Here is a 72,089-nt window from a genome sequence, read left to right as displayed (position 1 = left end):
GCATGTAAAGGAGAATGATCATTTGAGTTCAAATCTTGCCAAAACACTTCCCACAATGGATCCATGCATAAGTCCCTCAATTTTGATCCAAATGAGATGATCATGGACTTTTGGGAAAGGCGAGATCAAGGGGAACAACTTTCTTGTTGAACATTTTTTCATTTGAAGTTTGGATCATGATGAATTTTGAAGTTGAAGTTTGGGAAATCAAACATATTTGAAAATTTTCTAAGTCCCAAGTCAAATGTTCACTTCTTCCACCTTGAATAACTTTTTCTATGGACTTCAAATGAGAAACGTTCCTTCATAAACGTTGTAGCTATTTTAAACCTATTCAATTTGGTCACAAATATGACCTCATTTGGATTTGGCATGAAGTAGTTATGCATTTTAGAAGTTGAGGAAAATCACTTGTTCAATGGTATTGGCCCAAAATGACCTATAACGTTTCCTTTTGGCACATGCATTTGAAAGTTGAATTTTCACTTCCTCCAAACATAAAAGTTGAAGTATACATCTTGAATTTAATCATACAATTTGAATGGATTTCATCTCATGAAAATTGAGAAAGTTATGGTCTTGGGAAGTTGATCTCCAAACTAGGGTTCAGACAAAATGACCTATAAGCTTTCACCATAAAAAATGACTTTCCAAGAAAAACTAGCTCTTGACTTCAACATGAAAGTTGTTTGGAATGTAATTTTTAGAAACGTCGCTTGGGATCATTTTCATATGACACAAATTGTAGAAGATAGGGTGTAGGGAACCCCAGTTTTGACCAGTTGACTTTCTCTGATCAACCACCATGAGCCATCTTGCTAGCTTGACATTCTCTTGACTTTTGGGACTCATGGAAGATCATATATGCATAAGATGATGTAATGTGAAGTATCCCTTGAAATATTTGATCAATTGTTTAAGAAACTTGTTGAAGAAGTCACATAAGATACCCAAATGAATTAGGGTTTCCAAGGCAAACCAACTCCAAACTCTTGATGATTTTTTGATCAAAATAACATGTGAATGTCATGGGGAACCATATATGATACTTAGAGCCAATGTGAACCATTTCTTGATTGAGATACTTGCATTGAGGGTCTTAAACCCTAGATAGGAGCTTGATAGAGCATAGGTTAGCATACACACTACCTACAAAAGCAACAAACTATACATTGACATATTTTTGGTATTTTGGTTAGTAAATAATGAAAAACAAAGTATATCTAAAGTGCTTGGTGATCTCTCTCAATGCCAACCCAATGAATGAAGGGTAAGGAGGATGCCAAGTTGTGATCCCAATGCTAATGCATATGATGAGATAGCATGAGGGGTCATAGGGTCAAAATTGGGGTCTTACAGCTGCCCCTATTAAGGATGTTCCAGCTGAGGAGACGAAGGTTAAAATCTTCGTATCGACTCATTAGAATGGACTTAAATAACAACAATAGAAACAAATTTTGGTCCCTAAGAGACCTCATGATGCATATGATATGAATGTTAAAAATAATCTCTATGGGGAAAATGTTGCCACAAAGGAAAAGAATCTAGAGAGACTGAAAGTCCACAGGAGTATAATGCATTCCGTAAGGAAAACTCACTAAGGAGACAGAGACTCTGGGGGGGGGGGGGGGTAAAAGGTTGTGCGTAGGCCGTGCTACGACTTAAAATTGCTGGGAGACACGAGGGATTCCATGAAAATGGATCAATGGAAAGACTCAGCCGAGGATAAAAGGGAAAAATTTGTAGGGGGAAACAAGTAAGTCAGAACAAAGCTGAAATGCCAGAACCAAACAGGAAATGGTGATTTCACTGAGGAAATACGCACTCGAACTCAATTGGGGAAGAAAAGATCTTCGACGCAGGAGTAACAAAAGTATATTATCCACTACCGGTTACTGGGTAAGGAGATAACATAATCTGATAAGGAAGACATCCGTTACCGGTTAGGGTAAACATATCAAGGATGACTCGCTGAGGGTAACAAAAGGTGTATTCATTACCAGTTGCTGGGTAAAAATAACCTGCTGGGGAAAAACCAAATAGGGTTTACAACTACCGGTTACTGGGCAGAAGACCGCAAATAAAGAGAATATCCGTCACTAGTTAAAGTGAACATATCAAGGATAGACTCAAAAGGGAGAATATCTGTCATCGGTTAAGATGAACATATCAAGGATAGACTACCGGGAAAAAGCAGGAATCACATTTATCAGTTACTAGATAGAATACCAAAAAGAGAATATCTGTCACCGGTTAGGATGAACATATCAAGGATAGACTCCGAGGGGAGGAATAGGAATTACATCTATCAGTTACTGGATAAAATATCGAAAAGAGAATATCTGTCACCGGTTAAGATGAACATATCAAGGATAGACTCCGCAAAGGGGAAGCAGAATTTACAACTACCGGTTACTGGGCAGAAAACCGCAAAAAGGAGGAAACTCGTCATCGGTTAGGATGAACATATCAAGGATTAACCCTCTGGGGAATAAAATAAGGATTACAACTACCTTTTTACTGGGTAGAATACCAAAATGAGAGTATCCGTCATTGGTTATGATGAACATATCAATGATAGACTCAGAAGGAAAGAATATTTGTCATCGATTAGGATGAACATATCAAGAATAGACTTCCTGGGAAACATGAAAATAGATCCGCTAGGGAGAATAAATGAAGTAGATTACTTTTACCGGGTATTGGGTAAAAGCAAAGTACTCACAAATCGAGAAGAATATTACCATTTACTGGGTAACAGACTCTCGGAGGATCAAGGTATCTATCTAGGCAATATCTAGAAAGAAAAGGTCAATCAAAGACTCAACCCAATGAGGATATAACTCAGGGGAAGTGAGAAAGGTTAAATTCTTTCTGCTTAAGTGGCTGACACTATACAATTGAGAGAGGACAGACACGCCAAATCTGCATGGGGGGGGGGGAGGATACCACCATAGTAGAGGATCAGAAACGAATGAACCACAAAGTGAAATAATAATGCAATAATGAAATCTATGAATGTATATGTATATGTATATATGATGATTATGCTGACAAAACAATCACAAGGATACAAATGTCAATAATCTGAATCATCGTTACAACACTCAACCAAACTCAACAGGATGGAGGCATCTGCTGGAGAAAAAGAGTTTTTAAGGATGAACATGAATCATCCGTCCTGAGGGCTCGATCCTGACTAGGGAAAGAGGACAACTTTGCTGAGGATCTGTATCATCAACTCTGTGAGGAATTTTAGGTCAACACCATATCAAATGGGAGACAACCCTGCAGAGGACCAGAAATATTGGTCAAGAATCAGTGCTAACAGGGATTAGGCATAAACTCTACTGACGACTTGAGGGTAATAACAATCTGTGTTGAATCTATGTAAACCGCTGAGATAACGCGCCTACAACTCGAGGGAGGCAATTACAAACTCGGTTGGGGAAAGCAACAAAACTCAGTTGGAGATGTAGGGTTGTCGTTCGGAAAAGATGACCGAACCAACTGCTTGGGGAAGACCAACGATGCTTCGTATTTTAGGACTTACCTGTCCTCAGTCTGCTGTTGATACTCCTAAAATGGAATCGATTGCTCTTAAAAAGTAATTGCTTTTATCATTTAAGAAAAACATGATTTTGATTTTTTTGTAAAATTTAATTTCAAAATGATCATAATAAAATTTAATTCTATTTAGTTGAATAAATAAGAGGAGAAACAATTGGGTAAAAAACTCAACTTTATTTAATAGAATGGTAATCTGTAAATGACAAGACTCCATAGATCCTTACAAAAGTTGAAAAATGGTAATTTACATGGAAAAGGGCTACATTGAATATAATGATCACTAATCCTTCTACCAACTTTGATATCTATTGTGCTCTTGGCTTCGGTTGAGGATAATGAATCAGAACCCAATGACGTGCTCAAGAATGTCTACAAAATTTGAAGGTCAACCGAATGCAGTTACTTACCATGATCCCTAATTTTTGCATAAATTGCCCCAAGGTGGGGTACTCAATCTATCGGGATAAATCTTTCTGTTTTATGTCTCTAATTTTTACCTGGATCTCCCTTTCGGGTTTTCAATCCACCGAGACGCTCATTTTTGCCTAAGCCGCCCTTTCAGGTTTTCAACTTAGCGAGTTGTTCTTTTCTTTTTAGGAGAAGTATTTCTTGACTGCATCAGCGTTCACAGGATGCGTGAACTCTTCACCATCCATAGTTGTAAGAATCAAAGCGCCGTCTGAAAAGGCTCTCTTGACAATATATGAGCCTTCATAATTAGGAGTCCATTTGCCCCTAGCATCTGGTTTGAAAGATAAAATCTTCTTAAGCACAAGGTCACCTTCTCTGAATACCCTGGGTTTGACCTTCTTATCAAAAGCTTTCTTCATTCTCTATTGGTACAACTAACCATGACACATGGCCGTCAACCTCTTCTCTTCAATCAAGTTCAGCTGATCATACCTGGTTTGACACCATTCATCTTCTGTCAACTTGGCTTCCATCAAGACACACAGTGATGGGATCTCAACCTCTATCGGGAGCACAACTTCCATGCCATAAACAAGTGAGAAATGGGTTGCACTTGTTGAAGTGCGGACGAATGTACGATACCCGTGCAAAGCAAATGGGAGCATCTTATGCCAATCCTTATAGGTTACAACCATCTTTTGGATGATCTTCTTGATGTTCTTGTTCGCAGCTTCAACAACCCCATTCATCTTGGGTCTGTAGGGAGAAGAATTATGATGTGTTATCTTGAAGTCTTTGCAAAGAGCTTCCACCGTATTATGTTCAAGTTTGATCCATTATCAGTGATGATCTTACTTGGCACACCATATCGGCATATAATCTGATTCTTGATAAACCTCACAACAACTTGCTTGGTCACATTCGCATATGATGGCGCTTCAACCCACTTTATGAAGTAGTCAATAGCCACCAGAATGAAACGATGTCCGTTCGAATATTTGAGCTCAATCATGCCAATCATATCAATTCCCCACATGGAGAAGTGCCATTGAGAGGAAATGACATTCAATAGTGTCGTAGGAATATGAATCTTATCCGCATAGATTTGACATTTGTGGCATTTCTTCACAAACTTGCAACAGTCAGATTCCATTGTCAGCTAGTAGTAACCTGCTCTCAACATCTTCTTAGCCATAGCATGTTCATTGGAATGAGTACTAAAGGAACCTTCATGGACTTTAGTCATCAATAGGTCTGCTTCGTGTATATCCACGCATCTGAGCAGAACCATATTGAAGTTTCTCTTATAAAGCACATCACCATTCAGGTAGAAGTTGCCAGCTAATCTCCTCAAGGTCTTCTTATCTTTCAAAGATGCCCCAGGCGGGTAAATATGACTTTGGAGAAAACACTTGATATCAAAATACCACGGCTTCTCATCTTTGATCTCTTCAACAACAAACACATGAGCTGGCCTATCAAGACGCATCACAGTCAAATTAGGGACCTCATTCTAGAATTTTACCACAATCATTGAAGCCAACATTGCAAGAGTATCTGCCATCCGGTTTTCATCTCTAGGGATATGATGAAACTCAACCTTTGTAAAGAAAGTTGAAATCCTCCTCGCATAGTCTCTATATGGTATCAAACCGAGTTGATTCATCTCCCATTCACCTTTGATCTGATTCACAACCAAAGTTGAATCTCCATAGACGTAAAGATATTTGATTCTGAGATCAATGGCCTATTCAATCCCTATAATGTAAGCTTCAGACTCGACCATGTTGTTCGTACACTTGAAAGTCAATCTAGTTGTAAACGGAAAATGAGTGTCTTGAGGAGTAATAATCATTGCCCCAATGCCATTACCATACTGATTAACAGCTTCATCAAATACCATGCCCCAATAGGAACCAGGCTCTGGCCCTTCTTCCAGCAATGGTTCATCACAATCTTTTATCTTCAAGTACAAGATCTCTTCATCAAGAAAATCATACTGTACTGACTGGTAATCTTCAACCGGTTGGTGAACCAAGTGATCAGCCAAGACACTACCTTTGATCGCTTTCTGATATCGGTATTTAATATCATACTCTGATAACAACATCTGCCACCGGGAAATCCTACCAGTTAAAGCAGGCTTCTCAAAAATATACTTGATTGGATCCATTTTGGATATCAACCAAGTAGTATGATTCAACATATACTAGCACAGACGCTTAGTATCCCAAGCGAATGCGCAACAAGTCTTTTCTAGCATAGAATACCGAGTCTCATAATCGGTGAACTTCTTACTCAGGTAGTAAATATCATATTCTTTCTTTCCAGTTTCTTCTTGCTGACCAAGAACACAACCCATACTCTCTTCAAGCACAGCCAAATACATGATCAACGGTCTTCCTTCAACAGGTGGATACATAATCGGAGGCTCAATAAATACTCATTGATATTATCAAAATCTTTCTGGCAATCCTCGGCCCAATCACAAGATTGATCTTTCCGAAGAAGCTTGAATATAGGTGCACATGTGGCAGTCATGTGCGATATGAATCTTGAGATATAATTCAAGCGGCCAAGAAAACCTCTAACTTGCTTCTCAGTTTTGGGCGCAGAAACTTCTTGTATTGCTTTGACCTTGGCAGGATCAACCTCAATACCCTTCTCGCTGACAATAAAGCCCAACAACTTACCAGAACAAACACCAAATGTACACTTATTGGGATTCAAGTGGAGTTTTGTACTTCCTCAAACGCTGGAATAACTTCAACAAATGTTCAACATGTTATTCTTCATCACTGGATTTAGCAATCATATCATCAACATAGACTTCGATCTCTTTATGCATCATATCATGAAAAAGAGTGGTCATAGCTCTCTGGTAAGTTGCACCATCATTCTTTAGACCGAAAGGCATCAGTCTATAACAGAATGTTTCCTAGGGTGTAATGAATATGGTCTTCTCCATATCCACGGGTACCATTTTAATCTGATTATAACCGGAAAATCCATCCATAACTGAAAAGACTTTGAATTTAGCTGTATTGTCTACCAACATGTCAATGTGTGGCAGAGGAAAATCATCTTTCAGACTAGCTTTGTTTAAATCTCTATAATCGACACACATGCGAACTTTTCCATCCTTCTTTGGAACATGCACAATATTGGCCACCCATTGAAAATACTCAGTGGTAACAAGGAACCCATCATCAATCTTCTTCTACACCTCTTCTTTGATCTTTACTACCATATCAGGATGAGTCCTCCTTAACTTCTGCTTGACTAGCGAGCATTCTGGCTTCAATGGCAATCTACGCTCCACAATCTCAGAATCCAAACCAGACATGTCTTGATAGGACCAAGCAAACACATCTGAATACTCTCGAAGAAGATCAATCAACCCCTTCTTAACCTCTGGACCCGGTTGAGACCAAATCTTGACTTCCTTCACATCATCTTCGGAACCCAAGTTGACTAACTCAATCTGCTCTTCGAATGGCTGAATGGCTTTTTCCTCGTGCTCAAGTAGGCGAGATAATTCATCAGATACTTCATCATCAATCTCTTCCTCGGCCTCAAACACAGAGAAATCAAAATTTGGAGAGGGAGTAGGATCATTGTATTCAGTGGGTTTAGAAACCAACCTGCATAATGATTTGATATTTTGATTTTAGAGAAGTGAATTGTGACCAAGTATTATGCAGATGGACAATTATTATTTATTTATGTTTTTTTGTGATTACCATTTTTCAGAAAAGCAAAAAGTAAAAAGTAAAAACATCATAAATGTCGATGAATAAAATTGCATTTTATTGATGATAATTGAGAAATGCCTAACAATGTTCACTTCTCCCTTAGGCATAGGAGAAGGATTTTTCTTATAATAATGAAGAAAACAAATTACTTAGAGAGATGGATAATAACAGGAACATCAACATCAACCCAATTGTTGCAAGCCTTTCCATGCGTCACAAAATTGGCGTAGTCTTCATCTTCATTACCCTCGATTACAACAACTGAGTGTTATTCATTACCATGGATGGACCCTCCGCTACGGAAACTCGGTTGCACATCTTCATCTTTGACTTGAGACGACTCTTGCTGAAATCCCAATCCAGCTCTACTCTTGTTCTCGGCTACCTCTACCATACGACCCCACTAATTTGTGCTGCCATATTCAATCATTTTCTGCGAATCTTTGAAAGAGGACATGAGTGCCCCTATTTTCTTCACTTTGGAAATAGATAGAGCTTGGAATGGAGTTCCAACCTCCTCCCCATCTTCCACATATAAAAAATATGACATATGGCTTACCAACAATGCTTTCTCTCCACCCACAATGACAAGCTTGCCATTCTTCACAAATTTCAATTTCTGGTGCAGAATGGACGTTACAGCTCCAGCCTCATGGATCCATGGCCTTCCCAGAGCAGCATCTATAGGCCAGGTGGATATCCATTACTTGAAAAGTAATTTGGAAATCACTCGTACCTATCTTCACTGGAAGGTCCATTTATCCTATAACAGTCTTGCAAGATCCATCAAAAGCTTTGACGATTACACCACTATACCTCATTGGGGCGCCTTGAAAGGATAATCTTGACAGAGTTGATTTGGGGAGTATATTCAAAGAAGAACCGGTATCAACCAACACATTTGACAGCGCATCCTCCTTGTAGTTCATCGATATATGCAGTGCTAGATTGTGATTTCTACCCTCCTTGGGAAGTTCTGTGTCACAGAAACTCAAGTTGTTGTAGGAAGTAATGTTAGCCACAATGTGGTCAAATTGATCCACAATTACGTCATGCTCTACGTAGGCTTGCTCTAACACCCTTTGCAATACTTCTCTGTGCGCTTCAGAATTCATAAGCAGAGATAACACTGAAATCTTCGACGGAGTCTGGAGCAACTGCTCCACCATATTGAATTCACTTTTCTTGATCAATCTTAATACCTCATCATCATTGTTAGGCTTCATTTTGCTGGACTCGCCAGACTGACACATTGGAGCACTAATTGGGCTTACTGCAGGTATATCTACCTTCTTACCAACAAACACATCTTCTATCACCTATTTCGGAAAGACAAGTCCAAAAACACGACCGCTACGGGTCACCTTCGTAATATTAGCAATGTTCACAACATAATTAGTTGTAGGCAACGAAACCTCTTGACCGTTCTCTACCATGGTAGCATTATATTGGTATGGAACAACTCTATCGGATGCATATGGGACGGGGCCCGCTAAACGGATCACTAATGGCGATACCGATCTATTAACGCTGTTACTGCTGCTGCTGTCAAACTGAATCACTACCCACTCCGGGGTCTTAAACACTGGTACTATAACATTCACATCATCTATATCCCTCGACTGTTAAATCTGGATTACATTCTCATCCATCAACTTTTGGATATCTCTCTTGACGATTGAACACCCACGAGGGTTTACACTGCAAATTGCACAACCATCATGGTCGTGCTCACAATCACTGATGGTACACAAAGTCTTATGCATCTCCACCAAGGACCGAAGAATACGTCGCACATCGAACACTCGGAAACTTCCTGGACAACCATTTACCATATTAATAGAGGAATTACCATGAGCGGGCAAAGGGCTGGCTTTCACGTTTGGCGCACGATCCTCAAAGGATACCATCCCACTCTTTACAAGCTTATGTACCTCATACTTCAACGGGTAACAATTCTTGATATCGTGGCCAGGAGCTCCTTGACGAAAGGCACAACAGAGTTCGGGCTTATACCATCATGGAAGTGGTTCTGGAATTTGAGGAGGATTCCTTGGCTGGAGTAGGTTCTTGAGAACCAAAGATGGATACAGTTCGGCGTACGACATAAGAATAGGGTCAAAAGAGACCTTCCTCCTCTCGAAATTTTGTTGTTGTTGATTATTGTTGTTGTTGTTGTAGTTGTTTGTTCTTTGTTGAGGTTATTGTTGACGTTGTTGTTGAACTGACATTTATTGATTGTTTGAAAATACTGGAATAACCAACGAGACTTAGTGATGATGCTGACGTGGTTGTGGATTTCTTTTGACATGAGGCCTCCTCTGCCTCCCTAATGACACTGCATTGGTTTCACCTTCCTTCTTTCTGGGGAAACTGCTTCCATATTTCTTGCTTGATGACACATCTTCCTTAGACAGACGTCCCTCTCGGACTCCTTCCTCTAATCTCATCCCCATTTTACCATTTCGATAAAATCATTAGCGGCACTAACAATCATTCGTTCGTAATAAAATAAACTCAGGGTCTTGAGAAAAATCTTGGTCATCTCCTTCTCTTCGAACGGAGGATTGATCTAAGCAGCAAGCTCTCTCCACCTCTAGGCATACTCTTTAAATGTCTCCTTGTCCTTCTGAGATATAGACACTAGGCAGAGCTCAACAACACTCTTCCCAAATAGGTCATTTCCCCTCAATGTCTTCAATTTCTTTCTCAGCTCGAGGAATTGATCCTTCATTTTGTCCGTCTTCTCATAAGCATCCGGACCCTCAGACGGCTCGGAATGGTAGACGGTGTCCTCAACACGAGGCAGAGTGTGAACGACTGGAGGTGCCACAGACATGACCGGGCTAGATATCTGCATAGAAGAAAAAGTAGGCGCAAACTCTTCAGGCATAAAATTCGGTGGCATCCCCCACGGGAATCCAGCAGCCATAGACGGACCAGGTTGAGTAGCAACGACAGGCACAATCGAGGTAGCAACCTCAGAAATGAGAGTCCTCTGAGGAGGAGGAGTTACAGGAGTTGGAGAAGACTGGCTCTGAGCATCTAGAACAAAGTCCATCATAGCGGTCAGGAGAGCAATCTCATCCTTCAGTTCTCGGTTCTCTTGCTCTAAGTGCTCCATAATTCTAGGGTGATTGGCGCGAGTGTTGTATCGATGAGTCAGCTTGGCTGAAGCACAGAAGAATAACCAATAAGACATCTGGCAAAGGAAACCTGTTTATGCAAATGATGTATGAAATGCAATGTTTTTTATTATTTTTATTTTTAAGGAACATATTATCTTATTTTCAAATATATAATAATAACAAAATGATTGACCATAAAAATCTCTTTTATTCATAAAATTTGGAAGGATTACACTGAGTAAAATTTCAGAAACCAAAATACAAATACAAGAGAAAAAGAAACTAATCATCCTAAGGATCCCATAACAATGGCGTCAGATGATCTAGCTGCGGGCACGTACTTCCTTCGGATGCGTCGAATCTCATACTCAAAAGACGTCTTCATCCGAGCCTTCTCAAGGACAAGCTGATCAACAATCTTCTTCCAAGAACCGGAAGGCTGAGGCATACTAGAGGAAGATGGTCCCTATGGTTCTCCCTGTCTCTTCACTGCTCGGTCTTCAAGAAGTTCAATAAGTGCATCCTTGTCTTTAGACTCAAGCTGCAACTCCTCATGCTTTCAGCTCAAAGCATGGAATCGCTCTTCCCACATATCCTTCTCTTGCTCCATCTTGGCGAGTGCATCTTCCAACTCCTCTACATCTTGGTTAATGAGAGTTAACAACTCAGCCACAACTATAGACATAGGTCTCTCACAGACATAAGGCATCTTCAACTCCAAAGCTCTTTTCTTCACCTAAGTAGTGTAAGCTTCCAAAGCTACACAGTTGCACGGACCAAGCTCGGATCTTCCTTTCCTATGTACGTTGTGCCAAGCATGTACCATCTTCTTCTTCACATGTTGGGGATCTTTACCCTCTTGATATAAAAGACCTTTTAACTGAGTGTTATTAGGTTTGCCTCTCAAGGGGAACCCAAGTTGACGACGAGCCAAAGCGGGGTTGTAGTTGATTCCTCCTTGTGTACCAATAAGGGGTACATTAGAGAATTAACCACAACTGTCAATAACATCCATACTACTTAATGCAGGATCATACCAAAAAATATCATCATTAGTGAGGGACATAAGTCTCTGAGACCACCGTAGACATTGCTTGTTCTCCATAAAAGCAGGCGTCTGAGGGAAGTGTGAAATAAACCACCTGTACAGAAGAGGAACACATCACACAATAGTCCCACCACCTTTAGAATTCCTCAAATGTAAAGAGAAGTACGTATCACCGAACAAAGTAGGCACCAGATTCCCAATCAAGAAGATTTTAATAGCGTTAATATCAACAAAACTGTCAATGTTAGGGAACAAAGCTAAACCATAGATGAGCAACACAAAGATAGCTTCAAAAGCATCCACACTACTGGCTTGAGAAAAGATAGTAGCTTTCCCAATAAGGAACTCAGAAGTCAACCCAAATATTCCCCCTTTCTTCGCCCAATGAGCCTAAATCTCAGACTTCTTCAAGTGAAGAGCTTGAGCTATGATATGAGATCTGGGAATCTCCTCCAATCCACTAAAAGGCACCTTGTTAGAAACAGGTATTCCTAAGAGATGGGCGTATTCCTCTAACGTAGGCATAAGCTGATAATCTGGAAAAGTGAAGCAACGGTAAAGAGGGTCATAAAACTGAACCAACACGCTCAAGAGTCCTTCAACCACATCATCAGATAACACAGACAAAAGCTTCCCATGACGTTGCTTGAAGTCCAAAGGATCTAATACAAAAGATGACAACTTCCTTAGCTCTTTCAAATTCGGACATCTGAAACTGTACTTCTTAGTGTTCCTTCGTCCATAATCCATGGTCTGGAAATATTTGCAAATAAAACCCCAGTTCCTTGAAGCTATTTTTTATGTGATGAATGTTATGATGCGCATGAATGCATGAATGCAACAATCACAAATTAGGGATCATACACAAGGCAAACAAAGGTCAAAGGATGAATAAAGTCATTGTCGATGTTGATTCTAAGTGTTGGCAGCAATTTTGGTAAAACAAAGAGTGTTCACAAGATGTCATGTGTGATGTCTTAACATAAGATATCCTATGTACCTGCTGGAGTTCAAGAACATGTGCATGCAAGATTGTTTCAGAATGCCACTTACAATGCTAAGGCTTCTGATATTGGATGTACCTGCTGGAGCTTAAATGGAAGACATGTTCATGCGGGATTGTTTCAGATGACATACACAATGCCATGGTATCTGATATGGCTGTACCTGCTTTAAAAGGAAATTGGATTATCCAGGATTTTTCCAGATGTCAGACCCGATGTCATGACATCCTGTACACAGAACATTCAGTATGAATGTCTGGTGTTTTGTGATTGCACAATTAATGGCAATCATTGGTTGATTGAAGATATGGCTAGCTGGCGCATTCTTTCAGGGATTTCAACCAGATTTGTTTATTTTCCAGGAAGATCTTTACAGATGTTATAAAAAGATTTGATTGGAAAATATATTTAGGGTTTTCAAGATGTCCAATGTTTCTATAAAAAGGGACTCAGAAAACCTGTTTGAACACACAACCAATACTGAGCGAAATTTAGAGAGAGAGCTAGGGTTTGTGTCTGTAGGTCATTCAAGTCATCCATTGATGATTGAATTGGACTAATTTGTCTTCTTGATCAAAGCTTTGAAGCAAGATCAAGAGTGTGTCTTCTTGATTGAAACTGTGAAGTAAAATCAAGAGTTTGTAATTGAAAAGTATTTTCTTTTCACAAGGGATTGTAGTTTAAGATCACGGGTTTGTGATTGTAAGGGAAGTGAGTGGGTTCTCATATCTAAGAGTGCTTAGGTAGAAATTGCACGGGTAGAGATTAGGTGATAAAGACTGTAACTTGGTGAAGTGTACGGATAGTCTTTGAACTAATTCTATTATAGTGGATTTCCTTCCTGGCTTGGTAGCCCCTAGACGTAGATATCAGTGTCGTGACATTACCTTCGACATCTTTTATCTGATACCAAAATTTCAATTGGTATCAGAGCAGGCATCCTGCTCTGGCTCTGGGTGAGATCTAGGGAGAATACTTTCTGGTACAATGGAGAGGGATGGAGGATCTGTTCATAGGCCACCAAATTTGGATGGTTCTAACTATGACTATTGGAAACCTAGAATGGTAGCGTTTCTGAAATCCCTTGATAACAAGGCTTGGAAAGTTGTGCTAACAGGTTGGGTGCATCCTGTCATTACTAAAGAAGGAGAAGCCACCACTGAGAAGAAGCCTGAAGAACAATGGTCAAAGGAGGAGGATGATCTTGCTCTTGGAAACTCTAAAGCCTTGAATGCAATATTCAATGGGGTAGACAAGAATATTTTCAGGCTAGTAAATAACTGTGAAGTGGCCAGAGATGCTTGGAACATTCTCAAGGTCACTCATGAAGGCACCTCTAGGGTAAAGATGTCTAGACTTCAGCTGCTCACCTCCAAGTTTGAAAACTTAAGGATGAAAGAAGATGAAAACATTCATGAATTTCACATGAGTATCCTTGAGATAGCTAATGCTTCAGGAGCCCTGGGAGAGAAGATGACAGATGAAAAGTTGGTGAGAAAAATACTTAGGTCACTCCCTAAGAGATTTGCAATGAAGGTGACTGCCATAGAAGAGTCTCAAGACATCTCCAACATGAGGGTAAATGAGTTAATTGGCTCCCTCCAAACCTTTGAGATGAGATTGATTGAGGGAACTGAAAAGAAAACCAAGAGCATTGCCTTTGTATCCAACACAGAAGAGGAAAACAGTCAAGATTTGGATAAAGAGTGGGCCAATGAAGTTGCAATGCTGGGGAGACAGTTTAACAGATTGTTAAAGAAAATGGATGTCAGATCCAAGGCAAATGTCAAGAGCATCTCGTCTGACATCAGTAAATCTAACAATGCTGGAAGAAAAGCAAGAACAGATGAGAAGCCCAAAGAAGGAAAAGAGGTTCAGTGCTATGAATGTGATGGGTATGGACACATCAGGACTGAATGTGGAACCTACCTTAAGAAACAGAAGATGAGTCTTGCCGCCACATGGTCTGATGAGAGTGATACTGAAGAGGCTGCAAATCTTGTGACTGCTTTGACAGGAAGATGGGAATCTGATGAAGAGTCAAGTGATGGTGAGGTAACCTTTGAAGAATTGGCCTTTACCTACAGAGAGCTGTGTCAGAAAAGTGTAGAGCTGAACAAGCAGTCTTTAAACCAGGAGAAAGACATAACTCAACTTGAGAATGAGAAGGTAGAATACTTGGAAACCATCTCCAAATTGAAAACAGAAGTTGTGGCTTTAAAGGTCAAGCTAGATGAAGATCAACAAGTTGAGAGCCAGAAGATAGTTCAACTGGAGAAAGAAAAAGCAGAACATGTGGAAACCATCCTCAAGCTAAAGACTGAAGTTGTGCTCTTAAACTCAAAACTAGAAGAGACAACCAAGTATGTAAGGATGCTGAACAATGGATCTGACTCCTTAGACAAGATTCTTCAAACTGGACAAATCACAGGAGTCAAATCTGGATTAGGGTACCATAAAACTAAGGCTGAAAGTAGTCACACTGGCTGCAAACCTCAAGCTAAACCTAAATACAGGAATAGTAAGAGCAGTTCCAAGATGTCACATCATATGTCAGACCATCAACAGCAGAAAGACAGAAGATGGAGATGTAATTACTGTGGGAAATTTGGACACTCAAGGCCCTTCTGCTATAAGCTGTATGGTTACCCTACCTCCTTTCATCAACATCATCAGAAGAGAAAACAACAGGATGGCAAACACCAAAGATGGAGATGTCAATACTGTGGGAAATCTGGACACTCTAGGTCTTCATGTTATAAGCTGTATGGTTATCCTAGCCATGTTCATCAACAGACTCACTATCAACCCAGACCCAAACATCACATGCCTATCAACAAGAAGCAATGGGTTCCTAAGACTAATGTTACAAGTCTAATAGCTCACAAAGAAGAGTGGTATTTTGATAGTGGATGCTCTAGACACATGACTGGGAACTCAGACTTGATAACTGACCTTCACCCTCATGACTTAAGCTATGTAACCTTTGGTGATGGAGCTAAAGGTGAAATAAAGGGGATATGCAAGCTTGAGTGTCCTGGAGCTCCTAAACTTGACAATATTCTTCTGGTCAAGGGCTTGACTTCAAATCTAATAAGCATCAGTCAGCTAGGGGATCAAGGTCTGAGTATCATCTTCACTAAAACTGAATGTCTGATTGTGAACAAAGACAGTGAAGTAATTATGAAAGGAATCAGGACCAACAACAACTGCTACATGTGGAGCTCTCAAATGGATAACCTCTCTAAGATAAGTACAGTTGCAAGAAGAATCTTCAAGGGAAAGGAAAAGTGTCAGATAAGGATGCCAAACCTCAAGGAAGAAAAGGTCATGATGGCCCAAACACCTGAACACATGACTGGTGGTATGAAGTCTGAAGGTAGTAAGAGCTTTGCTGAGACACAAGGGACTATGAGTGCAAAGGAAATTAAGAAGATATCAGATGAATGCAACAATGCTCAACCAAGCTGGATGAAAATTCTGATAATTACATACAGTGTCACACTCGATGTTATGACATTATATTATGACAACCTGGATGGTACACCCTTGTCCAAAGATCATATTCAGCACAGCTGGACCAAGTACATCACTTGCTTTCATCACACATGTAGAAAGTATGTAGAAAACAAATTCATAGTTCTACAGCATGGAATGCAACTAACCAACAAGACTGCAAGGGATTGGTATGTTGTTCAACTAAAATATGAAAAGGGAAAATTAGGGGATTGGTTTCTTGAGAAAATATGGCAATTAATGAGGAGTGGAAAAGGCAACAAAAATATTGTCTGCCCAATGAAAAGAAAAAGCCACATTAATAATGAACCATCTCCTAGTATTGGAAATAGCACACTCTGCCTGAACACAATTCTCTCCATCTTCATCAAACTTCTCAAAGAACCTCTGCTAGGGCAAAGAAAGTTTTCTCAAAAGTTCAACAACATGTCTCAACATCCGTCAACATCTAGCTCAAAATCCTTTCATACTAGAACTTCCTCCATGGAATTTTTAGATGAAGATTTGATGGACGTAACTCCTCTGCGTATGATACCAGGTAATGTTCCAAGCTCCCCTTCCATGGCTAGAGCTAAGCAAGATAACACTCCTGAAAAATCGCCTGATAAAGAGGACATGCACTCTACTGATCGCATCATAAGAAACCTAGTTACCAGGACACTGAATGAAAAGCATGGAGTTAAGGACATTTTTAACCCTCTATCCAGAAGGGACCCCTCACCCGAGGAAGAAGGGGCTGAGGAAGAAGATGACATGTTGGTCAATCTTGTGAAAACAAGTGTAGTGAATAGACTGAGAAAAAGGAAGATGAAGGAGAGTGAGAGTTCTGAATCTGATGAGGATGTCGAATATGATGTCTCAGACATTTTCCCTGTTAAAAGGAAGCCTGTAAAGAAGTCTCCAAACAAAGTGGCTGCTGTTCATCTTGACAATATCTCGTTTCACGTGGAAGGAGGTGCTGCCAAATGGAAGTTTGTGACTCAAAGAAGGGTAGCAGTAGAAAGAGAATTGGGAAAAGAAGCAAGTGAAGTAAAGGAAGTCATGGAGTTAATTAAGACAGCCGGTCTTATGAAAACTGTGACTACTCTGCCTCAGTGCTATGAGGGGTTAGTCAAAGAATTTATTGTGAACATCCCTGAGGAGATATATGAAAGAAGCATCAGAGAGGGTTGTAAAGTTTTTGTAAGAGGTAAGTGTGTGAGACTTTCACCTACTATCATCAACAAGTTCCTAGGGAGAGGAACTGATGAAGGGGTAGATCTAGAGACCACAGACAATGAGGTCTGTAGAATTATTACAGTTGGCCAAGTTAAGGAATGACCTAGTAGGAAACACCTTTCAGCTAGTAAACTAATTGTCAAGTATGCCATCTTGCATAAGATTGGTTCTGCAAATTGGGTACCTACTAATCACATTTCTACCATCTCCATTGCTCTTGGGAGGATCATTCATGCCATTGGAACTAAGATAAACTATAATTTTGGAAAGTTTGTGTTTGATCAAACCATCAGACATGCCTCCACCAATGCTGTAAAGTTGCCCATTACATTCCCATCTATCATTTGTGGGATCATCCTGAGTCAACAACCAGGAATCCTGAGTACAAATGATATTCCAAGCAGGAGAAAAACCCCTCTGTCCATTCATTATAAGTTGTTTGAGGGAAGTCATGTCAATGATGTCATGACATCTGCCAGAAGGAAGTCTACAACTAAAGGAAGCTTGATTGACCAACTGAAAGAGACCTGCAAGGAATTGGACAATGGTATAAGGGTGGCCAAGGTCAGAAAAGAAGCTTTAGAAGTTCTTATCTGTAACCTGGAGAAGGAAGAAGAAAAGGCTGGGAAGGAATCAAATACAAGATCAAAATCCCAATTCAATGGAAGTTCTGGAAGCTCAGAAGGTTTTGAAGGTACAGGTGAAGACACAAGTGAAGGTGAAGATGATTCTTCTTCTTCTGATTAATGGTACCTGACTGAATTGAAGACTTGGAGGGGTGCTGGAAGGTGTGGTGGAAGTTGTTGCTGATTGGAAGGCTGTTGTCTTGTTTGGTTTTTGTTTTTGTATTTTGTGGCAGTCCTCTTGATGCCTGTTATGTAATATTTAGGGCTCTTAATGAGTTCCTTGGATTTGTTCATTATCTCAGCTTTCTGCTGTGTATAATGTTGGTGTGTACTTCCTGAATATTCTGTTTTAACATGCTTAATGTTATAACATCTGTTTTAAACTTTCTCTGCTAGACTAATAGACATTTATTTTGTCTGATTGGGCACCTTTGGTCAATTTTGACTAAAAAGGGGGAGAAGTGCTTGCTATGGAAGTTGGATGTGGCTGATCAGAAGGATATCTATTATTGGAAGAGGTGCACAGGTGCTGTTGTTGTAGCAGATGTCAGTATGACATTCTGGCTGATACAGGTACTGGAGTTCAGTAGCTATTTTTTTTGGTGAATGCACAAATTTAGGGGGAGAAGAAGTACCCTTGTGCATTGTGCGTTTGTGTGTCTTACTAGTTGCATCCATAACTAGTAATTTTGTTGATTGTTGCACAGATTTAGGGGGAGGAGAAGTACCCTTGTGCATGTGTGTATTACTAGTAGCCATAACTAGTAATTGTTTTGCTTCTGCTGCTGATTAAACTACAGTTATGTGGTTTAAACTGTTGATAGTTTGCCTTGTGAACAAAAAGGACAGATATATGTTTTAGCCAAAATTTGCCAAAGGGGGAGTTTGTTGATTCTAAGTGTTGGCAGCAATTTTGGTAAAACAAAGAGTGTTCACAAGATGTCATGTGTGATGTCTTAACATAAGATATCCTATGTACCTGCTGGAGTTCAAGAACATGTGCATGCAGGATTGTTTCAGAATGCCACTTACAATGCTAAGGCTTCTGATATTGGATGTACCTGCTGGAGCTTAAATGGAAGACATGTTCATGCAGGATTGTTTCAGATGACATACACAATGTCATGGTATCTGATATGGCTGTACCTGCTTTAAAAGGAAACTGGATTATGCAGGATTTTTCCAGATGTCAGACCCGATGTCATGACATCCTGTACACAGAACATTCAGTATGAATGTCTGGTGTTTTGTGATTGCACAATTAATGGCAATCATTGGTTGATTGAAGATATGGCTAGCTGGCGCATTCTTTCAGGGATTTCAACCAGATTTGTTTATTTTCCAGGAAGATCTTTACAACTGTTATAAAAAGATTTGATTGGAAAATATATTTAGGGTTTTCAAGATGTCCAATGTTTCTATAAAAAGGGACTCAGAAAACCTGTTTGAACACACAACCAATACTGAGCGAAATTTAGAGAGAGAGATAGGGTTTGTGTCTCTAGGTCATTCAAGTCATCCATTGATGATTGAATTGGACTGATTTGTCTTCTTGATCAAAGCTTTGAAGCAAGATCAAGAGTGTGTCTTCTTGATTGAAACTGTGAAGTAAAATCAAGAGTTTGTAATTGAAAAGTATTTTCTTTTCACAAGGGATTGTAGTTTAAGATCACGGGTTTGTGATTGTAAGGGAAGTGAGTGGGTTCTCATATCTAAGAGTGCTTAGGTAGAAATTTCATGGGTAGAGATTAGGTGATAAAGACTGTAACTTGGTGAAGTGTACGGATAGTCTTTGAACTAATTCTATTATAGTGGATTTCCTTCCTGGCTTGGTAGCCCCCAAACGTAGATATTAGTGTCGTGACATTACCTTCGACATCTTTTATCTGATACTAGAATTTCAGTCAAGATCAATCATCCATTTTGGTGGATTATGGTTTTCACCTTATCAACACCCAAGTTCCATTGATATTGACAAGACTTGATTGGATCAACCAAGAATCAAGGGTTTGTTGTGAGTCACGAGCATGGAGTCAGGTTAAGAACCATCCCAAAGGAGTGTACTAAAGATAAAACCTATAGATTATGTTCTAGAAAGTTCCCAGAGTCTTAATTCCATCTATAGAATATTACAGGTTAGGATGAACGACTCATCAACCCATAACATTCTCAAGAGAAACTCGTTTGAGTGTAGTATCGCGTAACAACTGTTATCAAGTCTACACCTGAACAGTCTCCACACTATGTCCTAAATAGGCCAAGTTGGGTTAGATGTTCTACGGTCCTCAGCTTCTCGGACCCCAAATCAGAGAAAGTAATGTCTATCCACAAATAACTTGTGTGACATCAGTAACTCCAACAGCGTCTCCACTGAGTAGATGTGTCTCAAGCCAACTTGTTAAGGACTACTCTACACAAGTCGAACATGACTATACCATCCTCCTATCTTAATTGCACCCAAGTTTGGGTTAGAACTTATCTCACCACTCTGAGATCACCAAGCACAACAGGCAGATTATATCACACAAACAAATATACAAACATCAAATATACAAATATACACATAAAAAGTAGGCTAAACCCACTGAGGACTACTCCCCAACTAAGTCACCACTTAATTTCTGTAGCAGTAAATTCATGACCATTAAGCTATGGATAAACTTAACGTCAATAAGACAAGAGTCGCCACCGCGCTTTTATTGTTTCCAAAGGAAAAGGGAAAAGTACGAATAAAACCCAAAGATAAGAAGTTTTCAAATCAAAACTAATAAAATGTCAGAGATTACAAGTAAGGGGGTTAGTTACACAGAGGGAAGGCGTTAGCATCCAAAGTGTCCTAGGTACTCCTAGGGAGCCCTTTTTTATGTGTGTATGTGTTTTTGGTATAAAATGATGTTTGCAATAAATAGAGTGTGGGGATGAGAAAAGAATTCATTGATTATATTTTTGTGTTTAACAAGACCTTCGGACTTGTGCCTACGTACCAACATAAAAATGAGGGATCAAAGCCTCGTAGTTCGTACTATCAATTTCATAATGAGTGGATTGCTTTTAATAAAAATTTAAATTTAAAAGAGTCACAAAGGGCCTAAAAGAGTTTGCATGAGTGTTAGTTCTTTTTGTCTTTTGAAATTTTAAGTCAATATGGTTAAGTTCATTTACAAGTTTGATTTAAGAAAAAAGTTTGAAATGCAATGGCATAAGGCCAAAGTTTCTAATTTGCAATAAAGTCTAACTTTAGAAATCACAAGCAAAGAAGATTTTGAAAGGGGGAGAGATTTGAAATTTAAGAAATGGGAGGAGATGAAGAGACTAATCCTAAGCAAAAATTTAAAAGTTAAGAGTTGAAAAGATCTAACCAATGGGATGCAATCCAATAGACAAGAATGTCATATAGAAACCCATTTTTCCATAGGAATTTAAATCAAGCAATATCAATAAACAAATAGCAAAGTGAAGAGCAAGACATCAAATAAAGATAGCCACATCCAAGCCAGCAACTTCATAGTCTTCTTCTTAATCTTCCCATGTATCAGATGACATACTCCTTAAATGGCTCAGAATAAGGCATTAGCCATAGGTTCAAAGTAACATTTGCATCAAGACCATGTAGCAGATGAACTCAAGTGGATCCCAATACTTGCATCAAATGAAAGCTCAAATCACAACAACTTGGTTTCAGAAATATTGGCATTGGCCAAGTCCTTTTGCATAGGGAATGTTGCCTAATGCTAAGTCCAAAACTCAGATCAAATCCAACAGTCCACACAAACATTTTTTAGGGTTTTTTGTTGTTTATTAGGTATTTTAAGATCCTAAGACCACAAACACAAGCAAGATACACAAACAAAATATATACAATCACAATATATGGCTCAAATGAGCAAAGTGAAAATGACATAAACATAAACAAGTTAAATGAGATGTAAATGGCAAATGGAATGATAAATGACTTAATTTAAATGACATAAGGTAAATGACTTAAAATTAAAAGAAATAAAGATAAAAGTTAGTCAAATGTTAGTTGATTAGATGTTAGTGGTGTTTTGCTTTTCAATTGATTAAGTCATTCTTTGGAGAACACTCACCCCTCTATTCACAAGCATGGATCCTTGAACCAAGATATCTTCCAAAGGAAGGAAAAAAAGCAATCCACATAATACCATGAAAGGGGGGAGACTTACAATCCCACTTACTAGAATTCTATGCCTTTTGGGTCAAAATTTAGCGCTATGTTAAGCAATCGTAATTGCACTTATATAAAAGTTTCAACTATCTGAGGCCGTGCAATAGAAATTAGATGATAATGCATGTTAGAGATATGGCATAATAAGCCACACTCCTAAAACATACCACACTCAAAAAGAAAATGATCAAAGGATGGACCTAATCTCATCCATACTTGTATTGGTTCATCTAACATAAGTTATTGATGAACCAATTAGCCTTAGGATATTGAGATGTCCTTGGCCAATGGAAGGGATGGGATAGAATGAGATTGAAGATGAAGAGGGATGGGAGATGAGACAAACACAAATTGGTCATGGGAGGAATTTTATCAAATTAAAATCATTCATTCATTTTGGGAGATGAAATGTCCATTTCATCAATCCCCTAAATCCAATGATTTTAATCCAACAAAAGTCAAATCAACCTTCACCAAGGCCCAAACACATAGTCAAACTTCACAAGTCAATAAAAATGGCTCAACACAATTTCTACACAATTAATCAATTAAAAATCAAATTAAAATGAATTTAAATTAAATTATGTTTGATCAAAAACCTAAAACCTCTTCAAAACACCAAATAAATGGCCAAGAGATTTATCCTAGGTCAATAAAGGTCAAAGGACCTTAGACAAAAAATTTATAATTTTTGAAAAGTCAAAAGTATTTTTAAACAATTAAAAATATGCACAAAAACAATTAATTTATAAAAAATATCAAAATTAATCCAAAAAAATGAAAGTCCCATATTTTTTGGATTAAAAATGAAATTAATATGAATTAATTAAAAATAAGCAATTAAATAAAATATTCAGAAATTCAAAAAAAGGAGAGCCATCTGACCTCCCTCATTAATTGAGGTCGTAGATCAGATGGATGGAAACGCGCGTTCCACATGTTCTCAAGTCAACTGTCCGTCACGCATGGTAATTACTTTGGATGGATAATATTAGAAGATGTGGACCAGATCAGATGGTTAGAACCTTGCCAACACACCACCAGAGCCCTAGCTCCGGTCATCTTCTCCGGTGAGGACCATCGGACTGGTCCAAGCCCAACTCAAAGAAAAATGAAAAGCGAGTACACTATTTTGAAGGAAAATGCTTAGGAGCACGAATTTGGCCTCAATTTTGTCCAATTCCAAGTATATAAAAAGATAAAGGGATTTGAATTTTAAGGATCACGAACTGAGTTGCTTCGATTTGACCTCAAATCAACTCAATCTTCTTGCCTACATTGATAGGACTTCAGGCAACAAAAAATCACAAAGAATGGTGAAGAATTGAGAGAGAATCGAAGAGATGAAGTTTCTGAAAAATCACCTTCCAGTTGATCCAATTCCACTTGATATTGATCTGGATTTGATTGCTTTCTCTTCCTCTTGCTTGCAGAAGCCAATTGGGATGAAAAGGGAAGTGAACTTCTGGAGTTTGAACTTCCAAACAGAAGATGAAGTTCAAGCTCGATTTCAAGAGAAATCTTCAGAAATTCTCTGGCAGTGGGGGTTTGAATTGGTCTAGCAAAGCTTGGGCAAGGTGTTGATGATGATTCTGAAGCCTTGAGCTTGTTTAAATAGGCAATGCATTTGATATTTGCACCACTTGAAACATGGCCAATTTTAGAAACTTCTTTATATGAGTGCATGGGCAACAATTTGGGCCTTAGGAATGATGCAATCCACTTCCAATTCGTGTGCAAAGTGTACTGAATTCATCATGTGGAAGCATGCAAAGGAGAATGGTCATTTGAGTCAAATCTTGCCAAAACACTTCCCACAATGGAGTCATGCGCAAGTCCCTCAATTTTGATCCAAATGAGATGATCTTGGACTTTTTGGAAAGGTGAGATTAAGGGTAACAACTTTCTTGTTGAACACTTTTTCATTTGAAGCTTGGATCATGATGAATTATAAGGTGGAAGTTTGGGAAATCAAACATATTTGAAAATTTTCTAAGTCCCAAGTCAAATGTTCACTTCTTCCACCTTGAATAACTTTTTATATGGACTTCAAATGAGAAAAGTTCCTTCATAAAAGTTGTATCTATTTAAAACCTCTTCAATTTGGTCACAAATATGACCTCATTTGGATTTGGCATGAAGGATTTATGCATTTTAGAAGTTGAGGAAAATCACTTGTTCAATGGTATTAGCCCCAAATGACCTATAATGTTTCCTCTTGGCACATGCATTTGAAAGTTGAATTTTCACTTCCTCCAAACATAAAAGTTGAATTAGATGTCTTGAATTTAATCATGCAATTTTAATGGCTTTCATATTATGAAAATTGAGAAAGTTATGGTCTTGGGAAGTTGATCTCCAAACTAGGGTTCAGACAAAATGACCTATAATCTTTCACCATAAAAAAGACTTTCGAAGAAAAACTACCTCTTGACTTCAACATGAAAGTTGTTTGTAATGTAATTTGGAGAAACGTTTCTCTTGGGATCATTTTCATATGACAAAACGTGTAGGAGATAAGGTCTAGGGAACCCCAGTTTTGACCAGTTGACTTTCTCTGATCAACCACCATGAACCATCTTGCTAGCTTGACATTATATTGACTTTTGGGACTCATGGAAGATCATATATGCATAATATGATGTAATGTGAAGTAGCCATTGAAATATTTGATCAATTGTTGAAGAAACTTGTTGAAGAAGTCACATAAGATACCCAGATGAATTAGGGTTTCCAAGGCAAACCAACTCTAAACTCTTGATGATTTTTTTGATCAAAATAACATGTGAATATCATGGGGAACCATATATGATACTTAGAGTCAATGTGAACCATTTTTTTATTGAGCTTCTCGCATTGAGGGTCTTAAACCCTAGATATGAGCTTGATAGAGCATATGTGAGCATACACACTACCTACAAAAGAAACAAACTATACATTGACATATTTTTGGTATTTTGGTTAGTAAATAATGAAAAACAAAGTATGATACAATCTAAAGTGCTTGGTGATCTCTCCCAATGCAAACCCAATGAATGAAGGGTAAGGAGGATGCCAAGTTATGATTCCAATGCTAATGCATATGATGAGATAGCATGAGGGGTCTTAGGGTCAAAATTGGGGTCTTACAACAAAGTTAGTGAAGTATAATTAATGATTAGTAATATGTGCAAAATGAACATTTTGAGGACTATTTTTCTATAGGTCAAAAACTCAAAATATGACACATTAAGGGATAACTTATCATTGATGCAAAGTATTAAAAATGATTAATAATCACCTTACAATAGATTTGTAATAAAGAAAGTTATACAATCCTAAATTCATCTATCAATATTTTAAACAATTATGATTTGTTCTATTTCTTTTATTTTTATTCCTTTTTTTATTTAGCAAGATAGTAAAAGAGTAAATAAATTAGCATAATGTAAATGATGTGGTTAGATAACAATAAACATAAACATAAAGTACTTGAAATAAAGTGAACAATAAAATAAATTGCAAGGAAGTAAAGTGCAATAATGTAAATGTTAGGAATAGGTAAATAATGAACATAAATATAAAGCAAATGAAATAAAATGAACAATAAAATAAATTTCAAGGAATTAAAGTACAATAATATAAATGTTAGAAGTTAGCAGTTAGTGATTAGTGGTTAGTAGTTAGTAGAATAACAATAAGAAAATGGATTAGCAAGTTAATGTAGAGAACATGGTTTCATCTATGCATAAAATGATTCAAATATGGTTGAAATAGAGGCAATTTATCAATGCCTCAAAGTATCATGAATGATCTAATGATCAATCATTAATATGTTTGAAACATTGAAGATTTAATCAACCCTAAACAACCATGGTCATGATCTAATAGACCTGATTAACCAAATAAATGTAACAACAAGTCAATAATAAAAGTAGATGATAACAAACACAGAGCAACCACAAAAAGATGAACAAACACTACGCCAAATAAGGGAAAAGAGGGCGCTTTTTTTGGCCTATAACAGCGCTTTAAAGCGCCCTCTAATCTGGCGCTGGCATAGGTAAAGACAGCGCTTTTGTTTCCTGGTGAAAGCGCTGTCTAAAGTGGCTCTTTAAGCCCTTTAAGGGCCACTTTAGAGGGCGCTTTTTAAAGAAAGCGCCCTCTAAAGTGGAAACATTTAAGGGTTTAGAGGGCGCTTTTACTGGAAAGCGCCCTCTAAAGTGGAAACTTTTAAGGGTTTAGAGGGCACTTTTACTGGAAAGCGCCCTCTAAAGTGGAAATTTAAAGGGTTTAGAGGGCGCTTATTTTGGGAAGCGCCCTCTAAAGTGGGTGGTTATTTAATTTATTTTTTTTAAAAAGCGCTATATTTTTTTATTTATTTTAGACAACCTGTATATTGAAGCAGTACACCCAAAACTGTATAATTTGAAGCCCTTTTTCACACATTGCATTCAACAAGCCTTATATACAACAATCCATACATATACAACAATCCACTGATATATAATCGTTTAACTTCTAAAGATTCTAAATATACAACCAATTCATAACTTAAAAAGAAATAAAACTAAGTAGCAAAAGCATCTCTGAGATGTATGTTTTTTTTGCTAGCAGCAGTCTTCTTAGCAACAACCTCTTTTTGTTCAATATCAATAGCATGAACCTAAAATATCATAAAATTATTTAGGTGATGTATAAGATCAAGAATTAACATTTTCTATGCATAAATATCATATAATTGTGTTTATACCTTTTTTTTTGATGCAACTGACTCGATTTGCTGCGTAATCCCCTTATATTTTTGGTCCCTTATCTTTTGAAGATAGAATTGATATTTGTTTAGATGGACATGTTCCATTGTCGTAGAGGGATACTTTCAAATATCCAGCATCATCATCTACACGAATGAGGCTTGACGACAATGGAACATCTCCATCTAAACAAATATCAATTGATACTTTCAAGTATCCCTTGCCCCTTGCACGAATGATTGACTTCATAATAGCCATTTTACCTGTAATAAAGAAAACAATTAAAATCAGATGACAAATGTAAAAACAATTAAAATCATAAAAGTCATTTTACCTGTAATAAAGAAAACAATTAAAATCATTTGACCTGTACCTTTTTCACTAAGTTCTCTTTCTTTTCTTGGTTGGAATATGTTCTACATGTCTCTTAACAACACGGACGGTTGGATTGATCCAAATACCCTCATTATGATCATTTCTAATATATGAATCATTTGATATAATATTCTCATCTTGATCATTTCTGGTAAACGATTCAATCTCAACATCAATATCACCTTGATCTCCAGTGTTTTCATCAATTACTTTGTTGGAAAAAAGAACTATAGACCATTTCGTACTTTTCGGATCATTGACATAGAACACTTGTCTAGCTTGAGAGGCTAGAATAAAAGACTCATCTTTGTATCCCACCCTATTAAGATCCACTTGCAAAAATCCTGACTTATCCATTCGAATGCCGTTATTATTTTCAACCCACTTGCAACCAAATATAGGAATCTGAAACTTCTCATAATCAAACACCCAAATGCGCTCGATAACACCAAAATACGACAGATTTGCAAATTTGGGGTTTAAGTCCTTCACACTTGATATGTGCATTGCTTCAGCTACCACGGTGACACCACTATTCTGCATAGTACTTTTATCATCTTGTTCTTTGGTATAAAATGTGTATCCATTAATCGCGTATGCGCTATAAGAAAAAACATGGAAACTTGGACCATATGCTAAGCATCTCAACCTTTCTGTTATTGAAGCGGGATCTGAATAATACTTTGAATAAATATGATCCTTAAACCAAGGTATAAAACATCGATTGTGCTCTCGTACTATCCAATTTTCATTTCTATTGGGATTTAAACCTCGGAGAACATCCTTGTGAATTTCAACATACGGCTCAACCTCATTCTCATTGTGCAGAACATACAAATGCACTTGATCCCGTTCGACCCTTGATACTGCCACGATTTTATTTTCAATTAGATTTTTTCCTTCTTTCTTTTCGACAAGCTGAGACTTGGGGAGTCCGATTGACTGAACATTAGACAAATATTCAGTACAAAACTCAATCGCTTCTTCAACAATGTATCTTTCAACCATACAAACTTCTGGTCGACTTCGGTTCTTCACGTACCCTTTTAATATTTTCATATAACATTCAACAGGGTACATCCATCTCATATAAGCTGGTCCACACAATTGTGTCTCTTTCACAAGATGAACAACTAGATGTACCATTATGTCAAAAAATGATGGAGGAAAAAACATTTCAAGCTCACACAAAGTAATAACGATTTCTTTTTGCAACATTGGTAAGATCGCAGGATTGATCACCTTACTGCAAATTGACTTGAAGAAAGAACACAACTTAGTTATAGAGCTTCTTACTTTTTCTGGAAGAATAGAACGTATACCTATTGGGAGAAAATGTTCCATTATAACATGGCAATCATGGGTCTTTAAACTCTTTAACTTGAGGTCTTTCATAGACACAAGTCTTCTAATATCTGAAGAGTACCCTTCTGGAACTTTAACTTCACTTAGAAACTTACACAATGTTTTTTTCTCCTTTCTAGATAGAGTATAAGCAGCAGGCGGTAGATATGTTCGTTTTCCTTTCTTCAAGGGTCCTAATTCAGTTCTTATTCCCATCGCTATCAAGTCCTTTCTTGCCTTAAGGCCATCCTTAGACTTTCCTTGTATATTGAGTAACGTGCCAATAACACTTTCAAATACATTTTTTTCAATATGCATAACATCAAGAAAATGTCTCACATACAAGGACTTCCAATACGGCAATTCAAAAAAAACTGACCTCTTCTTCCACCCACTTTTGACAAGTGTGTGGGCAAAAGGCTTGCCAAACTGAGTATCCAAATCTTTCACCTTTTCAAAAATTTGATCACCCGTCAATATAGGTGGAGCTCTGCCTTGTTCTGTCTCTCCATTGAACGCCTTTCTCCATCCACGGTAGTGATGATTTGAATTTAAGAATCTCCGATGACCGAGAAAGACATTCTTCTGACCAAACTCCAAGCGCTTCTAATCTGTTTTATCTTCACAAATAGGACACGCACATTGACCTTTTATGCTATACCCTGATAGATTTCCGTATGCTGGAAAATCATTAATTGTGCCAAACAACATCGCCCTCAAGTTGAAACTTTCTTTCCTATATCCATCATAAACCTCCACACCGGTCTCCCACAAAATCTTTAAATCTTCGATTAAGGGCTTCAAGTACACGTCTATGTCATTCCCTGGTTGTTTAGGTCCAGAAATCAACATAGACAACATCATGTACTTACGCTTCATACATAGCCATGGAGGTAGGTTATAAATCATAATAATCACAGGCCATGTACTGTGTGAGATACTCTGGATACCGTGTGGGTTCATTCCATCAGTAGATAATGCCAAGCGAAGGTTTCTTGATTCTTCTCCAAATTCAGGATAATCATTATCAATTTTCAACCACTGTGGTGAATCTGCCGGATGTCGATACTTTCCATCTATAATTCTTTCATCTGCATGCCAGGTCAAGTGTCTTGAATCGGTTTCACTACGAAACATGCGTCTAAATCTCGGAATAACAGGAAAATACCACAAGACTTTTGCTGGAGACAACTTGTTCTTATATCGCGAGACACCGCATTTAGGACACTCATTTAACGATGCATACTCATTTCGAAACAAAACGCAATCGTTTGGACATGCATGTATCTTATCATAGCTCATGCCAATAGAGCACAACATCTTTTTGGTCTCATATGTTCGATTGGGAAGAACATTATCCTCAGGAAGCATATCTTTCAAAAGGGCTAATAACTCTGTGAAACTTTTATCCGACCATCCATTGCCCGCCTTTAAGTTGTACAACTTTAATACCGCAGACAATCTTGTGAATTTAGTGCACCCATCATACAAAGGTTTCTCTGCATCACTTACCAACCTCTCAAACATTTCGGGACAATCCTTAAGATCTCCTTCAAGTGCTTCTGCAATCTCTTCAACTCGATCACAATCGTATGTATCTGCGCCATTATAGTTTGAGGCATAGGTCGTACTATCCCCCGGTTCAACATTCTCGTTACTTTTCTCACCATGCAAATTCCAACATGTATAACTTCGATCAATTCCATGCCTCATTAGATGCGATGTCAACTGAACTGCGTCAACCCGTTTCCCATAACAACAACCCAAGCAAGGACATATCATTCTACTGGGGTCTTCGGCGTGCGCAACGACAAACTTAATGAATTCTGATACCCCATACTCGTACTCTCTCGACAATCGATTGGAAGACATCCATGTATTATCCATTACTAATTAGAATAAACAAAAAACAATTTCAGAAGAGAAACCAATTTCAGAAGATACTTTGTGCAGGGCATTCATGTCTCCATTTACTCTATCAAATAACATCCATACCTAAACTTCTTAAGTTACTAGCTACGCTATGTACTGGTTGGCTGTTAATGAAGAATTCAAACACATTCGGACCTAGGTTTCTAATGATACTGGTTTTGACACAAAATCAGATGTTCATAGGTCGTATAACCCTAACTACTGGGTAATGTAGTCCCATTGCATGCGCTATCATGGTCACTAAAAACCAACCGTCAATTGCCTAATAAACCCAAACTATTTAAATGACTATGAATATTGAAACTTTACAGGTCGAAACAAACGTAGCATAGACAACAATAACATAAAACTGAAATGGGGCAAAGCTAAAACAAAGCAATAGTGCAAGTAATAATGTATGCATCGTGTACCTTTGATTGGTAGAAGGAGGAAACGTCATAGATCTAACAGAGGTGGAAGGAGAACGCCTTAGAACCCTAACGTGAAAAAGAACGAAAATAACAGAGAGTGAAATAACAAAACGCGCAGTATGTTATAATCTTAATGTTTACTAAAGGGGACCTTAGAGGGCGCTTGTGGAAAAAAAGCGCCCTCTAAAGGGGGCCTAAGAGGGCGCTTATGGAAGCGCTCTCTAAGGCTTTCCAGAAGCGCTTTATAAGCTGGAAATGCACATGGACTTATAACAGCGCTTTATTAAAAGCGCCCTCTAAGGGTAACCTTAGAGGGCGCTTTCTAAAAAGCGCCATGTATTGTTGTCCCTCTATCTCCTCCTTATTTTTTCGCTTCACCTTAGAGGGCGCTTTATTACAAAAGCGCCCTCTAAAGTGCGCTGTCTATTGCTCCTTATTTTTTCGCTTCACTTTAGAGAGCGCTTTTGTAATAAAGCGCCCTCTAAGGTGCGCTGTCTATTCCAGTTTTTGGCGTAGTGAAAAAGGTAGTAAGAGCAAAAATCTCAACAAAAAAATGTGTAAACCAAAGTTAATCATTTTTTGCAAGCTTGAATCTAAACTCTCTCAAAAGACCAATCAAGAATAAATGGTGAAGTAGTAAGCTTGAATGTGAAACAAGGGTTTTAGGATGAAAGTGTTTATGGTAGAGGCTTAATTAAGGGGCTGAATTATGAGTGTTAGAGAGTGGAAAGTTTTGAGGAAAAAATGGTGAAGTGGAAAAAAGTTGGTGGGGGGTGACTTTTGGGAGAGAAAGATTATTTTGTTTGTCTTAGGTTTAGAGAAGAGGGGGTTGAATGATATTTTTTCAGAAATTTTGGGGGCTAGAAAGCATGGAAGACGAGGGGAAATAATGCCTCTATTTATAGGGAAAGTAAGTGGGTAAGTGAGTGAAACAAAAGTCATTTTGTGTAAAAAAACAGACTTATTGCTGTTGTTTTCGCAGGGGAATTGCTTACCATGATTAGGGTAATCGATTTCCCAATTTTTTTTGCAGGTGTTTTCTCTAGAGCTTTACTGGAAAACTCCAGTTTTCTCCCAGGTGTAAACACCATGCCTTGAGTCCATGCAATATGTCTTTGGTTATGAAAGTTAATGCAATTATGATGATGGAATAATGAATGTATGTATGTGTAATAGGATCATGGATCAGATGAAAGTTGTATGGGGGTAGGGTGAGTTTTGGAGTATGACAATCTCGAAGACAGACCAACGCACCTGAATGTGGAACAGGGGGACGTTTCAATCGGTCCGGTCATTGATTTTTTGGTCAATTCCATGTAATTTTTATTATAACATAAATAAGTTTTTTTTTCAACATTTTTTTATTTAATTGTTGAATTAAAATTTAAAATTTAAAAAATAAATAAATGAGCATGCGCCAGATGCATTGGCGCATGCACCAATGCATACATGCATGCGCTAAGAGGCGTGACGCCTACATGCATGGTCATTGGGAGCATGCGCCAGCTCCAATGACGCCTTCTTTAAAAATTGAATGACACATCTGTTTTGAAACGTGGTTATTTTGACCAACTGATCATTTAGGAATTTAATTTAAAAAACATAATTATTTTAAAAAAAAATTCAACTTTGCGTGACAACTAAAATTTTATACAACTCTTTCCTACAAAATTGACTAATAAGAGGAAATTTATAAGTATATAAATTCTTTTTAAGTTGTGTCTATAACTAATATTGGACTACTTGGGATTTTTTCAATAAAAACTAACTTATAAAAATTATATAAATGATAAAATACCATTTTAAATATTTTTAATTTCAAATTGTAGGTTTGACTCTACTCTAATTCCCAACAAATCAGATATCAAAGGAGTGATTCTCAATTACTATAAATAAAATGACGCAAAAAAAAGACTACATCAAAATTCCTTTAACCTAATTTTAAAAGTTAAAGGAATCTTTATATATAGCTTTGAGCCTTTGACTACTTTAAATATTATTTACAATCTCTCTTAGAGTGAATGAAAAAACAAACCCAGCTTCCCAATATATATAGCACTTGATATGAGCTTGACTCTATACCACTCTCATATCCCTTAATTATACAACAAGCAGAAACAACATTGCCACTGCATGGCAAATACAACAACATTAATCAGAATCTTCCTAGTCATGTTAATGATGTCCACCTTCTTCATGAGTTTGCTGCATGCTCGTAGGAATCTTGAAAGACATATTGACAGCCAACGTCTTCTGCATGAGTTATTAATTTTACATAGAAGTAGTACTCGAAGATCTTTGGAAGATTGGATCTCACCAAGTGGACCTAATGGTAAGCATAATAAGGTCCATAATTGATCCATAGAACAGCTTTTTGCTTGGAATATTATGTACTCTTGTTGAAGATGAGATGATTCATGTTTTTGTTTTCATTAAATCAGTCCTTAAACACAATTTTAGAATATGAATCAATGTCATTATTAGTTCAAATTTCAACAACCCTAGTTCATTTTTTGTATTTGGATTTTATATTTTCAAATAAAAGTGTGTATTGTGAAGGATTTTCTAATGCAGTGTGAGCTTGTGTATCATTGTAAGACTTTATAGTTTTATTTTGCTTGTCCTAAAAGTTAACTTTTTTTATACATTGTATTGTCTTTTTTCCTTTGATTTGATAAAACAGAAAGAGTAATAACCTTTAAATTATGTCTTAGTGTTTTTAAAAGAGTGAGAATCATATATTACGTTTGTGCTGTGTTATAAAAAATTAATGGAACCAAATTTCGGGTCTCTTTTTGGGTTTGTAAGAATTTTTTATTTCAGCAAATTTAACTAATGATGAGATAGTATTAATGTTTTAAAAACTTGTTCGGTTATTGAGAATTGTTCATGGATGATCAAACTTGAAATCACGGATTGATCTGCATGATTGACTCAAATTAACTCGTATAATTTGGTCACATAACTCAGCATGTATAACAAAAGTGTATGAATATTTAATCGGATTAAACCTAATGACCAGATATTTAAAAATTCTAAAAAATTATTATGCCAACATAAAATGGCAAAAATATTATAGACTAAATCAATTTCTTGAGTCTATTAAACTTTATCATTTTAAATAGAGATAAATGTTTTTCTCATAAGATTTCTATTTTTATTATCTTTTAAATTTTAATTTTTAAAATTTATTTATATTTTAAAGTTTTTTTTATAATATTTTTCAAAATAAAATAATTATATAATGACGTCGTTTTGGTTTTTAAGAAGAAAAAAGCTAGCATCAAACCTATTGATTTGAAAAAAATCTCTAATTCATCAAATTTTTTTCTTGATTTTGGTCGGTTCACACCTATTTCTACCAATTTGGTTACGAGGCTGATTCAATAGTTAATTCACACCAATGATCCCTTAAATTCTCAATTCTATTCTTAATTGGTTCAATTGACCAATTTAAAAAAAATAAATTAAAATCCTATATCAGATAGTTGAAAGTTCTATCATTTCTCTCCGTAAAATACTACTCAACCATCTTAAATTATATATCAATCTCGATATTGTCATCTTAAAATAAATGATCTAATAACTTGGCAACAAGATTGTTGTATATAGAGTTTCAGCCTATGTGGAATTTGGAGGAAGAAGAGTGTCAATGATGGAAGAACTCATCTTGAAGAAGATGAAAAACAACTACATTCAAGAAGAGAGAAAAAGAGCGGGAAAAGTAAATTAAAAAATGATTACTCTTTCGTTGAATTGTTCAAGATAGATACAAGAGGTCTAGTTATCTATTAACTATAACTATGCGGTAAAGTGAAAAATTACAGTTGTGTACATTAGACTATTAAGTAACATATGATGTATTTATATCCCCCCTCAAGGTGGACTTTGGATGCTACAAAGACCTAACTTGGACAATGTAGAGCATAAAGCAGGGGAATGTAAAGGCTTTGTAAAAACATCTGCAAGCTGGGCAGCAGTCGAAATAGGCAACAAATGTATCAGTTCCAATAAGATCTTTTCATGAACTACATGACAATCCAATTCTATGTGTTTACTTCTTTCATGGAATGTTGGATTGTGAGTAAGGTAGATTGCTGATTTGCCTTCACAATAAAATGAAGCTGCCTGAGGAAACTTGACCAAGAAATCTTGAAAGAGGTATTGAAGCCATTGTACCTCACAAGTCAAGGAGGCCAAAGCTCTGTATTCAGCCTCAGTGGAAGAACGGGAAACCATGTTTTTCTTCTTGGATTTCCAGCAAAGAAGAGAAGATCCAAGGATCACACAAAAACCAATAATGGACCTTCTAGTCTCATGACACCTAACCTAATCTGAGTCAGCAAAACCAAACAGCTTGAAACTACTAGAAGTTGAGAAAAGAATGCCTTTGGCTGAAACAATTTTAAGGTATCGTAATATCCTTGTGGCAACTTGATAATGAGGTACAAGGGATTTGGAAACATATTGACTTAAATGTTGCACAACTTAAGAGATATCAGGTCTGCTATTAATCAAGTAAATCAGCCTGCCAATTAACCTTCTATAGGTCGAAAGATCATCAAGAGGTTGCCCTTCTGTAGTGGACGATTTTAGATTAGGATCAAAGGGAACAAATGATGGTTTTGCTGCCAAAAAACCTGTATCTTCTAACAATTGCAAAGTATACTTTCTCTGGTTCTTGAAAATATCCTTAGTAGACCTAACAATTTCAAAACCCAAGAAATACCTTAGTTGGCCAAGATCCTTGATTTTAAATTACCGATCCAAGAGTTTCTTGACAAGATGAATTTCATGAATAGAATTTCCAACCAAAACTATATCATCCACATAAACAAGTAAGGCAGTAAAACTGGTTGATATGGATTTGACATAGAGAGAATGATCTGCTTGATAAAGAATATCCTAGAGAAAGCAAAAAAGATGAAAGCTTAGAGTACCATTTCCTACTAGCTTGCTTTAATCCATCTAAGGATTTATGAAGCCTACAGACCTATGAAGCATTAGAGTTAGATAAACCAGAAGACAATGTCATGTAAACTTCCTCATGCAAGTCACATGAAGGAAAACATTATTCACATCCAGCTATTCCAAGTGCCAACCCTTGATAGCAGCAATGGATAAAAGAACTCTAACAATGGTGATATTAGCCACATGAGAAAAAGTATCAAAGTAATCAATACCTTCCATTTGCGTATATCCCTTTACAACAAGCCTAATTTTATACCTTTCAATTGAACCATTTACCTTATATTTGATCTTATAGACCTATCTACATCCAATATGAACCTTACCAGGAGGTAAGTCAAATACAGTCCAAGTATGATTATCTGCAAGAGCCTGCAATTTAACATCCATAGCATGCTTCCAACAATCAAGCTTGTTGGCTTGATGGAAAGTGGAGGGTTCAGTATTGGAAGAGATAGAACAACAAAAGTTTGGTAAGCAGCAGAGCATTGATTATAAGAAAGAATATAAGATAAAGGATTGAGTACTTTGGAAGGAGGGGAAGTAGAATAAGTGGAGTAACAATGATAGTCAGAAAGATAGCTAGAAGGATAATAAGTCCTCATGGAATGTCTCAAGGGAGGATTAGGTGGATGACATATATCAGGGATAATGATAGCATGGTTAGGATTGTTGGATAGAGAAGGGTTATGATGCATAATGTCCATGGTTATACTATTAGATAAAGAGAGATCATGTTCATGAAAAGTACTAACAAAAGTAGGGGAAGGTACATGGCTATTAGAAAAAGAGATAAGATTTTGAGAGGGGCCATGGGAAGTATCATTAAGATTGTATGTAGCAGGTATAATAGACAAGTCGTTGTATAGATGAGAGGCCCTGTCATCAGTGGGTGGATAAATGTCACAAAGAGGTTCAGGACTTAAACTGTTGTGATCATAGGTAGGTGTCTGAGGAGATGACTGATCTTTGAAAGGAAAATAATTTTCATAGAAAATAAAATTTTTGGACACAAATATATTTTGATGAGTTAAGTCATATAAGATATATCCTTTTGTTCCTTCCTTGTAACCATGAAATATGGATTTTCTAGCTCTAGGATCAAACTTGGTTCTATGAGCCATTAAAGTGGATGCATAACAAAGGCATCCAAACACCTTAAGATGTATTAGAGAAGGGGGCTCCTGGTACAAAGTTTCATGACGAAATTTAGATTTTAGTAAAGGTGTGTGAAGTCTATTGATAATGTGGATAACATGTTGAACACATAAATTCCACATGTTCAAAGGCATATTAGTGTGAAAATACAAGGACCTAGCTACATTAAGGATATGTTGATGCTTTCTTTCAACCACCCCTTTTTTTTAGGAGTCTCCACACAAGATTTTTGGTGAACTATACCCTTAGAAAATAAGAAACTATGTAAGGCTAGGAATTCTGCTCCATTATCAGACCTTAAGCATTTTAGGGATTTTTGAAATTATTTTTCAACATAAGCTACAAAGTTTATAAGGCTCTATTTAGTTTGGTCCTTGGTTTTTAGGAAGATCACCCAGGTATATCTACAGAAATCATCTATCAAGGTGAGGAAATATTTGTGGCCTAGTGTAGAGGTGGTGGAAAGGCCCCCCACAAGTTAGCATGTAAGATCTCAAAAACATCATTAGAACAAGTAATACTGTTGGGAAAAGGGAGTTTTCTTTATTTAGCAAAATGACAAGAATCACAAGGAGAATATGTGTTTTTACATGAAATAAAAGGGAAAATTTTAGCAATAACTTGTAAACCTATGTGAGATAAATGTCCTAATCTCAGATGCCAAATATTAAAAGCATTATTAGAACAAAATTACAAGTATAGTGAGGTCCAGTTGCATCAAGAACATATAATCCATTTTACAATTCAGCTATACCAATAGTTTCCTTGGAAGGATTCTGCATAATGAAACAAAAATTAGCAGTGAGTTGTACATAACAATCATTGCTTTGGGATAATTTAGCTATAAAAATCAGTTGACATTAAATAATGGGATGTAAAGGACATTATGCAGAATTAATGAAGGTGTAATGGCAACAGTTCTAGATATAGATGCAGAAATTTGAGATCCATCGGGCAAAGTTACAAATATAGGAACTATAGAATTACAATCAATAAAGGCTAAAAGGTTAAAGGAGATGTGATATGTGGAACCTGTGTCTAAGATCTAGAGATAATGAGACTTACCATTGAAATTATAAGAAAGATAGTTCATGATGAGAGGAGAGATGGAAAAAGAATTGGCTGTGGAGGGAAGTTTGGATTTTTGGAGTAGTGCAAGAATGTTGTTGTATTGCTCTTGTGTGAAACCATAAGAAGATGAAGTGGATCCTAGTGCAGACACTTCTGAGGCACTATTGATAGTAGCAACATTTTGAGAACATGAACCATTTCCTTTGCTCTTATTCTTGAAACCTGGTGAAAATCTATATTTTCCTCTATACAAATTAGGTTTTCCATGTTGAGCATCATGAGAAGCTTGAGCATTCAAAGATATGCTTTCTTCATTATTTCCAATACTAGGTATGATGGTAGAAATAACATTATTCATCTCCCTTTCTTACTAAATAACCAAAGAGAAAGCTTTATCAATGTCAGGCAAAAAATTCATCATCATAATCTGGGACTTGGAGTGTGTGAATTTATCATTCAAACCTTTAAGAAAGCATATCACATAGTCTTGCTCTCTATAACAATGAATAAAGGCGATAACACCACAAGAATAAGGGATTGAACACAAACAAGATGGAATTGGACGATAATTTTGTTGGTGTAAGCCCTAGAGGCCAATACTTTTGGTACTTGTATCGAATTATTTAAAGACATTTTCTTTATTATGGTTGATTAATAAAGTCCCTAGAATAGATAGTCCGTTTAATGTATTAAGTGTGACTTAATCATGAGAACACATTAAACATAAGGGCACTATTCTTAAAGTATCCGTAGTCGAGCTTTAGTGTGAAGTGGGATAACATTAAAGCATTAAGACTATTATGTTTGTAGACTGATGATCACATCTCATGGATCATGGATAAGCAGTTATCAAGTCTTAAACATAGGTATGAATATTAGGAGTAATATTTATACCGGATTGACCCACTATGAGAATACTATATAGAAAGTTATGCAAAGTGTCATAAGTTATTCTCATGGTGATAATAGTATATACCAATCTTCGACCTGAAACCACTATGGATCCTAGATGTAGAGTCGAGTGCTTTGTTGCTGATCCAACGTTGTCCGTAACTGGATAACCATAAAGACAGTTGATGGGTACTCCACGAAGCATGCTGAGGGACATGAGTGTCCTAGATGGAATTTGCCAATCCTGCGTAACAAGATAAATATCTATGGGCCCAATATTGAACTGGACAAGGGTGACACGGTCTATACCTTGTGTTCAATATAGACATAAGGGAAAATGGGTAATTATACACATAATTATTATCACAGGAGGTTTTGTCAGATCACATGACATTTTCGTGACTTGGGTAGCAGTGATGTGTTGCTAGATACCGCTCACTGTTTATTATGTTAAATGCGTGATTTAATATAATTGCCAACGCCGCGAAAACCTATAGGGTCACACACAAAGGACGGATTGATGAGAGATAGAGTAACTAAGGAACACCATAAGGTACGGTGCACTTAAGTGGGAGACGAAATATGGTAAGGTACCAAATACTTAAGTGATTTTGGGCATATGATAAGATATGGGCCAAAATACACTTAAGTGGGCTTTTTAGCTTGAAGCCCACACAAGTGGTTCTATAAATAGAACCCCTTGGGTAGAAGCATTGTCACTCCAATCCACTCAGACAGAAATTCAAGTAGAGACTTGGAATTTAGTTTCCCTCTTTCTCTCACTCAAAGCCTTCATTCATAACAGCTAGCACTGCGATTGAAGGAATCCGTTCGTGTGGACTGAGTAGAGACGTTGTCATCGTTCAACGTTCGTGATCGCCCCGTGGATCTGTATCAAAGGTTTTGATCATTATCAGAGATCTGCACCAAAGGTTTGAATCGCCACAAGAGGTAACGATTCTATCACTGATCATGCCCATTCGTAAGGATCACTAAATGGAGAAATTTTTAAATTCCGCTGCGCCTTGGATGGCAATTCTCCTTCAAATTTTCCATTTCATCCCACAGAACTTTCAAATGAGTAAAGTAATTTAATACATCAAGAGTACCTTGACAAAATTTGTACAAATCTTCTTCAATTTCAGATATGCGGAAAATGTCTCAGTGAGAAAAACTAATATGCAAATTCTTCCACACGCCAACAACAATATCGATCCAGAGCACCGATCTGGCAATAGATTCAGAAATCGAACGTTGAATCCAAACAAGAACCACTGTGTTGCACCGAATCCATGGCGTATAAAGAAGATCAGACACAGTCGGTTTGAGAAGAGTGTCGTCGATGAACTTACCCTTGTTCTTGGAGATTATCGCGATTTACATCGATCGAGCCCATGTATGATAGTTTTTGTCATCAAGCAATGAAGAAATACGAATGAGTGTTGGATTCTCGTTCGAATGAAGGTAATAAGGATTAGCAAAATTGGTAGCAAAATTAGCATAGCTCTGAATAGCCATTGAAGTAGGGAGAAAGATACATAAAGAAAGAGGTGAAGAACAATGGCTACCAGAGCTTGTTAGGCTCCTACCAGAGCTTGTTAGGCTTTGATGCCATTTCAATGATGGAATAACTCATCATGAAGAAGATGAAAAACAACTGCATTCAAGAAGAGAGAAAAAGAGCGGGAAAAGTAAATTAAAAAATGATTACTGTTTCATTGAATTGATCAAAATAGATACAAAAGATCTAGTTATATATTAATTATAACTATGCAGTAAAGTGAAAATTATAGTTATGTACATTAGGCTATTAAGTAAACTATGCCATATTCAATTAAGAGTAGTATAGCCATTTTATTATAAGGGTGCATTTTAGTCACTTATAAATGATTAAATGACAATCTATACCTAATCGATTGAGACTAATAAAGACATAAGACAAACAATTAATTCTTAGGCTAAGGAACTATGGACAAAAGGCTATTATAAGATTTTATGTGATGCAAGAGCATTATTGGAATTTCATATTGTTTAAGTGCAAGGGAAATTGATAACTGGGCATGAAATTATATATAAAGAAGAGACTCAAGTTAAAACACACATTTCTTCTTCTCTTAAAACTTCATTCACATGAGAAAAAAGGAAAATGTGTGAATGAAGTGGATTGCGAGTCCACTTTGTCTGCACTCATCTTTATTCCTATACTCTTGTCATCTTCAACAAAGAGGCTGCATTGAAGGGATGATTCAACTTAATGAAGATCATATGAAACAAGTGAAGAAAACACAAATTGAGGAAAAGGAAATGGAATTAAAATTCAAGGATGATAAAGTTTGATCATGGGGTTTGGGAGAGGAAAAATAGAGAAAAATGGGTGATAATATTGCATGTCATTGAAGGTAGGCTTTGACCACTTATTGAAGAAAGTTCATCATCATCAACATCTTCAAATTGAAGGTAGACTTTGGAGCGACTACATATAAGTTGGATTTAGGGTAAAATATAATTAACGAGTACTTTTATAGTAAAATATCATAATCTAATCCTTCAATTATTAAATAAAATCGAAGGTATAGATCATTAATTTAAAATTTAAAAATAAAATAAAAAGAAATACACATTTTTAAAGAAATAAAAATATAAACTACTGTATCTGGAATTTAAAGCATGTCATGAATTAATTTTTCCATTGGTTATATTTAGAAACCGAGGGAATATGTGGTATTTATTTAAAAAATAAAATATGGCATGCCTTGATCGTTTACTTTGGTTTTTGATTGAGTGAGGTAAAAACTTTGTCATGAAATTGTTGTATTTTTATGGGTTATATGAGACCAAAATTGTGATTGAATAGTGCTTAAGGTTATAGATGATTATATTAGGTTTGAATATGGAATTTGAATGAGGAAATTCTATTTTTCCAGGCTACTGACTATTTGAATGACTCAATAAATTTTTAGATAAGGGGGTATGAAACCTAAGAAAAGGAGGAGCCAAAAGCAAACATGGGCCCAAAGCCACTTAAAGCCTAAGAAAACCCAAAGAAGCTGAAAAATCATATTTTAATCGATATAACCTAAAAGTTTAATCAAGCATGCTTTTAAAAATTCAAATTTTACTCCTTTTAATCGATTAAACTAGGGTTTTAATCGATTAAATCTTGAAAATTTGCACACTTCCTCCATCAGTCAATCATAATCGATTTTTATTAATGATTTAATCGATTAAATTGTCATTTAATCGATAAATCCAGTCTATAAATAGGCTATATGCATTTCCTTTCTTTTCATCCATCTCATTATCTTCTCTTCGTCTTCTTGCATTCTTGAATTCTTATTCTTGTGTTACATTTGTGTTTTTATCATTATCGTCATCAATGACACCTAAAAATAGACCGCACCTTTGCAAGTGCATCTGCTCCATCATATGTGTCTGATGAATTCTCGTCTCAAGACCAATAAGAAAGATTCTATGACCACTTTGCTGACAAAAAATATCATTCATTCTCACTATGTGGATGAAAGTGTTTATGGAAAATTTGAATTTTCTATGTCTTTGTCTAAGCTGATATGAAAAATTTCATATGTAACAAACCAAAAGAGATGTTCCCGAAGCTGTTGAGGATGTTTTACTCTAATCTAAATTTTGAAGATGAGATTATCAAACCAGAGGTATGAAAGCATGGAACCCCCTTTCTCTGGAATAATTTATTATTGTCTGTGATCTTCCTTGCTTCGGCTCTCTCTACCCTGCTAAGTTTCTTGAATCCAATGAGGACTTCAATCATCTTTCTGCTTCTCAATTTCTTCTAATAAATCCAAATGCATATCACATATTTCCCCTCACTAAGGTAATGTGACTCCATGTATTCATGTTATTCACTATGTGATGACCACATTCTCATCCCAATGAAACTCAATATTTGGCAAGTCTAAAAAACTAAAGTGGTAATGCCATGGTTACTAGCCAATAATGTCAAAATCGATTTTGATAATGGAGTAACCTACCACATAATTTAATGTCAAAGGAAATGAGGTGCTTGGTTACCGTATGAAGATCTGATTACAAAGATTTTAACGCATGTTGAATTCGATCTAGAATTGGAAGATTCAGTTGATAATTTGATCAAAATAGGGAGACACAATCTATACCAGACGCAATTTGAAGACAAAAGGGGGTCTTGGTGTAGAAAGGCTCCAAAGAAACAAAGCAAGGTTATCAATGTCAAGAAAAAACATCTTAGTAGAAAGTAGGACCATCAAATATGGAGAAATTCTACTATGAATTTCGTCATACTCCGCCCATGGAAGCTCTTATCAACACCATCATCACCAACCAGCAAACTCACTATAAAACTATAAACAGGATAACTGCTCAATTTGACTTCTTGGCTCGCAACCTTGCTTACTCTAGAGTGCCTTTGCCTCTTGGGATATTTGATGGTGATGATACTCAATTGTTCCTGCTTGTTTCCTTATTCTTTGTTTTTTTTTGCATTGTTTTTTCGTCTCCCGTTCTCTTCCCTTTGTAACTGTCTCTTTCATTTATGATTAATTATTTTTAATATTTCTTTTTTACTACTATTTAAGTTCTAGATGATTGTTTCCGAATGTCATACATGAGATATGTACTTCTATTATTTATTTACCCAATTTTTTGATAATTTCAAAGGACAGGAAGTATACTCCTAGGGGGAGTAAATTATACTCTCTTTATCTGTGAGGAAGAGTTTAACTACTCCAATTTACTCTCTATATTTTTTCTATTTTTCCACTTATATGAGATATGTGTTGTCATTATAAAAAGGGAGGATAATATGGATATGTGTGTTATTCAGGTATAATTGTCAATTAGTTTTGATAATGACAACTAACGACAATTGTTAAGAAGCTTGTAAATAGCTATCAACATCCAAATTCTTTCAAGATTTCTCTGTGATAACTAACAAAGAGGGAGTTGAATGAAACTATCCACTAAGCTCCTGATGATGATATCTGATTAGTAAGATACCCCAAGCCTCATCAGTCAGATATATCAAAGATCCAGTTAAAGTGGTAATCAATTATTGAACTTTGAAAGAGAGGAAGTGTGAAAACTGACCTAGTCAAATGCTTATTGTTTTAGAGTGATTAGGTCAAATTGTAAAAAGGTCAAGAGTATGTATTGGAGTACTAAGGAAATTACACACACACACACGTGCACTCTCTCTCTCTCTCTCTCTCTCTCTCTCTCTCTCTCTCACACACACACACACACACACACACACACACACACACACACACGTACGCACGCGCGCACGCGCACACACACACACACATACATACACATACACACACGCACACACACACACACACACACACACACACACACACACACACACACACACACACACACACACACACACACACACACACACACGCGCGCGAATACACACACACACACTCAAATATGCACACACACGAAAACTCTTTTCAAAACTCTCTATTTTTATTAAAACTTCTTAAACCTATCAAGACATGTATCAAATTGATTAAAAACTATTTTTAAACGATTAGGAAACCTAATTCACGGTCTGATCAATTAAGGACTTGGTTCAATTGATTAGAGTAAGGAGAAAGACCTTCTAATCAATTAAAAAAACTATTAATTGATTAATTCATATATCTATTTTAGGATTTCATTTTCTAAATTAGCGCAACCGTCTTTTGAAGCTTTTAATTGATTAAAATAAGTGTTAATAAGTTAATTCAATTAATTTGACCAATGTATCGTTTTCTTTCTGGGCCAAAAATGAGTTTCTCCTCATTTTATTTTACACTAGATTTCTAAATAAAAATGCTCTTTATTTTTTTACTCTCTTTACTTTTATATTGCTTTTTCATGAAAATTGTCGTAGTGCTAAAAGCTGAAAAATTCTTGTGAGAGTTGTCTTGTGACTGGTGTTGTGTTTAATCTGTTTTATTTAAGAGCGTGATTCTGTTATGAATTATTATCGTAAAGAATTTAAAGGCTGCAAGTTATACCTGATAACAAGTTGTGTGAAAGTTTTTTAGCTAAGCCATTGTAAAAGCTTTGTTTGGTGGTTCTTGAGTTAAGCATGTGTACAAGCTCTCTGTTTGAATGCTCTTCAACTATGCTCATGTAAAATCTATATATGTTGGTTCTTGAACTTGGTATTGTAAAAGCTTTATTTATTTGTTGTTGAACGTTCGTGAGCTAATTATATAAAATCTCAAATTTGAATTTAGTGAAAGTTTCGAGAGAAAACTCTTGAACAAAAATAGGCAAAATAGTTAGATCGAACTTGTATAAATCTCTAATACATTCTCTATCTCTTATCTCTTTATTTTCTTTTCTGCTGTTTTAATAATAAATATGGATAGTTATGATAAATGGAATAACTATCCACCCAAGAGCACTTTGATGAGATGAAAAGATATCTCTTTCAAATTAACCATAGGTTTTAGGTTTGAACTCGCCCCTAGACACACAAAAGTGTTAAATTTTCTCTTAAGGAAGAATTTTGCCGTCCATTAAGGTCTTATCCGATTCGAGAAATTAGTCTATGCAATTGCGTACAAATATATCATTTTTTTAATGAAATAACTATCCATATTTGAGAGTGTCTAGACTCGGTTCAATGGTAATCCTTGTTATTTTTTTGGTTAATTTTAATAAAATATATTTTTTTTAGTTTTTTATTATTAAAAAAATTCAAACTATTGATATTAGATCAAACTATCAATTTGTCTGCCATGTACTACTGTATTTTTTAATCTAAATTATTTAACCATTGAATTAGGAACACCATGGATGGCAGAAGGCATTTCACAAGAGAAGTTCCATGCTCATAATTTTTGCTGAAAAAAAAAGATGATTAAACATTAGCTTATTATTTTACTTTTTTTTACAAAGGTAAAATTATTGAATTTAAAAATGTCTATCCAACACAAGCAGTGCCAGACATGATATCATGAGTGAGTTACACTCAGTTATTTCTGAGAATTTTTATATCCTTGAAGCAAACCAAAGATCAAAAGTGACAAAAGCAGCTATTCTATAAAGCAAGCAAAGAGTAGTAGGAACGGGTAGAAACTTATAAGAGGCAAAACATCATGGTAGCAATTGTTCTTCATTTCCCACAAAGAGCTCATTCTCTATGTGCCTATTATTTGTCTTTTCAACTTCTCTAAGGAAGCAACTTTTGTACATTATTTACGAGGATTTATGGGCAGAACAATCCCAACAACATACATACTAAATAACCAAAGCAGCTTCAAAACCTTTGCTTAATAATACTTAGGAAGCCGCAAGGGACGCTACTTTCTTTATATGGACAAGTGACGACTTAGAGGAACCAAAGAAAAGGTTTATTTATACATAAATGTCTGTGTAACGAAAGTAACATAATATAATTGATATGCCATATAGGCTCACTCCTCTTTTTTCAAGGGAATCAGTTTAAGAAATTAGTTGTTAAATATATTTTGATTCTCATTCCCAAAAGTATTAAATAGTCTGAGAACCCTACCTCACCCTACCTCAGATATCATAGTCATATTAAAGATCATATTGTGAAAGTTTGTTGAATATTCATCCATAAAGCTTTCTTACAATATTTTATTATTTATAGGTGTAATCATTTTCTTTTCTTTAGTTTGTAATATTTTACTATACCAACATGAGTCTCTATCAAAAGCATGACCTATGATTTTGACTATGCATATTCCATACTAAATGTGAGATAGAAACCGAAAGCCTGCACAAGGACTTGGTTGCTTGCTCGTACGTATTTGGTCCAATGTATTTTTGAATGTTGAGAATTAGTAAATGAATCTCCAAAACTTTAGGGAAGGAGTATTTATGGGAGATTTTCTTGAATGGGAGAATTAGTAAAAAAAAATGGTATTCTTCCATTTTTCATATTGTTGTGAAAAGATGTCGCCAATAATAGAATAAAGTTATGAGATAAAGATTGAATTTTTTGAACAAGAAAATTCTATTAGATTTATGAAAGACAGAGAAGAGGGAAGAAGAATAAGAATTGGTTAAAACTATTTTACTATTCACTTTCTCAATAAGGGTTAAAGATTACAAGTGAATACCAACAATTAGCCTCTCTTAACAACCTGACAGAACTCGTTTATTTATAGACTACTAAGTTAACTTAAACAATTGAACTTAAATAAATGCCCAATTCGACATACTAACATGGAATACAAGTTAACATATTTCGACAACATGTTTGAATAGACTTCGACTACAACACACACAACTCATGTCGAAATATCAAGCTATCATTGTCGAGATTAGAGTTTGATCCAAATTCTCACAAATCTCCACCTTGAAACAAACTCTACAAATATCAATGGGACAAACTAGCTTTCTTCATGCAACTTTATCAACTGCATACAGTGAAAAAACTTGCAGCTTGGCAATGTCTTGATGATCATATCAACAACATTGTCTTCAGTCGAAACCTTCAGCACTTGGACTTCTCCACGCTCGATTATCTCTCTGACGAAATGCAGCCTCACATCGATGTGCTTGGTTCGCTCATGATAGACTGAATTTTTTGACAAGTGTTTTGCACTTTGACTATCAGATTTAGCAGTGATAACTCGACCTTAAAGTTTCAGTTCCTTAGCAAAACCTTCAAACCACAATGCTTCTTTCACAACTTCAGTGAGGGCAATATTCTTCGCTTTAGTGGTTGATAAGGCAACAACCTTCTGAAGTGTCGCTTTCCAACTGATTGTTGTGTCAAACATAGTGAACACATATCTAGAAAATATTTTTTTTTGGAAACCATAAAACCTGCATAATCAGAGTTGATAAATCTTTTGGTTTCGACTTTGCTATCATCACCAAAGACTCCACCATAAACAAGTACTCTATTCAGAGACTCATTTATGTACCTTAGAATCCACTTTAATGCTTGCCAGTATGCCTTCCTAGGATTGGTCATATACCTGCTGAAAAGGCTCACTCCGTACGCTATGTCTGGCCTCATACAAACCATAACATACATCAAAGAACCTATTATACTAGCATATGGAATGTATTCATATAGACTCTTTCGACCTCAGTACTAGGATTTTGAGTCGAGCTCTGCTTGAATTGAGGATTGATCGCCGTTACCACAAACTTTGAATTCGACATACCAAACTTGTCGAGAATCTTCTTCAGATATGTCTCTTGAGATAAGCATAATCTTGACTACTTTCTATCTCTCCGGATGTCAATCCCAAGAATCCTGAAGGCAGCTCCAAAATCCTTCATGTCGAACTCTTATCGAGTTCAACCTTCACCTTTGTAACATCTTCAATACTATTGCTTACTATGAGAATGTCATCCACATAAAGGAACAAACTAACAAGTGAATTTCCAGTAGGGGTGGCAAACGGGTATGCCCGCCCCGAAAAACCCACACAAAAACGGGGGAAGACGGGACAGTCATATTTAAGGATGTAGGCCTAAAATTTAGGCCCACCCCGCAAAAATGTGAGGGCGGGGCGGGGAAATCTCGCGGGCATTGTACTCTTTAAGCCTAAAATTGCAAAATTTTATGTAAATATATATGCCTGCAAAAGCCTGCGAAGAAAACGGAGCGGGGCCGGGCAGACACATTAAAGGGTGAGGGCCTAAATCCTTGGCCCGTCCCACACTAAAGTGCGGGCAAAACGGGCATGCCCAACGGGCCGGGCCCGTTTTGCCACCCTGTTTACCAGTGATTTCTGGTAAACAACCGCTAGTCTTCCAAATTTATATATTTTTGGTAACTCACATGATCGACTAGATTGATCCTAGGACATGTGTCTTAAGAATTATTATTACGGTGATTTGACTCATGGTTAAGTTTGTTTCTAATTTGTGAATGACGAAAAGTGTTTAGACAACAATTCTAAGTGAAACTTATGACTTTACGAACAAAGTAAATGACTATAACTTGGTATTAAAAGGTTTCTTGAAGATAACAAAAAGACTTAGGAAAGGTAAAGATAAACGACTCGAAGTAAATGCTTTAAGTTTTTAGAAAGTACTGGAAATGAAGACTTTGGCGAAATGTAAATGCAGGAATAAAAAGGATGATAAATTACTGAAGGGTAAGGGAAATTCGATAGATAAAGAGGCAGTAAAATACTTTAATTTAAACAATTGATATGAAAAATATAACATGAACGAAACTTATGATGTTCTTCATACATACATTTTCAGCGTAAAACTTTTTTCTCTCGCTCCGGTACTTCGAGTGTATTTTGTGAATTTCTGTATATCTGTTAGAACACACTTGAATCTAAAACTAAGACCCCTATTTATAGTAATTTGACCCTAACGGCCTTTACATATATGACTGCCACGTTCTCCGTTCCCAAGCGTTGCATATCTTAGAGGTTTCCACGTATTGATCTGATGAAACGGCTTTGTTTAAATTTCAAATACTTCCGCTTGGAGCTTCGACTCTGTGAACACCTATGTCGAAGAGAGCTTTATGAAAACCCAAAAAATCTTCTAAGTTCCAGGCTTCGACAGCAAAGAATTGCTCACCCACAAAGAGAATTTAAACAGCTTCGCCACAATCATCTTTTGCTTATTCTTAAAACTTAATATTTCCAAAGACCTTCAACTATCTGTCGAAATCCCCAGCTAACAAATTTCCCCCAAGAAATGTCTATTTCGAATTACTGTAGAAATGGACATTTTTTGCATTTTACCAGATTTCGACCAGAGACCTTTCATAGTCCTAAAAGTCCATGTTTGTCAGTTAATCATGATTAACTTTTCCAAAACGTCTCATCAGAACGTGTGCGCAGTTATATGACATCATGAGTTTCAACTTCCAAGAAAATGAATAGTATTCCCTGTACCCTTTTCTCAGAAAAGCTTCCACGTGGCCCACTATCCTAGTAAAGCGTAACCAGTCAGCCTTACAGGTCCAGCATTATAAAAGCACATTTGTCATTTTTCTCTCTCTTTTCACGAAAATCTCCATCCTTCCTCTAAGTTCATCTTCTTCAACCTTTCTGAAAAACGCTTCTTCTTCCTTAAACCCTAATCCTTCAAAATCTCCAAAGTCCATTACAATGTGTTCTGATAAACAACAAAAGCAATCAAAGAACATCAAAGGTGTTGGACCTTCAAAGAGTTCTACTTCCCAGAATATTCCAACCAGCACAACCATCACTGTTGGGGATCGAGAATACATCACTGCTCCAAAACTTTTGAAAGAACAGAAAGCAATTTTTGCTTCTCAGGTAATGGTTCCTTCCCTTCTTTCTGGAAATGCTTTAGGGTTTCTAGGCCCATTAGTATCTGACGAACATTTAGAGAAGTGTGCTCAATTTTTTCCTTGTCACCACACTACTAAACCCATAGCCAACAAAACCCTTTCTTCTAAAGACAATGAGGATCTAAACCAGAGAGAGGCTTTCCAACTGGACTTTATCACTGATAGTTTCAGACCCTTTCGGTCTTGTCCAACTCTAGACAAATCCTATCTCGCTTGGTTAACAAAAGTTGAGAAGAAGAAAGCCTCACTTTGGAAAGAATTGGGTATTTTTGACCTAATCCAGATGTCGAAGCTGGGATTTAGTTACTGTCAGCCTTTATTACTCTCCAGCCTATATTTCTGGGATAATACCTATAACACCTTTCATCTTCCTTGTGGAATGATGACTCTCACACTTTTCGACGTAGCTGCCATTGCTAGACTTCCTCCGACAGGAGAGACCTTCGACCCCTACCAAGATTGTGAAAACTTGATTAAGTTCAACGTTAAGAATGCTTCATTTAGCACTTACATTAATCTATATCACGTTGATGGGGAAGAAGTTTCTGATATAGAACATATAGCATTCTTAGGTCTATGGTTGTCCAAATTCTTCTTTTGCTGCAAATCTCTACAAGTTGCTAAGAGATTTTTAACGCTCGCTAACCAATTGCATGCTGGTTGAAGAGTGTGTTTGAGTGAACTCTTATTGGCTAGTTTGTGTGAAAGTCTAGGATCAGCTAGTGCTAAGCTAAAGGAATACGAAGCTGGCACCAATCTATTGCTATCTGGGCCCTATTGGCTTCTTCAATTGTGGCTTAATGCCACTTTTGAATCCTTTTTGCCAACACGAGGAAACATCGAAGAAGATGCCCCAGAGATAATGAATCGAAACATTGAGGGCACCAGACTCCTTCGACTAACTCCAGCTGATGATGTTGATAACTTACAAACTTCCCTCACCAAATACACCTTAATGTTCTTAAAGCGTCATCATTTCCTTCCTTCGATGGCTCCTTTTGCCAGTCGAACGCCTGGTCCTTCCTGGTTTACTGCCTCGCTCGAAGATGCTGTGAAAAATGCCAACACAGAGATCGAAGACATATGGCGTGCCTTTCTCCTTCCAAGGCTACTTGTTTCTAGGATTCTGCCAGTAAAGAGTCATGTGTGTCTGTTGGCTTATCAGCCTAATTTTGTCTCTCGATAATTTGGGTTGTGTCAACTTATTCCTTTCTCTTTATTCAAACGAAAGCGCGAGATCTGCTGTGCAGGGACTGAATGGAGTGCTCGAGACATTACCGTCCACAAAGAATTCCATGCCAATTTTGCCGAATTCCAATTAATAGCCTTCCAACCGTCGTTCTATTCCACCAATGGTTTCGCCACTTGGTGGACAGATTTCTATTCCAATAATATGTTTTCGACTGCTGAAATCAAAGAACGTCTAACGAAGGCTTTTTCATCTTTGCAGAAAAATGTCCCCAAGGGTAAGCTTACTCATTCTGTAGAAATCCAAGCATTCCAAAAGTACTTTGAAACTGTCTATAACCCAACGAACATCGTTGACACTGTTTGTTATGCATCCCCAATTTTAAAAGAAAAATTTGAAAAGCAGATTTCCAAAAGAAAATCTCTCAAAACTGTAAAACCCGAATTGAAATATGACTTGGCCTTTGAGTGCGAACCACCCAAATTTCCCAAGTTACCCAGTGCAGATTTTGCTTTGTCATTTTTCCCCCTTACCCTTACTGGTTCACGTGTGGGAACATTTTTAACATACTAAAAAATGACCAACAAAAGCCTGCAAAAAGAGTAGTTGCTACCAAACATACCTTAGACAGTTTCAAAGGCTTCTTTCACTTCGATTTATCTGCAGTGAGAATTACTTCTCCGACATGTGAAGATGTGGAATGTTTGGATTTCTTGGTTTTACAAATCTTTTTCATTTTTTACCAGTCTTTTAAACATTTGCATGTTTCGAATAACTCACATACTTCTTTAGTTGTCGAAAGGAAGGTGGTGAAGAAAGAAAAACTTGTGGCGAAGGCTAGTTCGACTACTGCTTCCAGGCCAACTACCTCTTCCAGCCAAGGAGTGCCTTCTGGCGCCGCTCCAGAAAAAACGAAGAAGAGTTCAAAGGTATTACATCAAATAACTTTTGTCTCTTTCGAATTTCTTTCTAATTATTTGTAATTTTCTTTCTTCAGGGTAGTGGCAAGCCTCCCTTGACACTCAAGAAAAGAAAAACCTCTCCTGCCAATATCATTCTTGTCGAAAATGATGAAGAGGATACTCCTCCTACTCCACTCAAGAAAAAACAGAAGAAGAATAAGGCAATAGTTGCCCTTTTCCAACCAAAACAACAAGAAGGTGTCGAAACCACCACTCTTCCTCCTCTTCCAAAGAAAGCTCCATCCCAGCCTTCTGGTGCTGCAACACTGGAGCATATTGGGAGCAATGCCTCTGATCCAGAGGTTCAACAGGTATACTTCGACCTTAAGTGTTTTATCGTTCGACAAATTCATATTTTCAGTCTAACGTTTTATTTTCAGGACAAAGCCACCACTCCCCTCATTTCTACTGCCAATCAAAGCGATCCTTCGAGCGGAATTAATCCATCTCCTCCTCCGATAGTCACCGGTGCTATCCAAAATAAAGGCTCTTCGACTGGAGCTCACAATCTTGAAGAAGACAATGCTCAGAACGAAGAAGAAACCTCTTCTCCCGGTGAAGATGGTAAAAGAGATTCGAAGCACGTTGACGAAAAGGACTCAACAGGGAAAGAAAACTCTGAGAATACTCCTAGTGATTGTCCCACCAGATTTGTGTTCCCTTCAAATGATGCTGATGAGGACGATCAGGATTCAAATGAAATTGAGGGGTATTTTCGAGAAGATGAAGACATAAATATGGGAGAAGCTGATATTGAGGGAAATCAAACTGGAACTAGTAATGCCAGCGTCGATACGGTCTCAAATCCCACCAAAGTTCGACCATCCATCACCCAAACTTCGCCCACACCACTTACTGAGGAGGAGAAAAGATCCTTAAAACAAAATGACCCCCTTAAGTATGTGAGGTTAATGATGGCTCAAAGAGAGTCTTCTTCAGAGCAAAGTGTTTCTGGAGCTTCGACCCAATCTGGTGCTAGTGCAAACGAAGCATCACATGACGAACTCCTTCGGCAGGTGAAGAAAGCAGTTTTTTTACGTAAATCTCTTTGATGAGCTAAGGAATAATGTGGGGGCGAGCTTTAGCATAAAGAAGCTGATAAGCAAGATTAACATCACTGCTTGCCCCACTGATGTAGGTGAAGCCCTTATTGATATTCAAAACCTCATTGACCAAGTTTGTGCTGAATATCATAGGGAGGTGGATGCCAAAGCTAAGCTTTTATCGACTGAAAAAGCTCAAGCCATTGAGTTTGACAATGCCCTTCGAACTTCACAAGCTTCTGAGGAGTTAGACACTTCCAGAAAATCAGTCCAAGCAGAGTTCGACACTTACACTGCTTCGATACGTCTTTGGGAATCTCATATTGCAGAATTGCAGCAAAAGATTTCTGATGCTAAGGCGAAGCAGGCTGCTATCCGAGGCTTGGATAGTACTGAAGCTGATGATCTGGCGAAGCAAAGCGTGGACCACGTCGAAAAAGCTACGACTATGAGCGAAGATATTGCACGCCTCAGAGGAGTTCAAGCGACTGTTCAGTATAAAATTGGTTTGGCTAAGAAGAAGTATGATCGGATGAGGGCCACTATTCCTTTTTGATTTCCTCCTGTATTTGCTTTATTCGACTCTTGTTTACTTGTAACTTGATTAAGACGAAAACCATTTTGGCACATATTTTGAGTTTAAATATCTTCACCATTTTGGCCATGATAGTTTTTTACTTACTATGCTGTTATGATTCTAACTTCGTGCATAAATGGTTTATACTTCTTTAAGTATTTTCCATTTACTTTTAGGATTCTTCGATCCTTTGCTAGTTCTTCTATTTCGTATGCATTGTTTGAAAAGGCTTTTAGAATTCGAAAAGGTCCTTCCCGATGTGGAGACCATTTTCCTAATGCCTTATTCTTTCGATCCATAGGCAATATGACTTTCCACACTAAATCATTCGTAGTAAAGGCCTTACCTTTGAACCTCTTATTGTATGCCCTTGCTACCATCTCCTTCTGTCTTCTTAATACTTCTAACGCACGTAACCTTTCTTCGTCCAAATCCACCAGCTCATTTATCATCATTTCCCAATATAAGTCAGATGGGATTTCTCCTTGTCTTTGGATTCTTACTGATTGTAAGTAGACTTCGACAGGTAGTACTGCATCATGTCCAAATGTAAGCTGGAAAGGTGTAGTGTTAGTGGCTTCTTTAGGGGAGGTTCGACAAGCCCAGAGTGCTTGGTCTAAAGTTTTGTGCCAATTTTTTGGCTTTTTCCCTACATGCTTCTTGATTAGCCCAATTATCACTTTGTTGGCTGCTTCAACTTGCCCATTGGCTTGAGCATAATAGGGTGTGGATGTTAACAATTTGAACCCCATTTCCTTTGCAAATTCTTGCATCTTTCGACCAGTAAAAACTGATCCTTGATCTGTTGTTATACTTTCTAGGATTCCAAATCTGTATAAAATTTGCCTTTGAATGAATTCGATAACAGTTTCTTGATCCATATTTACTAAAGGTACTGCTTCGACCCATTTAGTGAAATAGTCAATTCCTACAAGTATGTATCTTTGACCTTTGGATGAATGGGGTATAATTTCCCCAATTAGATCTAATGCCCAACCTCTGAAGGGCAAAGGCTTAATAATTGTATGAAGTTCACTTGCAGGAGCATGTTGAATTCCTACATGTATTTGACATTCCTGGCAACCCTTAGCAAACTCTATACAATCTTTTAACATGGTGGGCTAATACATTCCATATCTGAAAAGCAACCATTTCATGTTATGGCCTTCCTGATGTGCTCCACAAGCTCCACTGTGTACACTAGATAATGCCAAGTAAGCTTCGCTTTCTCCTAAGCATTTCAACAAGATCCCTTCAGGGGTTTTCTTGAATAATTCATTCCATATCAATACATAAGATAAAACCCTGTACTTGGTTTTTCTTTCCGTGTCTGTCGAAGGGTCCTTGAGATAATTAATAATTGGATTCCTCCAGTCTGTATCTATCAAGGTATCAATGGCCAATACTTCAAACTCCTCTTTGTTAGCATATCATAACTGGGTGCTTTCCAAATCTGTCGGAGATAATCTGGCAGCCATTGCCTTTCCTCTTACTTCGACAAGTTCTTCCAGCTTTTCTTTTGAAATTCTATACCCTAAGGCTATTTGTGCTAAGTCATTAGCCTCTTGGTTTTTTATTCTAGGGACATGTTTTATGTCGACGTATTCGAATTTTTTGAGTAACCTATTTGCAATGACGAAGTACATAATCAAATTTTCTTTTATACATTTGTACTCCTTCGTCAGATGCTTGATTACTAATTCTGAATCTCCTTTAATTTCGACCCTAGTTGCCCCCAACTCAAACAAAGCCTCAAGTCCTGCAATAAGAGCTTCGTATTCTGCTTCGTTGTTGGAACAAAGGGGACCTTCAATTCTATATTTGAGTTTTGTTGGAATTCTGTCAGGAGAAATTAACATTATCCCAACCCCACTTCCATTTTTATTAGTGGAACCGTCGAAGAATAATTTCCAAGGTTTCAACTCAACTTGAAATTGAGGATTTTCGACCAGTGCATGGTCTACAATAAAATCTAATACTATTTGTCCCTTCATTGCCTTTAAAGGCATAAAGGTTAGAGAGTATTCAGTGAGCGCTAAAGCCCATTTGCCAATTCGACTGTGCATTATTGGCTTAAATAACATATACTTGATGACATCAAAATGCGAAGAGACGTATAAATCAATAGGTTTTATATAATACTTGAGTTTAGTACAAGAGAAATGCAAACCAAGACACAACTTTTCTATTGAAGTGTATCTAGTTTCTGCATCATTTAAAACCCTACTAAGGTAATAAATGGCTCTTTCGACGCCATCTTCATTCTCTTGCGCCAACATGCTACCTATGGTAGTGTCGGAAGCTGATATATACAGTCTCATAGGCTTCTTTCCACATGGTGGTGCCAAGATAGGAGGATTCGTCAGATAATGTTTGATCTTGTCGAATGCCATTTGGTGTTCGTCATTCCATTCGAACTTCCCTTGTTTCAGGCGCAGAAGGTGAGAGAAGGCTTGAGTTCGACCACTTAAATTCGAGATGAATCTTCTTAGGAAGTTTATCTTTCCTAATAATGATTGCAATTCCTTTTTGGTTGATGGTGCTTTGGTCTCCATAATAGCCTTCGTCTTGTTCTGATTGATTTCTATCCCCTTTTTGTGGACCACAAAGCCCAGAAAATCTCCAGCTTGCACAAAGAAAGCACACTTAAGAGGATTCATTTTTAAGCCATGTTTTCTCATTCTTTTGAATGATTGGCTGAGATGGGATAGATGATCTTCATCTGACGTAGATTTTATCACAATGTCATATATGTATACTTGCATGAATGTCTCTATATAATCATGAAATATAGAATTCATTGCTCGTTGGTATGTTGCCCCAGCGTTTTTTAGGCCAAAAGGCATGACTATTCACTCATAAGTGCCTATTGCCCCTGGACATCGAAAAGCTGTTTTAGAAACATCTTCTTCTGCGATGAAAATCTGGTTATAGCCAGAATATCCATCAAGCATGCTGAGATACTCATAGCATGCGGCTGAGTCAACCAACATCTCTGCCACAGGCATTGGGTACTCATCTTTAGGGGTTGCTTCATTTAGATCACGAAAATCTATACATACTCGCAAAGAGCCATTTTTCTTGATAACAGGGACAATATTAGCAATCCAATTGACATACCTTGTGGTCCTGATGAAATTGCAACAAAGAAGTCTTTCGACCTCTTTTTTTTATCTTTGTGTGGATTTCTGGTGTGAATCTTCTTGGAGTCTGCTTAATGGGCTTCTTGCCATCCTTTATAGGCAGCTTTAATTCGACCAGGTCCCTCTTCAAACCAGGCATCTCGTCGTAATCCCAAGCGAAGCAATCTTTGTTATTCCTTAGTAATTCAATAACTCTCACTTTCAACTTGGGGTCCAGTCTAGCGCTGATGTAGGTAATTCTTTTTGTACTTCCATCTCCGAGATCAATCTCTTCGAGAGGATCTTGCGCTAACATCTTTGCACTTGACGTTGCTGGATCTTTTTCAAATCCCAGAGGCTCTTCGTCGTAGATGGCGTCCAACCTCTGTTTTGCTGGTTCCACAGGTACTTGTTCGTCAGGGGTTTTTGGTTTAAAGAACTCCCTTGGTCCTGTATCACAGATTTCACTATATGTGGCTTTGTTAGCCATGTTTGTTATCTCGGCTTCGAGAGCCGTTTGTCTTTTGTTCTCAGCCATGTAGGCCGAAATCTTATCGAAGAAAGAAGACTCAGTCATTGTACAGGTCTTCATCCCAGCCCGTTGGCCGTATTTCAGATGATTCTCCTATTTCTGGGTCTCCCATAATCTCTCTATCCCACTGGAAGCCATTTGGATGGAGAGTCAAGAAGTACAAGGCATTTTTATTCGGGGCGTAGCCTTCTTCCGCTGCGTAACACGGTCCTATGTGCGCCAAATTCCTGTCGAAGTTTCTCTTGTCCACATGGTTTACTTTTGCCCTGAAGTAACTTTGGTCGGCTTCGACATTCTCTACCACGCCATCTTCTCTCCAGATAGATATTCTTTAATGCATAATCGAAGGGACCGCTCCTATTCCATGTATCCACTCTCTCCCTAGTAGTAAGTTGTAATTTGCTTTTGCAGGTATTACCATAAACATCGTTGGTCTTGTGATTGACCCAACAGTTAAGTCCGCTTGTATGACGCCCAACGTATGTCCTATCTTTCCTTCATAATTTGATAGTACCATGTTGTGAGGTTTGACGTCAGTGTCGAACATCCCTATCTTTTTCAACATGAATTGGGGCATCAAATTTACTGTTGCTCCCCCGTCCACCAAGACTTTATTCACTCCCACCTGTCCAACTTTGGCCCTAGTGTATAGGGGTTTGAGGTAACTCTGCATCCCCTGGTGCGGCCTTTCAAACATAGCATTCTGTTCTTCGACGACACCACTGTTCAGAACATAATAACACACTGGTTGATGCTTTGCCATCTCCGCAGCGTCCGCTTCCTCATTATCTTCGACCTCTGTTTCCTGTTTATACTCGTACGGCAAGACTGAGACCATGTTACAATTCATATTCACAGAAGACACTCCGTCGGACTCGAAATCATCTGTGAGCATTTCCTCTTCTTTCGCTTGTTCCTTCTGAACCTTCTGAGTTATGTTTTCATCTGGAAATAACTTTCTTCCTACGGGTGGTTTGGTCAAATCCATGATATTTGGGGGATTCTTGACGCTGCTGGATTCTCTAGTTTCTTTTTGATTCATTTCTCTTTCTGATTTCCTCATCCTTTGATGCCTTCTCCATTGGGATCTCGACATAGGGGTCTTTCCTTTGTAATTTTCTAGCCTAATCGCCTCTCTTTTGGACGCCTGAAAATGTTTTCTGTACGCCCACGAGGTTCTTCCTCCATCTTCGAAACTCCTCCACTTTCCTTTCTTTGGTCCTGCCTGAGTCCACTTGTCCTCAGGGACTTCTGCTGGCAATTTAAACATGACTCTCTTCTCCCTTGGGTGGGGGCTATCTGGCCTCCTAGGTGCTCCCCTCTTGTCGAAGCTATACATGTTTGAATTTCCTCCATGTCCGTCCCAACTTTGGTCATATGGGATTCTTTCGAATGCTTCGGCCAATTCTCTGTTGTACACTGCCCCACACCTGGGACACGTCAAACAATTCGTTTCATATTTGTAGCAGCACACAATGAAACCCAGAAGGCTTTCTTCTGGTGTGGGATACACCTCCTGCAATTGGCTTTCATTCCTCCAGTTTCTCTTGGTCTTCGTTCGTTGCCATCTCTCGTAATCCCCAGCCATCCTTCGAGATATCCTGATGCTGCATCTTGGGCACAGCAACATGTCAACATTCTTTTTGTGACATCTCCAGAGATACTCACGTAGGCTTTTGTTGGCTTTGGGATAGCCAAACTTCATCCCTTCTTGCTCCATCTTCAAACATTCCTCCACTTCCTCCATTTCTGGGGGAATTTGCTTCAGGTCTACCATGTTGACGCCCAAACTAGCGCCATGAGTGATTGAAATTGCTTTGAACTTCTTTCTTAGGCCCTCAGTAGCCTCGATTATTTTCCCTTTAAGACCTTCAGTGGTCCTTGGTTCGATGTTAGCAACCTGTTTGCCTTTGACAGAAGTTCCAAAGGAAACGTCGTTACTTAGGCCATCAGTAGCCTGCTTTCCATCCAATGTGTAGCCTCCAGTTTCTGTTGCTTTTACAGCCTCGACTTCCCTTACGTCAACCATGTTGATTTCGACAGGCTCAACATAGTTGGTCTCAGCAATGTTAAGGGGATCAGTATCAACTTTCATCTGGTTTTTTCCTTTGTCGACGAACTTGAGGCGGCCATCTCTGATTGCGTTCTGAATAAGATCCCTGAAAAGAAAGCATTATGAAGTTTTATGGCCTAAAAAACTGTGATATTTACAAAAACCTCGTTTCTTTTGTTGTTCTAACGGAGGAATCTTGGTATTAGGAGGCCCTATCATTTGGCCATCTTTTACTAGTAGATCGAAGATCTCGTCACATTTGGTAACATCAAATGTGTAACTCTTTTTGGGAAATCTATCGTTCTTTTTGGTTTCGACAGGATTTCTGCCATTCGACGGTGTAAGTAATTTGCAGGCGTAGGGTGGTGCTTCTTTTAATTCTGCCAAATCTACTTCGAATTCCTCAAGACCATAGGGGTCTTCAGCAATTTCAGACTCTTCGTCTTCGAATTCGACATAAGCAACCCTCTCTTTCTTATAATTCTTATTTGCTCTGGCCTTTTCAGATTTTAAGCGTTCGACCTGTCGAACCCTATCTGCTAATTGGGCCATGTCTCTTAGATGCTAGGTATCTAACTTTTTCCTGATGGAATAGTCCAGACCTCCAACGGACATTTCGACCAACTCGTGTTCAGGCACTATTGTAAAACATCTAGACTTTAACAAACGGAACCTATTCAGATAATCATCTATAGGTTCGGTGAATTTTCTCTTGATGCTGTCTAGTTCCTTAAGGCTTATCTTAGTTTGGCCGATGTAGAATTGTTCATGAAACAATCTTTCTAATTGGGGCTAAGCATCTATGGAATTTGGTGGCAAAGTCGTAAACCACATGAAGGTGTTCTTTGTTAAAGAACTAGGGAAATATTTCATCCTCAAGTTCTCACTGTTCGCCAAATCCCCTGCCTTAGTCATGTATCTAGATATATGCTATATAGTGGATTCACTAGTATCCTCTGAGAATTTGGTGAACTTAGGGCTTTTACAACCCCTTGGTAATTCTGTTTGCAGGACATATTCTGATAGAGGAGAATAGTTTGGCCGTCGAAGTCCTGTGTTTAGACCATTCTGGGTCATGATTCTCTCTATCATACTGGTTAGGTCATTTTCCATCATGTTTTCCCGCCTGGCCCTATGAACTACTTCGTCTGCGTCCTAATCCCTATTAACCACTATCACTCTCCTAGTTTGTTCTTCAGGGACTTCCCGTTGAATTGGTTGTTGTTCCAATCTTGCCCCCGTGACTCTTTCGTCAGGGGCTTGCCTTTGTGGTCGAACTTGATCTATCGTTGGTTCTTCGCCCTGGATTATAACCTGGTTTGGCCTACGTCGAACAACAGGTTGTGGGGCGCCTAAAAAATCTGCTATGTGTCCCATTTGTGCTGACAATTGTTCGTATGTTTGGGAATTGTCAGTATTAGTCCTTCACATTCTGTATTAAAGGAGAGAAAATGGTATTCATTTCTCTGGCCAGAATTCCTACCATATCATGGTTACTGGCATCCATTTGTTGTTTAAAGGTTGCCTGATTATTCGTTGTAAGGGTAGGTAGTAGGGTGGGGATTCCTTGTGATTGGCTATTTCGACCTACATGGTTCATGCCAGATCTAGAATTTTGGATTGGTGAAATAACCGTATTATGTGGTTGAGTATATATGGAAGAATTGTTTTGTAGCCCTACCATGGCGGTAGATGGCATTCCATAAGGGTAATCTCTCACAGGCCTAAAGTTTTCCAATCCTGGTGGCCTGGGGGTTGAAACTGCAGGAGTATCTGCCGCGCCTGATATAATAGGCATTACTGTCCAATTATGCAAGGCCATAGATCCAGACGTTGGTATGGCCTGTACATTAAGGATTTTAGTGGGTACATTAATCAAATTCGCTCCGATTGTGCCCATTCCCTGGGGGGAGAATTGTTCCCCTTGACTGGTTTTATTAACCATCTTTTTTGCGTTTTTTCTGTTGGTTATAGGTTGTGAATTATTGGCTATCCTGCCACTTCTAAGGATCATACAACACTAATTTTTAAACCAAAAGAATAACGACAATTTTGCGAATTGTAAAACAACTACTGTAATCAACAATTCTTTTGACACTGTCCCACCAGGTGTGCCAATTTGTTTACCAGTGATTTCTGGTAAACAACCGCTAGTCTTCCAAATTTGTATATTTTTGGTAACTCACAGGATCGACTAGATTGATACTAGGACATGTGTCTTAAGAATTATTATTACGGTGATGTGACTCATGGTTAAGTTTGTTTCTAATTTATGAATGACGAAAAGTGTTTAGACAACAATTCTAAGTGAAACTTATGACTTTATGAACAAAGTAAATGACTATAACTTGGTATTAAAAGGTTTCTTGAAGATAACAAAAAGACTTAGGAAAGGTAAAGATAAACGACTCGAAGTAAATGCTTTAAGTTTTTAGAAAGTACTGGAAATGAAGACTTTGGCGAAATGTAAATGCAGGAATAAAAAGGATGATAAATTACTGAAAGGTAAGGGCAATTCGACAGATAAAGAGGCAGTAAAATACTTTAATTTAAACAATTGGTATGAAAAATATAACATGAACGAAACTTATGGTGTTCTTCATACATACATTTTCTGCGTAAAACTCTTTTCTCTCGCTCCGGTACTTCGAGTGTATTTTGTGAATTTCTGTATATCTGTTTGAACACACTTGAATTTAAAACTAAGACCCCTATTTATAGTAATTTGACCCTAACGGCCTTTACATATATGACTGCCACATTCGCCGTTCCCAAGCGTTGCATATCTTAGAGGTTTCCACGTATTGATCTGACGAAACGACTTTGTTTAAATTTTAAATACTTCTGCTTGGAGCTTTGACTCTGTGAACACCTATGTCGAAGAGAGCTTTATGAAAACCCAAAAAATCTTCTAAGTTCCAGGCTTCGACAACAAAGAATTGCTCACCCACAAAGAGAATTTAAACAGCTTCGCCACAGTCATCTTTTGCTTATTCTCAAAACTTAATATTTCCAAAGACCTTCAACTATCTGTCAAAATCCCCAGCTTACACACCCCTAATTTCCAGGTCGAAATCTGAAGTAAACACAATGGTCGAATTGGCTCATACTGAAACCTATGTGTGTCATGAACTTGTCAAATCACCTATTCCATTGTCTAAGAGATGGTTTCAGGCCATATAATGACTTATATAACTTGCAAACATAATATTCTTTTCTCTTTTCTGCATACCCTCCAGGTTGCCTCATCAAGATTGTTTCATCTAGATCATTATACAGGAAGTCAATCTTCACATCTATCTTTTCAAGTTCTAGGTCAAACTTTACCCCTATAGAAATCAACATCCGAATGCATCTATACTTTACAACATGTGAGAACACATCATTGAAGTCGACACCTTCTATCTGAATGAACCCCCTAGCAACCAACCTTGCCTTAAATCTCTTTGACATCACTCATTCGATTCCTTCCTTAACCTTGAATATCCACTTACAGCTGACTAACATGGCCTCTGCAGGTTTCTCGATCAACTCCCAAGTGTTGTTATCATGAAGAGATTTCATCTCATGATCCATGGCTTTCATCCATTTAGCTTGTTTCGACTCCTCGCAACTTCTTGTAATCTCTAAGTTCTTCATCAAGTCTCTGAGGTGGCTTGATAACTCTTCTCGACATTTCTCTTGCCAACAGGTAATCATTATCAGTCTCCTCATCCTCGACAACAACTTCTGCTTCTTCTTCGACTTTATATGGGTTATGTAATTCAGCATCAACATGCTCCACCTCAACAAGAATTTCTTCTTGTTCCAGCTCTTCTTCAGAGATCTTGGTACTTCGACCAACATCATCACTTTTCTTGAACACCATTTCTGCTTCATTGAAAACTACATTTCGAATTTTGATACACCTCTTGTGACTTGGCTCTAGGCACCGCAACCTATAAGCTTTGACTCCTTCAGGGTATTCAAGGAACATACATCTCAGAGCTCTAGGTTCGACCTTGTCTTTCCTAATGTGAGTATAGGCTAAATAACCAAATACTATAAGTCTGTCGAGATTAGGTGGATGTTTCGACCATACATCTTCAAGTGTTTTCATTCCCAAAGCTGTCAGGGACACATATTTGTCAAGTAAGTTGTAGTCATGACTCCCTTAGCCCAAAACACCTTATTCAATCCCGCACTAACCAACATGCATCTAACCCTTTCCAAAATGGTTCGATTAAACTTTTCAGTCAAACTATTTTGTTGGGGAGTACTTGAAGTAGTTATGTGTCTTACAATACCAGACGCAGCAGAATAGTTGTCGAAAGCCTCATTGTGAAATTCAAGACCATTGTACGTCCTCAACCTCTTACCTTCCTGCCAGTTTGTTTTTCGACCAGGGTCTTCCAACTCTTGAAATTTTCAAAAGTTTAATCCTTAGCTTTCTGAATGAATATCCATAACTTTTTAGAATAATCATCAACTATGGATAGGAAATACTTTTGAGTTTGAAGGATTCCTTGTAAGCCCTCAACGATCAGCGTTAATTTAATCAAGGGATCTATGTATATTTTGTTTACCTTTGTTATACTTAATTCTATAGGATTTACCAAATACACAAGGGTCATAGAACTACAGTTTTTCGACCTTGTCACCACACAATAGCTTTTGTTTGGATAATTCGACCATGCCTCTTTCACTGACATGGCCAAGTCGCTTGTGCCATAGCTCAGTCTTCAATACAAGTTTCGTAGATGCCACATTTGCTGAACCATTTACAACCTCATCCTCAAGGGTATACAAGCCTTGTTTCTTCACACTTCTCAAGACTTCATTTGACCCCTTCATTACCTTTAGGATACTTTTCTCTCCTTTGAACACATATCCTTTCTTGTCAAATTCTCCAAGAAAAATCAAATTCCTCTTAAGATCAGGTACATACCTAACCTCAGTCAATAGTCTCATTGACTCATCATGAAGCTTGAATCTTACAGATCCAATACCCGCAATTTTGTGCCCTTTGTTATTTCCCAACAACACTTATCCACCATCTTGATCACATAATTCCTCAAACACGTCCTTGTTTGGAGTCATATACCAAGTAAAAACTGAATCCATATTCCACTCCTTGCTATAGTCGCTACTTGAAACCACCAAGTCATTAGATGATTCATAACCATCTTGCACAATGGCTGCGTTACCATTATCCTTTCCACCATGATTATTCAGTCGTTCAAGGCATACTTTTAGTGTATGACCCTCCTTCTTAGAATGATAACACTTAATAGCAAGAGCTTTACTACCATAAGAATTATGTAGAACTTTACCCTTCTTCTTCTTAAACCTACCATCTTTCATTGAGAATTTCCCCTTAATGGAAAACCTTCACCAACTATCCAAGGTTTTTTCTCCTTTAATTTGTTCATGTCCTTGGAATACAAGGCAGATTGAACATCTTCAAAGGTCAACGAATATATTCCATACAAGAGAGTTTATTTGAAATGAGCATGAGACTTGAGTAAAGAACAGAATAGCAGTAACACTTGATCTTCATCATCAATCTTGACCTTAATATTTTCAAGATCAAGAATCAACTTGTTGAACATATTGAGATGCTTAGTCAAGACTTTGTCTTCACTCATCTTGAATGAATACAGATCTTGCTTCAGGTAGAGGAGATTTACCAACGAATTGGTCATGCACAAACCTTCTAGTTTCATTCATAAACCAGTTGCAGTTTCTCCTTTGAAATTTGTCGGAGAACCTTTTCACCAAGGCTCAATACAATGACGTTGTGGACTTTTTAGGCCATCGTTGTCTTCTCCTTCTCTGATATGGCAGCATACATTTAGACGAGAGGGGTAATGTAGTTGAATCCTCAATTACTTGGGAGCACATAGATATATGGGAATATTATATGATAAATGCTAGGAGACTTGACGGAGAACCGACTACAAAATTCTCAGAATAAGGATGTTTGGACGAAGATATTAGATTAATTTCAATTCTAGTAGTGATAGTGACCCCTTTTTCCTCTATGCTTTCCTATGAAATTATAGATCACAAATGGCGTCTAGCTCCTCAAAAGGCCTTGGAGTTAAAGATTACGAGACTATCTTCACCACTCAATAAAAAGTGGATTTCTATCACAAGGGCATAAACTTGTTAGGAACGGGTGATTAGGCACATGTAACTCTGGAGCCCAATTTTGAAGAAAAACATGCTAACATGGTCTCCCCTGGTAGCACTTCAGACCTACGTGCATATCCCTATTATTCATGAGTTTTGGGTGTTGATTCCTTTCACTCTCTTAGAGTATGAGGTCCTTATGCCCATGAATGTTGCCCCTTCCTAGATATCATCCAATTGACGAGGTTTCATCCAGACGTTTGAAACTATATATGGTCTCCTAAAGGTTGTGCCCACCATAATCATCTTCTTCTCCTTTTACGAAACTAAGTCTCCATCTAGAGGGGACTAGGTGACCCTGGGTGCCTTGACAGGGAGATCCTTCATAACCTCTCACTTGTACAGACTAAAAATCTAGAAGGATCAACTTGTGAGGATGATGGGGCGAGATAACACATCCATGGTGATATTCATGGAAAATGGAAAACTATTGATTCCCATTGTATTGGACCAACGAAGTTGTTTCCATAAACGACATCAACCAGGATTATTTGATCCTTACATAGAGGAAGGTCTTTAAAGTGTTGAAAGCATTTGCTATCATGAGCTCCCGAGAGCTCGTGAAAATTTATCATCGTGATGATTGGGAGAAGAAAATTAATGAATACTTGCGTAAGTTTAGTTTTACTTGGGAATTTTAGAATAAGGCTACTTTATTTGTCTAATGTTTCTTTATTCTCTTTCTTAGGGAGTATGGCTCCAATAAACATTGATGAGCGCTCATCACACCAAGAAGAAAGTTAGGCAAGACAAAATTTGGTTCGACGATCCTAAAATTTAGGTGGCTTTCTAATAAAAGGTAAGAAGTTGCTCGTAGACGGGGTAATTATTCTCTCTAGCCGGCCTATTAAACTTCTCAAATTGGAAGATGTTGAAATTGTTTCTTCTCCCACCCTAAGCCATAAAGACAAAGACATTCGCCCTCCTAAAACGTCACTCTAGACGAAGATGATAACGAGGGATCACCCATAAGTAGACCTATTAGGAGTTTCTCCAAATGGTGTAGTGATGCCTTCCTTGTGGAACGATGACTTATTTCACAAGAGCAACATGGGTGAACACTTTAGTTTTTCTGCTGAATTCCCAAATGGTAAAAGATGGAGATTCACATGGGAGTGATGCCCATGCATAACTTGGTGAATACCCTCTCATTGAAGTCTATAATGGTGGAACTCCAAATTCATGACACTCACACAGAAGAATAATTGAAGTCCATGAATGACGAGCAAGATGAGGTAGTTCATTCTCTTAACAAACTAAAATATTTATAAAAAAAAGAAGGATGAGGATGTCCAAATTTTCTTTGGGAAGGGTTTATGTTATATTGACCTTGATGATTTTTCTCATACCTCAAAATTTTCCTTCCCCTTTCATGATCATCTAACCTTTTGGTTTAAGGTTCATATGCATTTATGAATATCCATATCATCTAGTATTCTAACATCATCATAGATTCAAAGGTTGAGGCTGGTTTTACTTGACAAAGATCTAGGATTTGTTTGAGAATCAAGCCCTAGGAATTGTAATGCTATAGACATTGTGGAGGGATCATCATGGTAATTAAAGGTGCAAAACCATAATCAATGACCTGTGGTGCTTGAGACCTAGGAGGTTGCATCATGGTGTTCATGCATTGCCTAAACCTCAGTTTCTTAATCTTGAAGTATGGGGAATCTTGTGGTTTGCTTTGAGGGGTTGTAAAACCTAGCTTGGCTCAGGGCATTGATATTTGTTGCTCACTTGGTTTGAAGTTTGATTATTGTTTGAGTTGAGGTTTGACTGGAGCTAAACCCTAAATCTTGGTGTTATGTGGTTGTTTAAAAATGTGCTTGCACTCATGATTCCTATTCCTATTCCATTCCTTTTGATTCATTTTCCATGTGGCATTGAAAAGAGATTACAAACTTCATCATTTTTGCATAAGTTGACTTTTGGTCAATTGTTGACTTTTTGGTTAACCAGTTGACCAACGTCAACTCATCACTCTTGACCATCTGAGATTTGTTTCCATGCATTTTATCATATTCATCATCAAAATCATGGTCCTATTGGGTTTTGCATGGCTTTGGGGCTTGCCCAATTCTTGCTCTATTTCCTGGTCTGACCAACTTTTGGACCAAGGAACTTGGTCAATGAGCAGGTCCGTGACCAGATCCAAAACCTGGTCAGACCTACTTTTGGACCAACAATTGGACCTACTCGCTTTGGCCACTTTTTAGTTTTTTCATTTCATTACTCATTGATTAATCCATTTTTTTAGCCAAATTCATAACTTCACTCAACCATTTCATACAATGTTAATTCCATACATTCAAATATCCCATCATACATTCCATACATCCAAACTTCATATATTATATTCAAATTCATCTAATTACATTTCAATTCAATCATTTGATTCAATTACATACAACATTCAAACCTCACATGTCAAATCCCAATACATTACATTCATTCAAATTACCATTACATAAACCATTAAAACCAACATTCATCTTCTATACATTCATATGTTACAGCATACCATTCAAAACCAACATTCAAATTTAAGTACAATTTACCATTTCAATCAAAAATTACAAAAATTACAAAGCCCAATTGAAGCTCCATCAAGCATTCCATTAAATCCAATGCACTTTATAACCTAATCCAAGTCAAAGCATGCCATGATCATCTTAGCAAACTCCACAAACTCATAGCCAATGCCAATGATCTAAACACCTCCAAATCATTCCAGATGCAAGCTAGTAAGCCAATGTCACTCGAGGTCCTCGAGGTCCTTTACCATTCCTTTTGCGCCCTGAAAAATATCAAAACATTTAACCTTTTAATTTCACAAATTCTCTAATTAACACATTGCATTACAAATTGAAACATTGCATTTCCAAGTGGGCATGATAAACCAACGCATTTGAAAAACTCATTCCAAACCAATTAACATCCACATGTGCATTTCATTAGAAATTTTATTTGAATTCCAAATAACATCTACATCACGAATTTCATTCAGTCCAATTGAATTTAACATCTGAATTTCATTCAAAGTTAAATTCAATTCAAGATTCATTTTCACTTCAGATTTCAAACTTCCTTTTACATAAACAACATGTGCATTTCGTTTCAATTTCACTTTCGATTTTAACTTCGTTGACAATTTGCGTCTAACTAACAGAAAGTTCATATTGCAAAACCAATTAACATTTCACAAGAAATTTCCTTTACATTTCATGTGAATTTCAATTAAAGGTCACACTAACATACTTATAAATTTCTAACCGACAACTGAATTTGATTTGAGTTTTTTCATACCCCAAAATTCACCCTCCCTTTTTGCATAATTCATTTACATACATGACCATTATATTTGGTCATGGGATCACAAGCATGACCACTGTGTAACATGTATCTTAACATTAGGGTTTCATCTTGTTTTGCTTCACAACTAACCCTAACTTCCACAAGAGGTGGTACTTGTTTTCTACCTTACTCATTTAGGTAATCATGCTCCAAATCAAGGCAAGACAAAGGCCTTTTGATCAAGGGAAATTCAAGGTTGTTTATGATGATTCAAAGTTAGTCCATGTGCTTGTTTCCATGCCACCTCTCTCAATCTCTATGCTATTTTCAAGATTATTTAAGCCATAATCAAGTTTTCATCAAGGGATTCTTGTTCCATCATCATTGTGACTTGAAATACAAGAAAACATCAAGCTTGCACAAAAAGGTACAAATTGGTTTGACCTAATTTGCAAGTATGCCATAACTTTGGTCCAAACTCCATAACTCTTTCAATTTTTATCCAATTGCCAATATTCTTTGAGAAAAATGTGCCTTTTGGGATCCTATATGATCGCGACTTAGTAAGTCTATGTGAATCGTGACTGCAAGTGCACAGTCCTATCGCGTAGTTTTAAAGATTATCGAACCCACAAGGACTATCAGTCGAACGTATCGTGGTCTAATGTTGCTATGTAAATCTAAGCCTGATGATTGTTCTTAGATTGGAGGGATGAAAAGAAATAATTATAACGTAAATAGAATAAAGATATGAGTTATAGGGGATATTGGTATGTAATACATCAAACTTCAGGGATTCGATAGATAATTGGTGTAATCTTATTGGTTAAAATATTCTTTAGTAAAAATTATTTATAGAAAGGACTTAGTCTTACACTCTCGTTTTTATTGACTCTGACCATACTCCTAAACCAGAATGCTTGGCTCTCGTGGTCTCCTTTTGAATTTAAAAGTAATTTTTGAATATAAATAAAGTCTAATTAATCCTAAAGCGCTCTCGCTGTGTTTAGGATTAATGCCTACTTTCAGCTATCTGGTTAAAATCTCAAACTCTCGTTCTTGTTGACCGTAACCTTAATTTTTTTTGTACTCTCGTACGAAAAACAGTTTGATTAAATTAAGAAACTAAAACCGGAAAAATAAGTTTTTATAAAAACTAACACCAATTATTTATTGAACCCCGTCGTTTCAACGGTCTTTACATACTGATTCCTAAGGGTTTAGCCAGACATGGATCCGGTAACAGACATGGTGATTGGGGAATTAAACATGCAATAAGGCATAAATAAATATACCATACAATTGGCAATGAATAACCCTTACAATTGAATCCCAAATGCGTAAAAAATAATAAACCATAACAGTCCTCGATATGGAGAAACTATCACTTTTACAAGGTAAGAAAACTGCCTAGAAAACTAAAAGAAAAATAGTGATGAACAAAATTAATCGTAAACTTGAAAACTGGAAAAAGAGAGAGCTCATTTCAAGTCTGAGAGGTCCACTTTTATATCTTTTTCCATAACCCCTAAATTGTAGCAAGGTAATGGCATCGTGGCTAAAAAAGTGGAGATAATGGTGGAAGACTAGGTTGTGGCGGTTGCCACAACCCTAGCTTCTTAATGAGTGGTGAACGGCAACTTTGTAGCAACGGAAAGCCACTTCTCAAGGGCTGGTGGCAGGCGCCACCTACCTCTTGGGCCAATGTGGCGGGTGCCACACTCCTTGGATAATGGGCGCCACAAGCCCATTTGCCTTGGTGGCCCATTATCCCTTTGAAAGCCTCATTTGCTTCTCTTTTTCTTCCTTTTTCTTTCCTTTTTGCTATTTTCCATTTTGCTTGCGGTAAACCTTTTAATCGATAAATACCTGCAATAAACACGAAATACTACGTAATAATAAGTGTTAATCGAGTAAAACACAATGCATATGGAGCCAAAAATCCGATACGTTTTCGCGTTATCAAACTCCCCCATACTTAAACCTTTGCGTGTCCTCAAGCAAATGACGTGTACATAAAACGTTTTGTAAAATATTTACAACATACATTATCAAGACTCGTAGAAAACATAGTTGCATTCGGATACTCATTCTAGTCTATAAACTTTACTTTGGTTCAAAATTGTATTTACAAGTACTCACTTCCACACTAAGGGTATCGTTAGAACACACAGTCGCAATGTTGCAACCATAAGTTTCCCTCCTATACAAACCAATCTGAATCATGTTAGCATGCCTAAGCCTACCTTACTAAGCCTTCTTTTTATCCTTTTTCATTCTGGAGCAATCACATTAAGCCCGTTATCCTTTCACATTCATAGCAAGATAATCTGTTAATGACTATGATCTCATCATTATTTCTTTCTTTTTCGCACTTTGGATCAAATAACAATTGAAGATGGTTATACCGTTGGGCTAAATGACCGGGTGAGGATCACCTAACTTAGAGGGAACAAAATTTTTCATACATTTTGTAATCTTTTCTTCTTTTAAGCCTGAAATCATA

The 72,089-nt window shown here is 37.3% G+C and overlaps 1 protein-coding gene across 1 annotated transcript; it reads right to left on the bottom strand.

Moving 5' to 3' along the window:
- Positions 1 to 54,509: 54,509 nt before the first annotated feature.
- LOC127082364 (uncharacterized) lies at positions 54,510 to 55,178 on the bottom strand. Its single transcript, XM_051022597.1, has one exon. The coding sequence runs from the start codon at positions 55,176 to 55,178 to the stop codon at positions 54,510 to 54,512; it is 669 nt and encodes a 222-aa protein (XP_050878554.1).
- Positions 55,179 to 72,089: the final 16,911 nt, after the last annotated feature.

This window comes from Lathyrus oleraceus, chromosome 5, assembly GCF_024323335.1.
Source record: "Lathyrus oleraceus cultivar Zhongwan6 chromosome 5, CAAS_Psat_ZW6_1.0, whole genome shotgun sequence".
NCBI lineage: Eukaryota > Viridiplantae > Streptophyta > Magnoliopsida > Fabales > Fabaceae > Lathyrus > Lathyrus oleraceus.
The sequence above is the reverse complement of the archived record's forward strand: the minus strand, read 5'-3'. Positions and strand labels throughout refer to the sequence as shown.

What these genes read in the sequence shown, in the direction of transcription:
- LOC127082364 (XM_051022597.1), bottom strand. Translation starts at nt 55,178, where the DNA reads ATGCAAGAATTTGCAAAGGAAATGGGGTTCAAATTGTTAACATCCACA.